Raw genomic sequence first — 72,089 nt, 5'->3', positions numbered from 1 at the left:
ACAAAACAGAGTTATAGAAAGAAAGAATAGGTCCTTGCAAGAAATGGGTAGAACAATGTTGAATGAACATAAATTACCCAAATATTTTGTCAACACCCCAATTTTAACCAGGCTACCCTGAGGAGACTAGGTTTAATAGAAGTTGACTTCGAATCCCAGAAATTGGAAGACCCTGTTTGAAAAGCTCGATGTTTTCAACTGAGTCCCAGTGTTTTAAATTGAGTCCTGATGTCTTTAATCGAGGCCTGATATTTTTCTTTGAGTCCTGGTATTTTTAATTGAATCCCGATGTCTAAAATTGAGTCCCGGTGTTTTAAATTGAGTCCCGATGTCTTTAATTGAGTCCCGATATTTTTATTTGAGTCTTGGTATTTTTAAATTGAGTCCCAGCATCTTAAATTGAGTCCCGGTGTTTTAAATCAAGTTTCAGTGTCTTTAATCAAGTCCCAATATTTTTATTTGAGTCCTGATATTTTTAAATAAAGTCCCAGTGTCTTAAGTTGAGTCTCGGTATTTTAAATTGAGTCCTGATGTCTCTAATTGAGTCTCGATATTTTTATTTGAGTCCTGGTATTTTTAATTGAGTCACGGTGTCTTAAGTTGAGTCTCAGTGTTTTAAATTGATTCCTGATGTTTTTAATTGAGTCCCGGTATTTTAACTAAGTCCCGTTGGCTTTTAATTGAGTCCCGTATTTTTTAAAGTAGTCAAGTTTGGGTCCTTCAATATTCGAGAACTAAGTTTTAATTTTCATTTTGGAGGAATAACATTGGACAAACAAAAAGTATAGAAAAATACATTATATATATATATATATATATATATATATATATATATATACAAAAAATAAGAGTACCAATGTATATAGGTTAAGTATTTATGTATTTAAAAGGAGAGTGTCACGGTACAAACAATGGGTCACCCAATGCAACCCCGGGTACATGCAAAAAGAGAAAAAATCACTTAAGAGTTGTGGGTGCACTGTTCACATGAAGCAGAGGGAGGGAATATTTTTCTGTTAGGATATTTTCCTGCTTCTCGCATGCTTATGCATGCCATTTTCCATCTGCACACTCCCTATAAAGAGTCCCTGTGCAGAGCAAACCGGGGGGGGGGGGTCTCCATCAATTTTCCATTTTTCACACAAGTAAGGGGGTCCTGATTTTGATTTCACTCATCATCCTCGCAGATCCTCCATCCTCCCCTCTACTCCCTGAAGCCTTCTCACACCATCACCGTCACCTCAATCCAAACACCCGCAAGCCCACTCACGATCCTTGCCTCTCCCTCTTTAGTCTCCCTCACACAACCACTATCGGCCGCCATTCTCACCAGCTAAGCTCAGTCCCCATCGTCTTCACCCTCTTCTGCATTACCCACTATCCACCTCACGCACAGGAATCCATTTCTCTCTCTCTCTCTTATCCCCTCATGCAATCTCTCTCACTCTTACTCATCTCCTAGTCTCTCCACCTCCTTCATTCCACTCACGGCCAGCATCGTAAAAAGTCGTAGTAACTAGCTTCGGCTCCGTACGTTACAAGCCATTTGTCGTTGCACAATCTCAGTTTCTCCCCCTCGCTCCTTTCTTCTTCTCTCCTTCTCTCACACACACAGCTAGGCAGAGCCACACACAGTCAGTCGTGAGCACCTCCAGAACCCACTCTCCTTCCTCACCATTTTCTGCTAAGGCAAGTAGCATACGAATGGCTTCTAACCTAGCAACATGAGCATATGTTTCATCAAAGTCAATCCCTTCCTATTGGTTATACCCTTGGGCAACTAGTCTAGCCCCATTCTCATCTTTCTTATTTCTATATACCCATTTAGTTCCAATGATGGTGTGCTTATTAGGCCTAGGAGCTAAGGTCCACACTTCACTTCTTTCAAATTGATTAAGCTCTTCTTGCATGGACATCACCCAAGACTCATCTTCTATGGCTTCTTTAATATTTGTAAGTTCTTCTTGGGATAAGAAAGCAGAATGATTCACTATATTTCTCAAGGAGGATCTTGTGGCTACACCATGGGATGGTTTGCCTATGATTTGATCTATAGTGTTGGCCTAACAAGGTTTTTCAATTGGTTTTGGTGATAACAAACAAAGGACTATTTAAATTGGAAAGGTTGAGTTTTGGTGTTTCAGGAAATATGGATCAAGTATGGTTCAAGCAAAGTTCAAGTATAGCTCAAGTATGGTTCAAGAGAAGATCAAGTATAAATCAAGTTTAAGACAACTTCTCTATGATTCAAAGAGATTCTAACATATTTGAAGCTCAAGCAAATTATTCAAAGAAACTCAAGAGCAAAGAAAACTCAAGCATGAAGGCTTAGGAAACATATTTGTAAGTAGTTCAAAAGCCAAAATATCATTTGAAATATGTTTTGAAGCTTTTTCAAGAGATTATAAAGATTTAAGGACCTATTTAAGTATATTGAATTAAGTTTTATAAAGATCATAAGAGAGCAAATTAGTTTTTAAAGAAAGATATTTTATAAAATAGAATTTTTATAGCTCAGATGACTGAAGTGAAGACTTCATATGACTGAACTTCATGTTCAGACATCTGAAGATTAAGTGCAGACGTCTGAAGAATTTATAGAACAAGACAAAAAGTGGCAGTAGCAGCTCAGACGTTTGAACTCGCGACTTCAGACATCTGAACCTGGAACTTCACACACGTCTGAACCCAGACTTTAGATATCTAACCCTGTATCTAGTTCTATTTTTAAAGGGTTTCAAGAACTTCAGACGTCTAACCTCGAATCCTCATACATTTGAACACTATTCAACAGGTAAAAATTTTAAAACTCTTATTTTTAAATTATAGTCGTTTGAACCCCAAATTTTCCAACAACTTGGGAAACTCTTTAAGGAAACTCTTGCAACAAGGAAACCTACTTGGAAGCCTATAAATACATGGTTCTTGTGAATCAAAAATTATCCCAAGCATTGAAATTCTCTCAAAGCTCTCTTACTTTCAAAATCTCTTTTGATCAATCTCTTGCAAAGTTGAAAGTACTGATTGTTCTGATATTCTTGCTCATCAAATCCTGAAGAATTACTGATTTCTTATCTAGAGAAAAGGATTTTGGTGAATTCTTTGAAAAGCTTCAAAAGTTTATTTCATTCTTGATATTTTATCCTTTGAAGTACATAGTTTTGATTTGTACTAATCTGCTCTTTGTGTGAGCTTCTCTTGTACACCAGCTTTTGATATTTCTCTTGTAGATTTTGGATGATACCATGCTGTTGGATTGTTGACCAAACAAGGGCATATTGTTTGGAGAAGGCGGGCTCTAGCCTTAGCCAAAGGAGTGGTTGTAAACAGGTGTTGTTCCACCTAGTAATGGAATTGCTATAGTGGAACCTTTCGGTGTTTTGCCAAGGGCGAGGACATAGGCTGTGTTGAAGCCAAACCTCGTAAAAAATCTTGTGTCTTTCTCTCTACTTTACATACTATACTTGCTATGTTGTATGATTTAAAATGTGCAGGTCACAGGTTTCAAAGAGAAAGAAACAAAGACTCTTGGTATTTAGAAAGTACGTTTCGATTAACCGTTTGCGGAAACCCAAAAGGGAGTACGTTGGTTAGTCTGCAAAAATCTTAATCAAGAGAAGTACATACTAAAAGCTTATTCAAAGAAGGTGATAAACATCCACAGGGAAATCAACAAAAGTAAAAATATTCTTAATTGTGTGATTGAATTGTTTTAGCTTTATTGATTGTCTTGTTCATTTAAATTACAAGTATTCTAAAGTGTGGTTATCAGTTATCAGTTATGCTTTCTTTAGTATCTTAAGCAAAAGATTAAAAAAATTTATCAAAATCAAAAAGATTCCAATTCACCCCCCCCTTCTTGGGAAGCTATTCCGAATTTCAATTGGTATCAGAGCCTAGTTATAGAAATTCCTAAAAAGAAACTATAAAAAGATCTAATGGCAAATATTGGAGTAGCACCCTTTGGTGAAGGACAATCCTCAACCCGTCTACCAATCTTTTGTGAACACAATTATACCTTTTGGAAAAAGAGAATGGAAATATATCTCCAACACATGGATTGGAAAGCTTGGGAAGTCGTTATGGATGGAAATCTTATCCCCACTAAGATAGTGGATGGAAAACATATTCCAAAAGAAAAGATAGACATGACCGATTTAGATTATAAAATGCTTCAAATAAATGCAAGTGCTATAAATGTGTTATATTGTACATTAGATGCTAATGAGTTTAATCGAGTTATGGCCTGCAAAACATCTAAGGAAATTTAGGACAAACTAGAAGTAACTTATGAAGGAACCGTTGATGTTAGAGATAATAGGATAGACATGCTAACAAGGGAATACGAAGCATTCAAAATGAATTCTGATGAATCAATATGAAGCATGTACACCAGATTTACCCATATAATAAACTCTTTAAGTGCCTTAGGAAAAACCTATACTACATATGAAATGATTAGAAAAATTCTAAGAGGCCTACCCTTTATTTGGGAACCAAAGGCTACAGCTATCACGGAAGGTAGAAACCTTAAGACTACTTCTTTGGATGAACTTATAGGTTCACTTCTTACATATGAAATGGCCTTTAAAGAAAGGAATCCTGAACCGAAGCATAAAAGATCCATAGCTCTAAAAGCATCTAGCCACACCACTAGTGAAGAAGAAAGCGAAACAAGTGACTTAGATCAAGACGAGTTGGCATTCATTACTAAGAGATTAGGAAAATTCTATAGAAGAAATAAAAGGTTTCCCAGAAAGTTTAATAAAAATAAAATCAAAAAAAGAGAAACAAGTAGGAAAGAAAATAAAGGTAAGAATGAACCACCAATTTGTTATCATAGCAAAAAGCCAGGGCATATCAAACTGGACTGTCCATTATTCAAGAAAGACAAGAAGAAAAAGAAGAAGCAATGAAAGCTACTTGGGATGACTCAAGCTCCAGCGAAACTGAAATTGAATCAAGTGAACAAGAGATGGCAAATATATGCTTCATGGTGAACGATGAAGAGGTAAATTCTTACTACTCTTCAACCAAATCTCAAAATGAATCTTGTGATGAGTCATGTAATAGCTTACCTTCTTATAAGGAATTACAAACTGAATTATTCTCACTACATAAAAGATTTATAAAAGTATCTAAAAGAAATATAACTTTAAAAGATCAAAATCAAGAACTAGTAAAGCAACTTGAATCATTCAAATTTATTGAAGAAGAAAGAAATACTTATATTAAGAAGTTGGAAGAAGAAATAAACATAGCAAAACAAGAGTTAGATAAAACTCATAAAGATAACTTGAATAAGAAGGATTTAGAAATAAATGTACTAAAAAAGGTAGTTGAGGATAAAGAAAAGATTGTCTATAATTTTACTAAAGGTCAAGAAAACTTTGAAAAGATGATTGGCCAGCAAACGCTTCATAGAAACAAAGAAGGAATAGGCTATAACGGTAAAAAAAATAAAAAAAAAATAAAAAGCTATACATGGGATATTTTGTTAAGGAAGCTAAGTTTTATGCTAGCACTTCATCAAATAACAAACATGAACACACCACTTGTTATATGTGCAAAACTAAAGATCATGTGATGTTTAATTGCCCATTAAAGAAAAAATATGTTAAAGAACAAGGAGAATGGAAAACAAATAGTGAAACCAACAACAAAACAAAGAAAGTCAAAAGAATTTGGGTTCTAAAAACTAACACATAGTGTCCCTCATTGTAGGTTTGCCTTAGGACAACAATGACAACAGACAAATGGTACTTGGATAGCAGATGGCATATGACTGGTAACAAGACCAAGTTCTCTACTTTAAAACAAAAGGATGGGGGATACGTCACCTTCGACAACAATGCCAAAGGTAAAATTGTTGGTATTGGAAAAATTGGTAAAGAACCTTCGCTCACTATAGATAATGTACTATTAGTGGAAGGACTAAAACATAATCTTTTAAGTATTAGTCAACTAAGTGATAAAGGGTTCGAAGTAATTTTCATGAAAGAAAAATGTATTATCCAAAATCCTAAAAATAAAGAAACTTTGTTTATGGCTCATAGGATAAATAATGTCTATTGCATAAATCTTGAGAAATTAGCAAATCAACACATAACTTGTTTGACAGCTATGAATGAAGTAAGTTGGCTATGGCATAGGAAACTAGGTCATGCTAGCATGGACTTACTATCCAAATTATCTAAGAAAAATCTTATAAAAGGATTACCAAATACTAAGTACATAAAAGACAAGATGTGTGATGCATGTCAAAAGGGAAAACAAGTAAAAACAAGTTTTAAAAAAAAAAAATTCATATCCACCAAAAGACCCCTAGAACTCTTACACCTAGACTTATTTGGTCCAACTAGAACCTTAAGCTTAGGTAGAAAACAATATGTTTTTGTAATAGTAGATGACTATTCAAGATTTACTTGGGTAATCTTTTTAGCAAACAAAGATGAAGCTTGTAATCAATTAATAATCTTATGCAAGAAATTACAAAATGAGAAAGACTATAATGTAACAAGCTTTAGAAGTGACCAAGGAAGAGAGTTTAAAAATAAGGAAGTTGATAAATTTTGTAATGAATATGGAATAACTCACAATTTTTCAGCACCTAGAACTCCACAACAAAATGGAGTTGTTGAAAGGAAAAATAGAACTTTACAAGAAATGGCAAGAATAATGCTTAATGAAAAAAATCTACCTAAATATTTTTTGCCAGAAGCTGTAAATACAGCATGTTATATTGTAAATAGAGTATCAATAAGATCAAAAATAGATGAAACACCATATGAACTTTGGAAAGATAGAAAACCTAATATTTCCTATTTTCATGTACTCGGTTGTAAATGCTTTATATTAAATACTAAAGATGATCTAGGAAAGTTTGATGCAAAGTCGGATGAAAGTATCTTCTTAGGTTATTCGACAAATAGTAAAGCTTATAGGATTTATAATAAAAGAACTTCTACAATCATGGAATCAATTCATATAACTTTTGATGAATCAAATAGTTATGACATTAAAGATATGAATGATGAAAAAGAAGTTATTTCACAAAAAGAAAAAGACCTTGAAATAAAAGAAGAAAAGGATAATGATGTTTCAAAAGAAAACTTTTCAAAAAATTTGAAATTTCCTAAAGAGTGGAAATATGACAAAAACCACCCAAAAGAACAAATTCTTGGTGAAACATCAAAAGGAATAACCACTAGAGCCTCACTAAAAAATATTTACAATCATTATGCCTTTTTATCTCAAGAAGAACCCAAAAATATTGATGAAACTTTAAATGATGATTCATGGATTATGGCTATGCAAGAGGAATTAAATCAATTTGAAAGAACTCAAGTATGGGAACTTATACCAAAACCCAAAGATAAATCAATTATAGCAACTAAATGGGTGTTTAGAAATAAGAAGGATGAAAATGGAGTTGTTGTAAGAAATAAAGCTAGGCTAGTAGCACAAGGGTATAATCAAGAAGAAGGAATTGATTACAATGAAACCTTTGCTCTTGTGGCAAAGATGGAAGCAATTAGGATGCTTTTAGCCTACGTAGCTCATAAGGATTTTAAATTATATTAAATGGATGTGAAGAGTGCATTCTTAAATGGATATATAAATGAAGAAGTATATGTTAAACAACCTCCAGGTTTTGAAAATTCTAAAAATCCAAACCTTGTATTCAAATTGACAAAATCCCTTTATTGTTTGAAACAAGCTCCAAGAGCTTGGTATGAGAGATTAAGTAAATTTTTACTTAAAAATGAATTTACAAGAGGAATGGTCAACAGTACCTTATTTATTAAATCCAAAAATAAAGATATGCTAATTGTTCAAATATATGTGGATGATATTACATTTGGAGCTACAAATGAAGATCTATGTAAAGAATTTGCCACATGTATGCAAAAAGAATTTGAGATGAGTATGATGGGGGAGCTAAATTATTTTCTAGGATTACAAATAAAGCAAGCTAAAAATTGAACTTTTATAAATCAAACTAAGTACATCAAGGATATGCTTAAAAATTTTGATATGGAACAAAGTAAACCTATAAGAACTCCTATGAGTACAACTACAAGTCTTGATAGAGATGACAAAGGAAAACAAGTAGACATCACACACTATAGAGGAATTATTGGAAGTTTACTATATTTAACTGCTAGTAGGCCAGACATTATGTTTAGTGTGTGTATGTGTGCTAGATTTCAATCAGCCCCCAAGGAATCTCACTTAACAGCTGTCAAGAGAATTCTTAGGTACTTAGTAGGATCACTTGATCTAGGATTATGGTATCCAAAGGATACTAATTTTAATATGATAAGTTATTCCGATGCTGATTATGCCGGATGCAAGATTGATTGAAAGAGTACAAGTGGCACATGTCATTTTCTAGGACAATCCTTGATATCATGGTTCTCAAAGAAACAAAATTCTATAGCTTTATCAACCCCCAAAGCTGAATATGTGGCCGCGGGAAGTTGTTGTGCACAAATCTTATATATGAAACAACAATTAAAAGATTTCAATTTAGAATATAAAACAATACCAATAAAGTGTGATAACACAAGTGCCATAAACATATCTAAAAATCCAATTTCACACTTAAGAACTAAGCATATAGACATAAGACATCATTTTTTTGAGAGATCATGTTCAAAAAGAGGATATAATTCTTGAATTTATAAATATAAGTGATCAATGAGCTAATATTTTTACAAAACCTCTAAGTGAATAAAGATTCATACATATCAGGAGGGAACTTGGGCTTATCCATAACAGAGAAGTGTATTAGAAGAAAAAAAAAATTCAGAATTTTTATGCACTTCAAACGTCTAATGTTCACACCCCCAGACGTCTAAACACTGCAGCAGAAGGGTTTAGATGAATGAATCTAGGACTTCAGACGTCTGAACTCATACTGACTTTTAAAATTCCAGGTTTTTAAAACTTCTGACATTTGAAGATAATCTTCAGACATCTGAAGTCGTAGGGTTTATATATTATTCGTACACTAAACCCTAACTTCAGACTTCTGAAGTCATTTGCTTCATTCAACCGAACATCACACCCTTCATCTTCTCTCATTCTCACTTCAATCCTCAGTCTCTATCCTGCAAAGATTCATCACACAAAAACTAGGGCATCCAAAATCTCGTGTCCTAATGCCTCGAGTCAAGCAGACTGCGAACAAAGGACCTTCATCAGGGAGGGAAACTCAAAATATTGATAAATGGTTAGTTGCTCCTCGAGCTCAAATCCATTATCAAAATTCTTTGAGTTCTATAGAACCAATATTAGGTAAAGTCTTGGATGTATCCTTCTTTGTCACTGAATTTCCAGATATCCTTACATTATTTCGTGATATTGGATGGTTTGATTTTATCACTCAACAACCCAAGGGTTGATTTCCTCATTTGGTCAAAATTTTTTATACAAACATGATATGTGAACATGGAATTTTTTCTTCAGAGGTTAAAGGAAAGAAAATATTGTTGAATTCTGAAATATTATCTCCCATTTTCAAAATTACTCTAGGAGATTTTAATAGTCCTATGTTTGCTCAATCTTGGATCCTAGAATAAGGGTTCACTCTCGAAGCTTTTCTTCACATGATTATGGAAAATGAGCCTGTCTATTTTGCACATCCTCCACTGTACAAGCAACTGAATTTAAAAGGCCAAATTCTCCATAAGCTAGTTTCAAACAATATTTTACCAAAACAAGGCTCTTTTGATCATCTTTCTTATATCAAATGCTTTGTTCTTTGGTGTCTACTTAAAGGCAAGAAACTAGACTTGGCTAGTTTGATTGTTCATTGGATGTGGACCAAGTTGGAATCAAATCGAGTTATTCTTCCTTATGGAGGAATTCTTACTCTCCTCTTTACTCAACTTAACATTACCAATATCTCTGAGTTTTTCATAAAAAGAACTCGATATGATCTTTTAATGAAACTTCTCTCAAGAAAATGGGATATGATAAGGGACGTTCCGGATGGTATTTGAAAGCTACAAGGACTACACATGCACCACCTGCATCTGCAGCAGGTTCAGCTTCAGCCTCAGCCTCAGCCTCTACACCAATATCAACAGCTGCTCAATCTTCTTCTACACAAGAACTTGGCTCGTCTCCAAATACACATTCTTGGTTCTTATCCTTCCAAAAGGATTTTTATAGTTTTTCCTCTGAAGTACGCACTGGACTTCAGAATATCAAAGAAAAGGTCACATCACTTGACAAATGGGTCGCTCATATAGAAAAATATCATGCCAAATCCTCTAAGAGCAGTGATCCCATGGATATTAGCTCTGCTCCTCAGAGTGGAAATGATGATAATGATGATGATGACGATGATGATGATAATGACTTTGCAGAAAAAGAAGGAAATTCTAAAGAAGAAGGTGATGAAGGGAATACGAAAGAAGAAGGAACTCAAGAAGAAGGGGAAGAAGAAGAAGAGTAAGGGGATGGTTCTGAAGAAGAATAGTTAGAAATTACTCAGCTTAGATATTATGCAACTTTTTGTTTGTCATAATGAATCAAGCCTTATGTACTTCAAATTGTCTGTAATCATGCTATAAAGTAGCTTTTTGTTGTATTTCTGTTTTTATGTGGGAACATATGCAACTTCTATGTATTGCTACTTTGTACTGATTACCTTTTGATTATAAGAATGACTTTTTGATGGTTGTTCATAACTCTTGACATTCTTTTTGACTAATGACAAAGGGGGAGCGAGTGTTACGTAAAGATAAAATATATATTTTGGAAATCTTGATCTTGATGAACTATAATAAGAGATCATAATGAACACTTGATGAATTACATGATCAACTTGATGAACCACATGTTAACGTGAACAAATGGATGGATATATGACACATGTGAACTTAAATTGATATGGATATTTAAAATTATTTCAATGGTTTGCACTTCCTATGACTTGCAACATATATGGAACACATGATAAATTTTCTATGGCTTATAGCAAGGGGGAGAACTTTATTTTTATATGGACTTGCTTATTAATATTAATAGTAAGGGGGAGTACTTCATTTTTAAATCTTTATCTTTACTCCTTGTTTGTCAACATCAAAAAGGGGGAGATTGTTGGCCTAACAAGGTTTTTCAATTGGTTTTGGTGATAACAAACAAAGGACTATTTAAATTGGAAAGGTTGAGTTTTGGTGTTTCAGGAAATATGGATCAAGTATGGTTCAAGCCAAGTTCAAGTATAGCTCAAGTATGGTTCAAGATAAGATCAAGTTTGAGACAACTTCTCTATGATTCAAAGAGAGTCTAACATATTTGAAGCTCAAGCAAATTATTCAAAGAAACTCAAGAGCAAAGAGAACTCAAGCATGAAGGCTTAGGAAACATATTTGTAAGTATTTCAGAAGCCAAAATATCATTTGAAATATGTTTTGAAGCTTTCTCAAGAGATTATAAAGATTTAAGGACCTATTTAAGCATATTGAATTAAGTTTTATAAAGATCATAAGAGAGCAAATCAGTTTTTAAAGAAAGATATTTTATAAAACGGAATTTTTATAGCTCAGATGACTAAACTTTTAAGTTCAGATGACTGAAGTGAAGACTTCAGATGACTGAACTTCATGTTCAGACATCTGAAGAATTACTTCAGACGTCTGAAGATTAAGTGCAGACTTCTGAAGAATTTATAGAACAAGACAGAAAGTGGTAGTAGTAGTTCAGACATCTGAACTCGCGACTTCAGACATTTGAACCTGGAACTTCAGACGTCTGAACCCAGACTTTAGACATCTGACCCTGTATCTAGTTCTATTTTTAAAGGGTTTCAGGAACTCTAGACGTCTAACCTCGAATCCTCAGACGTCTGAACACTGTTCAACAAGCAAAAATTTTAAAACTCTTATTTTTAAATTATAGCCATTTGAACCCCAAATTTTCTAACAACTTGGGAAACTCTTTAAGGAAACTCTTGCAACAAGGAAACCTACTTGGAAGCCTATAAATACATGGTTCTTGTGAATCAAAAATTATCCCAAGCATTGAAATTCTCTCAAAGCTCTCTTACTTTCAAAATCTCTTTTGATCAATCTCTTGCAAAGCTGAAAGTACTGATTATTCTGATATTCTTGCTCATCAAATCCTGAAGAATTACTGATTTCTCATCTAGAGAAAAGGATTTTGGTGAATTCTTTGAAAAGCTTCAAAATTTTATTTCATTCTTGATATTTTATCTTTTGAAGTACATAGTTTCGATTTGTACTAATCTGCTCTTTGTGTGAGCTTCTCTTGTACACCAGCTTTTGATATTTCTCTTATAGATTTTGGACGATACCAGGCTATTGGATCGTTGACCAAACAAAGGCATATTGTTTGAAGAAGGTGAGCTCTAGCCTTATCCAAAGGAATGGTTGTAAATAGGTGTTGTTCCACCCAGTAACGGAACTGCTATAGTGGAACCCTTCGGTGTTTTGCCAAGGGCGAGGACGTAGGCTATGTTGAAGCCAAACCTCGTAAAAAATCTTGTGTCTTTCTCTCTACTTTACATACTATACTTGCTTTGTTGTATGATTTAAAAAGTGTAGGTCACGGGTTTCAAAGAGAAAGAAACAAAGACTCTTGGTATTTAGAAAGTACGTTTCGATTAACCGTTTGCGAAAACCCAAAAGGGAGTACTTTGGTTAATCTACGGAAATCTTAACCAAGAGAAGTACATACTAAAAGCTTATTCAAAGAAGGTGATAAACATCCACAAGGAAATCAACAAAAGCAAAAATATTCTTGATTGAGTGATTGAATTGTTTTAGCTTTATTGATTGTCTTGTTCATTTAAATTACAAGTATTCTAAAGTGTAGTTATCAGTTATCAGTTGTGCTTTCTTTAGTATCTTAAGGAAAAGATTAAAAAAAATTATCAAAATCAAAAGGATTCCAATTCGCCCCCCACCCCCTCTTGGGAAGGTATTCCTAATTTCATATAGGATGACTTCTAATGAATTTCCTATCTTTAGGCAACTGCTAATTTCCATTTTCATTATCTTCAAGTGATTTTTCATTTGCTTCTTGATTTTCACTTGCATTGTTTTCAATAAACATTTTCTCTAAGCATTTTCTAATATGAATATCATCTTCATCATCTTTATTAGAAAATGGATTAGACTCATCAAACACAACATGAATAGATTCAATGATAGTTAAAGTTATTTTATTGAAAACCCTATATGCTTTGCTATTTAATTCATATCTTAAGAAGATACCTTCATCAGATTTGGAGTCAAACTTTCCTAGATGTTCCTTATCTCTAAGCACAAAGTATTTAATACCAAACACATGAAAATAGGAAATATTAGGCTTATGGTTGTTCCACAATTCGTAAGGGGTTTTATTAATTGATGGTCTAATCAACACTCTATTCATAACATAGCATGCAGTATTAATGGCTTCAGCCCAAAAGTATTTAGGTAAATTATGCTCATTCAACATAGTTCTACCCATTTCTTGCAGTGACCTATTCTTTCTTTCTACTACACCGTTTTGTTGAGGTGTCCTAGGTGCAGAGAAGTTATGTGATATGTCCTCTAAGTCACAATATTTTTCTATGCTTTAGTTTTTGAATTTTATGCCTCTATCACTTCTAATGTGAGTGATTTTATATCCTTTTTCATTCTGAATTCTCCTATAAAGTTTGGGAATTGTTCACATGATTCATTTTTATGTGCAAGAAACAACACCCATGTGAATCTAGAAAAATCATCCACAATTACAAAAGCATAAGATTTACCACCAAGAATTTGCACAGAATTAGGTCCAAATAGATCTAGGTGAAGCATCTCCAAAGGTCTTGTAGTGGATATGAATTTCTTTTTCTTAAAGCTAGATTTTGTTTGCTTACCCATTTAACATACATCATATATTCTATCCTTTACAAAAGACATCTTAGGCAAGCCTTTAACTAGTTCTTTTCTAACAAGTTTAGACAATAAATCCATGCTATCATATCCTAAACACCTATGCTATAACCAACTAGCTTCATTTATAGTAAAAAAGCATGTTACTTGTTGTGAAGCTAGATTATCAAGAGAGGTAGTATAAACATTTTCATGTCTATCAGCAATAAAAAGCACTTTGTGATCTGTTTTATTTTCTACTATGCATTTGTCATTTTCAATAGATACTTTATATCCTATGTCACACAACTGACTTATGCTAAGTAGATTATGTTTTAGTCCATCAACCAGCAAAACATTATCAATAGTAAGAGATGAATCCTTACCAACCTTACCTACCCCGATGATACATCCTTTGGCATTGTCCCCAAATGTTACATAACCTCCATCCTTGGGAGCAATTAATGCGAATTTGCCCTTGTCGTCGGTCATGTTCCGTGAGCAGCCACTATCCAGGTACCATCTGTCTTTGGAGGAGGACGATCTTAGGCATACCTGCAAAATAAGCTAAGTGACTGATGCTGGTCCCCAAATTTTGTTGGGTCCACGGGGCTAAGTGACCAATCTGTTTACATTTAAAACATCTTAATCTACACTTAGGTTCTTTAGGAGGAATATGAGTTTTTGACTCACGTGTATAGTGTCCTAAGTAAAGATTAGGTTGTCTTACATTTTTAATACCATTAAAACCAAGACCCTCTTTACTTAAGGAGTTTCTTTGGGCGCCAAGTAATTTTTCAAAATTTTCTTTGCCTTTAGTGAATTTAAAAATGATTTTGGTGCTATCCTCCAATTTCCTCTCAAGCCCAACAATAGTAGCATCCTTTTCTTTTAAAATAGAGGCATGAGAGGTTTTCGCAATATTAAACAGTTTTGACCAATTATCACATTTCTTTTTCAAATCATCGTTTTCTTTGGTCATTTTACCTAATAATTTAGATACACGAATGTGGTCAAGTTGTAACTCTCTAAAAGTAGGCATGCAATCAGAATCAAAATCAGATGAATAAAATGAAGATAATGATCTAGAGGACAATACCTCATCTTCGCGTGCCATTAAGCACGGATTAGTGACCTCCATGTCACTATGATCTGTGTCCGAGTCGCTGCTGCTATATTGGTCCCATGAAGTGCTCGCCTTCATAGCTTTCTTCTTTTTCTTAGTTTCCTTTTCAGCAATAGGCAATCTGGTTTGATGTGCCCAATTTTATTGCAGTTATAACATATGGGAGCATTTAACTTTTCTTTTCTTTTGCTAGGCTCTCCCTTTTCAGTAATAGATTCCCTGTAATTTTTTAATGGCTTTCTATTTTTCCTAAAAAATCTGCTAAACTTTTTGGTTAGCATAGCCATATCCTCATCAGTTTCAGATCCACTGCACTCACTAGATATGTTCGTGGAGGTTTTTAATGCAGTAACTTTCTTAGCCCTGTTGTGCTCATTAAGCCTTTCATTTATGGACAATTCATAAGTAATTAAGGAACCTATCAATTTATCTAAGATCATGGCCTTAAGATCTCTACCCTCACCAATGGTCGTAGCCTTGGCTTCCCAAACAGAAGGTAAGCCTCTAAGGATCTTCCTAATCATCTTATATGTGGGATAGGTCTTTCCTAATGCATGTAATGAGTTTATGATGTGTATGAATCTAGTGTACATGCTCTGAATGGACTCACCTACATTCATCCTAAATGCCTCATACTTACTAGTCAACATATCTATCCTACTGTCTTTCACATCTCTAGTACCCTCATATGTGACTTCTAACTTATCCCATATTTATTTTACAATAGAACATGCCATAATCCTGTTAAACTCAATTACATCAAGACTACAGTATAAAATATTCATGGCAGTGGCATTAAGACTAACAGCTTTCATATCATCATCATCATCATATTCATCCTCAGTCTTAGGAACCCTAGTTGCACCCTCAGTTTTCATAGGGATATAGTTTCCCTTAGAGGCAATCCTCCACACCTTCTAATCAGTATTCTGAAGGTAGATGTGCATCCTCTGTTTCCAGAAGGTGTAATTAACACCACTGAAAACAGGAGGTCATGTGGAAGATGGTCCCTCAGGGAAAGGGGTCACGGAGCTATGAACCATATGTGATCTTTTTGCAAAATAACAACTAGTTTATGCAACGTGGCTCTGATACCAATTGTTAGCTTTACAGTGATCCCAAGAGGGGGGGTGAATTGGTATTTTTAAAATTTAACACCTAGGTATTCCTCCTAACAACAGTATGTTCACAACCCTATGGTCAATCTAGTGCGAGCAATATAAATATAATAGGAATTAAATGAAGCAATTTAATTAACAGCATATGCACCAGAAGAAAAATAAAGTAAGAGTGACACACAAAAATGTTATCGAGGTTCGGCTAATTGCCTACATCCCCGCCTTGGCTAACAAGCACAAGGATTACCACTATCACTCGCTCACTTAACCGAGTGGAGCGGCACCTATACAAACCAGGTCAATTAGCACAGGGCTGACCTCAACCTTTACACCAATCCTTACCGGGCTGGATTACCTCCCCCTCAGGCCACGCCTGGAATCACTCATATTTACAATCAAATGGTACAATGAAATAGTGCTTTCACGTAAAGTTGATTTGTACCCAAATAATACGCTTAATCACATACGCATCAAAAGCAAGGATATAGTGTAAGCTCAGTGATGTAAGGTTTGTTCTATCAATACTCAACACAGTATAGTCACTATGAAGCTCAAGACTATTCAACACAATACAATCAGTATGATGCTCTAGAATAATCAACACAAGCAATGACTTGGAATCTAAACAAAATATTTCAACAACACGTCAATATTCCAAGTATACTATGCAGATAATCAAATTAGTTTCTAAATGATTTTCTTCATTGAAATGAGCACAAAGCTAGTTTGAAAAGGTTGTTTGCTTGTTTAGAAAATCTTTGCACACCAAAAGCAAAGCTATTGGATACTTGCAATGAAGTGCAAATATCCTAAGCTACCTTGGTTTAATCCCACACTAGATTTATAAATGAGAAATTCGTGGGTTAAACCTAAGCTAAAACTCCCCAAGAAAAATATATATAACAATCATACAAATGGGAGAATTTAGCACTGTATAAAAATCACAACAACACACGAAGAACTCTCACAATCCCAGATTTTATCAAGGGAGGCAAGTTTGAGAGTTTTTGGATAAAGAAGGGATTTTCAAGATAAAGAGAGTTTTTTGCTAATCACTTTTCTTAATCACTCCTTAATTGAGAAAATGGACTCATATTTATAGTCAGGTGAAAAAAATATTAACGTTCAGTACATAAAGGGCATTATTAAAAAGTCTCAAAAGATTAAAATTCAATTAGCGCGAAATAACCTTATTTTACCATGGTTAAAAATAATTTTAACCGGGCGAGGTTCAGGTGGCTGAACCTTGGTTCGGTCGCCCGATGAGACACAGTTCAAAAAGTTCTTCAATTTAGTTCGGTCGCCCAAACAAATATTCGGCAGCCCGAATCAAAGTCAGTAACCAAGCTTCATGACTTCAGGTGCCCGATCAAATTTTCGGTGGCCCGAAGGCAAGTCACCCAGGGATATATTTGAACTAAAACCATAAAACGCCCGAGTTGGTGAACAGTCCCTTTTGAAGAGTTCAGGTGCCCGAAGAAGATGTGTGCATTTGAGGTTTGGTCGCCCAAGGGCTGGTCAACATTTTGACTTTCAAGGTTCGGGTGCCCGAGGAGTTTATACTCCAAAGGTTCGGTCACCCGACTCCTCTTATCTTGCTTAGATTTGACAATTTTAAGCACAATTATAACACACTCATATATTTTATGCTATGTGTGCGAGTGTTGGAGCCTAAGGTCTTTGCTATGGTCTAATTGAGTTTATGCTATATCCTATGTGCATGATGTGCAGGTGATAAGCATACAATCACATCCTAGATTACTATTACAGACCTTATTGCATAAATGACTAATATATTACAATGTAAATTACAAGGCTTCACGGTCTTCTTGTTTCTTCAAGTGCCATCAAGGAAGTTTGATTTGAATCTGCACAAACACTTGACAAACATCAAATATCAACATTTGTCATTATCAAAATCGGGTGTGACTTATAAGGTCAACATATCCCTCCACTAACTCTCAATCTCTCTCTCTCTCTCTCTCTCTCTCTCTCTCTCTCTCTCTCTCTCTCTCTCACACACACACACACCCATATATATATATATATATATGTATATATATATTATATTTATATCTTCACTTACAGCCATATAAATATTAACGCACTATTTGCACACAGCACCCACACCACTACCCACACACACCTACACACCCACTACTTCATACACCTAAACACACACGACAACACACACCTGCACACCCACTGCTATACACACCTAATCACACACCACAAAACACACCTGCACACCCACTACTACACACACCACTAACACAACTTGTACACATACCTGCACACCCACTGCAACACACACTAATTTACACTCACCACTAACACAATAAAACTCACACTAACCCACACACCCACCACTAACACAATAAAGCTCACACTTAGCATGCACACCAAAACACACAATCACACACCCATGCACGTACAAAAAGCATTGATGCAACACACACACACTTCATGCACGTACACATTAAATCACACAACCACACATCCATGCACGTACAAAAAGCATGCATGTAACACACCCATGCACACACATTTACACACATTTCGTGCACACACATTTACACACATTCCATGCACACACTAAAACACATGTTAACTCGTGCGCCCTATAGGCACCGCATGTTGATGGCCTTAACCGGGGCTAAAACTGGTCGACCCTTCTTGGACTAGTTCTTTCCCAAACCAGTTGGGTCTTTTGAACCAATATGAAACCGGTTTAGCCTTCCATTTTATTTCCCATATTTTTTCAATTTTCGCGAATTTTGCCTTAATTTCCTTTTTGTTATTTAATTACTTCGGGAAAAATATTTTTTTTAAAAAAAAATCATAAATTTCCAAAAATGTCTTTGCACTTGAAAAAAATCACAAAAATCCAGAAAAGTCTTAGAAAACCCACAAAAAAAAAAAAAAAAAAATATTTTTGAGGTCAATGTCATCCCTAAGGAGTCCGAAAACCTCTCAGAATATTACTTTTCACTTAGAAAATTCTATAAAGATTTCAAAATGCTGGGAGTGTATTTGGGTAAACTATTTTCTCAATTTTCCATCTCGATGATTTCCAAGAGAGGCATGAACTCTTTGGAGTATGATATACCCTGGTTATGAGGGAATACTTATATAGTATTTTCACTTTTTCAATTTTTGGAAAGGAGTTATTTCAAAGGCTTATTAAGTTTACTTTAAGGGATAATTTTTTATTAATCTGGTACCATTTGTAAGAATGAGCGTGTAGGGCGTGCTAATACCTTCCCCTCACACAACGGTACTCTTAAGCCCGACTCAGGTAGCATAAACCAATTCTACCCTTAATTGGGTCTTAATCAAGTGTTCTAAGCACACTTCAAAAGGTTGGTGGTGAATCCATCATACCATATTTTCCACAAAAATACTTTTTTCAGAATTCACCACCACTTTTCCCAGTTCGCAGTCACACTCGTGCCAGTGTTTTGGCAGGTCCGAGACATCCCGACATATTTCTAGGTAGAAGCTGTGAATACTGCATGTTATGTCATGAATAGAGTGTTAATCAAGCCTTCACTTAATAAGACTCCATATGAATTGTCGAACAACCATAGACCTAATATTTCTTATTTTCAGGTTTTTGGTAATAAGTGCTTTGTACTTAGAGAAAATGAACATCTAGAGAAACTTATCTCTAAATTCGATAAAGGTATTTTCCTAGGTTATTCACTTAACAGTAAAGCATATGGAGTTTTTAATAAAAGAACATTAACTGTTATTAAATTTATTCATGTTGTGTTTGATGAATCTAATCCATTTTCTAAAAGAGATGATGAAGATGATATTGATATTAGAAACGGTTTAGATAAGTTATCTATAGAAAATAATATGGATATCAATTCAGAAGCAGGTGATAAATCAATTGAAAATGATAGAATTGAAAGTGAGATTCAAGAACTGCCTAGGGATTGAAAATTCATTAGGAACCACCCTTTAGATCAAATTATAGGTGAACCTTCACGTGGTGTAGCAACCCGGTCCTCCTTAAGAAACCTAGTTAGCCATTTTGCTTTCTTATCTTAGGAAAAGCCCAAAAATATTAAGGAAGCCATAGAAGATGAGTCTTGGGTAATGTTTATGTAGGAAGAGCTTAACCAATTTGAAAGAAGCAGAGTGTGGACCCTAGTTTTGAGGCCTAACGATCATTTTATTTGTTAAAATTTGTGTCTTCCCAAGAGTGGGGGTGAATTGGAATTTTTAAACTTATCTCCTAGGTAAAACTAGATGTTAGCAGAATATTACAACCTAGGGTCTTTCTATGCAATCTCTAATGCATAGATAAATATAATGTGGAAATTAAATCAAATGCATCATTCACACCATAACATACATGTGCAGTAAATATAAAGTATAGAAATATAAACAAGACACATGATATGTTATCTGGGTTCGGCCAACTGTGCCTGTGTCCCCACCTCTAGCTCACAAGCCTGAAGATTCCACTAAAGGCTCACATAAGGGTGGAGCAGCACCGATTGCAAACAGGTCAATTAACAAAGGGCTGACCTCAACCTTTACAACCAGGTCAATTAGTGGGGCTGACCTCAACCAACATGCCTTACTAGAATGGTACACCTAGCTTTCCTAATCGGGTCTAAGCCAATCCAGAACTATTTCACAGGGCTAGTCTCTCTCTTCAAGCCCGTGCCTAGAAATACAACAGATTTGCTTAATCAATGAAATGGTACAGTGATTATGCTTTTGTGTAAAGAAGATATGTACCCAGTTACGTGCATTCACATACACCACAAATGATATAATAAGCAAGCTCAGTTTGGTCTAATATTTCAACTCTCAAATATATTTTCTATCAATGTAATGAGTGCGTGAGAGTATCAACGAGCAATCTTTGTATCTCAAGATATTCAATCAATAGATTCACACAAAGATGTCAAGTAAGTTTCAAATGTATCAATCTGAAGGATATATCAATCACGTAAATAGTAGATGATGTATATGCTCGGTTTGCAAAAAATATATAATCTTTGTATTCAGCAAATGATATGCAAATAAATACTGCAACAAAGATCTATAAAACAAACATAAATATCTTCTTAAAGATGTATCAATATAAATCACACAAGATATTTGAGTATGTTTTGAAAATGCTTTTGCAAGACAAAGACAAATACAAGCTTCCTAAGATATTGCAACACAAATGCAATACTCAGAAGCTTAGGCAAGTCTTCTTAGGATAGGCTTATGAACAAAGCCCCCTAAGAATACTCCGATTTAGCCCTCGTTAAAATCGAATCAATCAAATACAAATCGGAGGGCAAACCTATGAAGATAAACACTCAATTAGCTTATAGAGAGTATGAGAAATAGGAGAAGGTAAGTATGAGTGATTTTAGTATGAAAATGAATAGTAGGAGATTTTTGGTTGAAAGAGGATTTATTGATCAAATAGGCTAATCTCTGTCTAATTTTCCCAAATGAAGGGGTATATATAGAAACCCCCAGCATTTTTACCGTTAGGGACAAGGCTAGTATTATTAGAAAAGTTTAATGACGTATTAGCCATTTTAACCCTGTTTTAAAATTATTAACCACGGTGAAAATTCAGGACAACCCTAGAGGCCCAATTGACCAGAACACTTTCAGTTGACCGAAGTTCATATGGCTTAGTCGACCGGGACATTTTTGAAATGGGGACTCGATCGACCGTAGGTACATGTTCGAGGAAATTTTTCCATTTTATCAAGGTTTGATTGACGAGAAAGATTTGCACTGGGTGATTTAGTCGACCAGATAGTTGAGATTTCTCCTGAGGACCCAAGGTCGATTAGACAGTTGCAATGTAATTTGGGCTCGGTCGACCAGGTGGTCAAAATGTTGACCTCAGGAGGTTTCGGTCGACTAGGGGTATTTGAACTACAATGGTTCGGTCGACGGGGCTAAGGTCAAATTGTTGACCCAGACTGGATTTGGTCGATTGGGACAGAATGAACTGCATGGGCCAGTCAATCAAAAGTGCACAAAGTGTGCATTTTGGTCCTGTTTTGATTCACAAACACCCTATTCAATGTTCCTAACATATATGAGTGCAAGGGCAAGTGTCCTAAGGTCTCTTTAGGTCCAATTTGAAGACATCAAAAGAATTCGGTGTCGGTCGACCAACCCTAAGGTCTCTTTAAGGTCATTTGCATTTTGAGCTTACGTATTTGACCATGCATGTGATGTGTGTGATTATTACATACATAAAGACCTAATTACTATTACAGGCCCTTTACATGAATGAATTATATTACAACACAAGAAATTTGGTCTTCAATAGAAATTTGGTCTTCAAACTTCACTTTCTCCATGTGCATTATGATCTGTCAATTTAAGTTCCTTCACAAAGGCTCAAACACCCATTAGATATAATGAGTATTTGTCATGATCAAAACCGGGCATAACCTATAAGGTCAACATTCTCCCCCTTTTTTATGATGACAAATACGATCAACAAAAATATGAGTTTAAGCCTAAAAAGGCTCCCCCTCTCAATATGCATCCTATATATTTTTAACCAAATTATTTTACCCATTATTTTTGCCCCTTTCCATCTCCCCCTTTTGGCAACAGCAAAAAGGGCCATTTGAGTTAAGACTCTAGGCAATAGGTAAGTACTACAGTTATACATGAAGAATTTTGGAAAGATTTAGAAAATTTTCGGCAGAGTGTCATTTGTAAATTGAACTTTCCAAAATAAATCTTGTATAAGTGTAACCTGTTTGAGTTTAAAATATTTCCTAGCAGTTTATCCACAACTACTCAAACATTTCAGTATGGTCCAACAAGCAAATAAAATTTCATTATCATCATGGAGTGGACAAGAAATTGTGCATCACAAATGATAACCAATATTCATCACATTCAATATAGGCATGCTATAGATATATGAAATATGCACACATAGACAAGAGTCACTTTACTAAGTCTAATCCAATAAGAAATACCAACAATTTTAGTTTTAGTTAGACTTGTAAATTTCACTTGAGACTCCTTAAGTATCTTATGATTATGTGAAGATGAGATTTAATTGTCGTTAGGTTTTCACTCATACTTTAAATATATATACACAATCAACCCCAAGGAATTTAAAATTTCAACGCAAATGAACCAAGCGTAAAATATTTAGATTTTGCACACACAGAACTGTTTCAATCATTTGGGCAAATGTCTATAGAAAATTCGGCAGCATGCCAGCTGTAAATAGGACATTTCCAAAAAAATACCTGCACAAAAACAATTCTCAAACAAGTAGTATCTCAAGAGTAAGGCATACGAGAACCTATAATCTACTAGCAGGCAATTCTCATCAACTACATCCGCCATGTAGTAGGCTTTCAACACAGGCATGCAATTTAGTAGTACAATCAACTCAAGATATTCAGTATAGCTCAATAGTAGAGATATAAACTATCCATCAAAGAAATTTTAGCCATTAACCAAATTATGGATAGTGTACTGCAATGCTATGCACATATAGACATAAAGGCATAAATGACATAAGAATATGAGAGCATTCAAATATATATAGACATGAACGATAAATGCTCCCCCTAAGTTATGCACTTAGCCTATTTAATGCCTTTTTGAATTCCTAGTTTCTTTAACCCAGAGTTATAAGATTTTCAATGGTTTGATCTTGGCATGAGATGTCTTAGGCTTATCAGACCAAAAGGCCATAATTAATATTTGTTAAGATACTAAGCCTATGTCTGCCTCTGTTTTTAAGAATCTGAATATGTGTGAGAGACACAAGTTCAATTGGCTACTAACTTCAAATGCATGTGCCTAGGTTTCCTTGAACTTCTAGATTAAGACCTACTGCAACCAACTTACTCATTGAACTCATTTCAAAGGATATGAAGCTCTGGAGGATATGACTTAATGATATGAGAGCTTGTGAAGGGAAGATAAATAAATACTCTTTGAAACTTTAAATCACTAATGGGTACAGATGAGTATTTAGGATAGGCAAGACATTTATTAAAATAGTTTTATGAAAGTGAATATGTCCAAACCATTTAGACAAAGAGCAACTAGAAGTATATGAGTTTCTGAACACTGCTCTTTGGTGATTGGAAAGTATCTTTTAGATATGATCACACTTTTGGAGCAAGGATACGAACCAAGGAGAGGGTGGATCTTTACCTGAAGTGATCGTGGTTGGTAAAGATTTCCTATGGATGAGATAAACCAAAATTAGAGGATTTACAATTTGAAGTCAAGGGATCAATCCCCTAGTGGACACCCCCAATTTGGTTGTAGCTATGAGAAGCACTCAATATATATTAGTCATTTATGATCAATAGTGCTTTAAGCCTAGAGTGATGACTTGATTTTGATTTAGGTTTTTCATATTCAAAAGTGAGTTTAGGGTATAGTGATATATGATATAAGATAGAGCCCTAACACTCAATTTTTTGTAATGGACAACAGTTGCTTAACTTTGTGATTTTCATGTTAACATGGGTTAAGCATTTAGAATTAAATGCAAGACATAGATGCCATGTCAATCAGGAAGTGGATAAAATGTCTTAGTATAATAGGATTTTTTGGTGAGTGTGTGTACTAAAAGTTTCGTTTTAAGAAACAATCACTTCACAAACCTACTGTCATCACAACCCCTAAACCTAGGAACAAAGGAAAAATTAACTAGAATACAATTTCAATTTGAATCCGTTTTTCCTCAAGTCCTACGGGATCTGCTTTCATGATCACCCATATCATTTCTTTGTCTAGGCCTTGGGCACTTCTAAATAGACAATTAAAACTGATGTGCTCTTTCATTTTACTAAATAAGCAAGTCTTGTATATGCGTGAAGGATTTTGCTTATTTGTTATTTTTTTACAAAAATAGGCAGATAGATGACTATGGGATTTATAATATGAACCCTTTTTGAAAAATTTATTTCTTTTGATTCTTAAGGGTTTATTATGATTATTCTTTTCATATTCTACTTTAGGTGCAACACTAGGATAATCACCAATTTCTTCTAAGCAGATAATTTTCAATATCTTCTCGATTTTTCTTTTCTCAATGATAGCATGATGATCTTTTAATTCTTATAATTGCTTAGCTATCCCTTTAGTCTCAATTTTCAATAATGATTTCTTCTTACATATCTTAACTAGAAATTTATTCATTTTCAATAAGGTCTTTTCAAGTTTTTCAAATGACAGCATGCTTTTATAATTCAATTCAACACGTGATTCATCATGAGATTTAACACAGTAGTTTACATATGAATCATTGCATGCAATTTCAATAGTATTGTCACAAGGAATATTGGATGATTCATCATATGACACAACTTGACATTCAACATAAAAATCATCACATGCATCATCAACAGAATTATCATGGTATTCACTAGATGATTCAGCATTCGACATATCACAATAGTTGATGTAAGAATCATCAATTGATATTGAGTTAGAATCATATACCTCTTCTTCTGTTAATTTCGTTTCCCTGTCACTTACCACTCCCTAATCATCTGAGCATGACACCTCTGGAGTGACAGTCTCCTTTTCATAGGATTCTCCATACTTCTTTTCAAGTTCATCACAGATTTCTTGTGCATTATGACATGCCATAAACTCAAGCAAACTATTAGTGTCTAAAGTACAACATAGCATGTCCATTGCATATGAATTTGCATGCATTAAAGTAATATCAATTTCTACAAGTATACAAATTCTGTTTATAATCACCTTCCAGGCCCTCCAGTTCATAGATTTTATGAAAACGCTCACCCTGATTTTCCACGTGGTGTAATCGACACCACAGAATATAGGAGGACTGAAAGATGATTGTCCCTCACCAAATAGGGATACACCAACTTGAGTCATTGCGATCTTTTTTCCAAAATGTTTAAGTCAAGTGCAACGAGGCTCTGATACCAATTGTTAGAATTGGTGTCTTCGCAATAAGGGGGGTGAATTGGAATTTTTAAAATTTTTTCCTAGGTAAAACTAGATGTTAGCAAAATATTATAACCTAGGATCTTTCTATGCAATCTCTAATGCGCAAATAAATATAATTTGGAAATCAAATCAAACGCATCATTCACACCATAACATACATGTAAGGTAAATTTAAAGTGAAGAAATATAAATAAGGCACATGATATGTTATCGGGGTTCAGCCAACTATGCCTACATCCTCGCCTCTAGCTCACAAGCCCAAGGATTCCACTAAAGGCTCACTTAAGGGTGGAGCGTCACCAATTACAACCAAGTCAATTAGCACAAGGCTAGCCTCAACCTTTATAACCAGGTCAATTAGCGAGGCTGACCTCAACCTACACGCCTTAACAGGATGGTGCACCTAGCTTTCCTAACTGGGTCTAAGCCAATCCGAAACTATTTCACAAGGCTAGTCTCCCTCTTCAAGCACGTGCTTGGAAATACAACAGATTTGCTCAATCAATGAAATGGTATAGTGATTATGCTTTCGTGTAAAACAAATATGTACCCAGTTATGTGCAATCACATACACCACAAATGATATAATAAGTAAGCTCAGTGTGGTCTAATATTTCAACTCTCAAATATATTTTCTATTAGTGTAATGAGTGCTTGAGAGTATCAATAAGCAATCTTTGTATCTCAAGATATTCAATCAACAGATTCACACAAAGATGTCAAGCAAGTTTCAAATGTATCAATCTGAAAGATATATCAATCACGTAAATAGTAGATGACGTATATGCTTGGTTTGCAAAAAATATATACTCTTTGTATTCAGCAAATGATATGCAAATAAATATTGCAACAAAGATCTATAATACAAACACAAATATCTTCTTAAAGATGTATCAAGATAAATCACACAAGATATTTGAGTATGTTTTGAAAATGTTTTTGCAAGACAAAGACAAATACAAGTTTCCTAAGATATTGCAACACAAATGCAATAATCAGAAGCTTAGGCAAGTCTTCTTAGGATAGGCTTATGAACAAAGCCCTTTAGGAATACTCCGGTTTAGCTCTCGTCAAAATCAAATCAATCAAATACAAATCGGAGAGCAAACCTATGAAGATAAATACTTAATCAGTATACAGAGAGTATGAGCAATGGGAGAAGGTAAGTATGAGTGATTTTAGTATGAATATGAATAGTTGGAGATTTTTGGTTGAGAGAGGATTTATTGATCAAATAGGCTAATCTTTGTCTAATTTTCCCAAAGGAAGGGGTATATATAGACACCCCAAGAATTTTTACTGTTAGGGACAAGGCTGGTATTATTAGAAAATTTTAATGACGTATTAGCCATTTTAACCCTGTTTTAAAAATATTAACCGCTGTAAAAATTCAGGGCAACCCGAGAGGCCCGGATGACCAGAACACTTTTGGTCGACCGAAGTTCATATGGCTCGGTCAACCGAGACATTTTTGAACTGGGGACTCGGTCGACCGGACGTACATGTCCGAGGCGATTTTTCCATTTTATCGAGGTTCAGTCAACCACGAAGACTTGCATTGGGTGATTCGGTCGACCAGATAGTTGGGATTTATCCCGAGGACCATAGGTCGACAAGACAATTACAATGCAATCTGGGCCCAGTCAACTAAGTGGTCAAAATGTTGACCTCAGGAGGTTTCAGTTGACCGGGGTATTTGAACTACAATGGTTCAGTCAATCGGGCTGAGGTCAAATTGTTGACCCAAACCGAATTTGATCGATCGGGGCAGAATGAACTACATGGGTCGGTCGACCGAAAGTGCACAAAGTGTGCATTTTGATCTTGTTTTGATTCAAAAACACCCTATTCAATGTGCCTAACATATATGAGTGCAAGGGTGAGTGTCCTAAGGTCTCTTTAGGTCTAATTTGAAGACACCGAAAGAATTGGTGTCGGTCGACCGACCCTAAGGTCTCTCTAAGGTCATTTTCATTTTGAGTTTACATATTTGACCATGCATGTGATGTGTGTGATTATTACATATAGAAAGCCCTAATTACTATTACAGACCCTTTACATGAATGAATTATATTACAACACAAGAAATTTGGTCTTCAATAGAAATTTGGTCTTCAAGCTTCACTTTCTCCATGTGCATTATAATCTGTCAATTTAAGTTCCTGCACAAAGCTTCAAACACCCATTAGATATAATGAATATTTGTCATGATCAAAACCGGGCGTGACCTATAAGGTCAACACTATTATTGGAACTAAATGGGTGTATAGAAACAAGAAGGATGAGAATGGGGTAGTAATCGAAAATAAAGTTAGACTAGTTGCCCAAGGAAATAATCAAGAAGAAGGGATAAATTTTGAAGAAACCTATGCTCCAACATCTAGAATGGAAGTCATTCGTATGTTGTTTTCTTATGCCGCTTTTAAGAAATTTAAATTATATCAAATGGATGTTAAAAGCACTTTCTTAAATAGTCATGTGTACCGGTTGTCCAAAGCCTTGTATGGATTGAAATAAGCTCCTAGATCTTGGTATGAGAGGCTTAGTGGTTTCCTATTTGAGAATGGGTTTACCCATTGCAAAATTGACACTACACTTTTCATCAAATCCAAAAATGATTATATGCTCCTTGTTCAAATTTATGTTGATGATATTATTCTTTGGAGCAACTAGTGATGACTTGTGTAATGAGTTTGCCAAATGCATGTAAAGTGAATTCGAAATGAGCATAATGGATGAGCTGAGTTTCTTCCTAGGTCTTCAAATCACACAAGCTAAGCATGGAACCTTTATATGCCAATCTAAATATGTTAAGGACTTGCTAAAGAAATTTAATATGGAAGATGATAAAATTATTGGTACTCGTATGAGTTCTTCCACAAAAATTGATAAAGATGGGCAAGGCATCCCTGTTGATGTGAACTTATATCGTGGCATGATTGGTAGTCTCCTATACCTTACAGCTAGTTGACCTAATATCATGTTTAGTGAGTGCATATGTGGTAGGTTTCAGGCTGATCCTAAGGAATCTCATATATTAGTAGTCAAATGAATTCTTAGGTACCTTGTTGGAACTGTTGAATTGGGTTTATGGTACCCTAAGCATAGGATATTTGAGATTGTTAGTTATATTAATGTTGACTTTGCCGGTAGTAAGGTTGATAGAAAGAGTACTAATGACACTTGTCACTATTTAGGACAATCTCTAGTTTCTTGGTTCTCCAAGAAACAGAACTCACTTGCCTTAGCCACAGCCGAAGCAGAATATATTGCAACTGGAAGTTGTTGTGCTCAAACACTCTATATGAAACAACAACTTATGGATTTTGGATTGCACTATGATATGGTTCCGATTAAATGTGATAATATTAGTGTAATTAATATATCTAAAAAGCCTATTTCACATTCACGAACCAAACATATTGAGATTAGACATCATTTCATTCGTGATCATGTGCAGAAAGGGGATGTGGCACTTGAGTTTGTGTGCACAAATGAGCAGTGGGCCGATATCTTTACCAAACCACTTCAAGAAGATAAGTTCATACAAATTAGACATGATCTAGGTCTAATGTATAGTAGAGATGCCTCTTAGATTTTTTATAGAGTGCACAAACTTAGGGGGAGCTGCTTAAACATAAAAACATATGGCTCTGAATTTTAATTCTATCATTGCTTTATACTTTATGAGTTTGTATGTGTTTTTGGAAAATCTTGCATATTGACAATTATATTTATGTTTTCCGTCTTGATCATACTGAACTATTTGAGTTGGTAATTGTGAATAAATTGTTAATTTGAAACTCAATCAGGTCATTTTTATACAGGTATTTTTGGGAAAATGTTTTATTTTCAAACGACATGTTTCCAAAATTTCTACAACCTTTCCTAAACATATCTTGTATTCAAATGATTCACACTCAATGCCTATGCTTATGTACTTTATGTTTATAATAGTCCTTTTTTCTATTGTCAAAAGGGGGAGAAGAGGCAAAATTGGGTACTTTTGAAAAATATTTGAACTTGTAAAATCTTTCAAATTCTCATTGTGCATATTGTTAGGGGGAGCCTTTCAAGGCTATACCCACTTTTGCATGGTGTATTTGTCATCATCAAAAAGGGGGAAAATGTTGACCTTATTGGTTATACCTAGTTTTAATTATGACAACTACTCAGGTATTTAAAGTCTATCAAGATTGTGTGTAGGTTCATATTAGCTAGATCACTTGATGGCATGTGAAGCTTAAAGAATAAAGACCCAGAAGATTTATTTTTGTTGTAATTTATATTTTGCTTTATTTAGGTCTGTAATAGTAATATAGAAAAAGGTGTGTAATAATTACTGCATATCATGCATGTAGTAGCAATAAGCTCAAAAGACCTTAAAAAGACCTTAGGTCCTTACACTTACACGTAAGAAAGTCCCCAATATCACATATATTATCAGGGGAATTAATTGAAGCAAAACAGGACTTAAAGGGTTAAATTGGTGAGGCATCGGGTGACCGAACTATGGTGTTTAAAACACCTCGGGCGACTGAACCATTTACCAATCAGCAAGTTGACTTGGTTTCGGGTGACTGAACTAAAAGGACTGTACCATCCTCGATCAACCGAACATATATTCTGATTTTTTCTACCAACTCGGTAGCCCGAAATTTCATGTTCAAAACCGCCTCAGGCTATTGAACATGTGAGTTCAATAAACTGAACTTAGGACTAGGCGACCGTACCTCGGACAAAATGGAAATGACCTTTGGTCAGCAAACCGAACCCACATTCAGGCACCCGAACTTCAAAAATTAACTTTTTCTATTGTGTCTATTCGGGCAACCGAACCATGGTTCAGGCACTCGAAACTCTCGAGTTGTTTTAATTTTTATCGAGGTTATTTTAAGTTGAACAGGATTAATTTTATTAAACTATTTTTAAAAAAAATTTAATAATACACTGTGTATCCCCAACGGTTATAATTTTAACCTAGTTTATATATAGGAGTTCATTTGCTTGGATTAGTAAATAATTAGCAAATTGATTAGCAAAAAACTCTCTGAAAATTTCCAAATCCTATTCTTTCATACAAAGTCCATACACTCATATACTCCCATTCCTTTGTGAAATCTAGCATTGTGAGTTTTTTATTCATTTTTCTATATTGCTAGAAACCCTCATTTGTGTATTCCTTACTTGATTTTTGGATTGAGGGTTTAGCTTGATTTTTTTCCTGATTTTATATAGTAAATCTTTGGTTGGGAAAAATGTTATAGCTACGTGGATCTTTGCATTATTATTGCAAGACTCATTGGGCTTGTATTTTTGTGTGCAAAAATATTTTTACAAGCTTAGACTTCAATATCTCTTTGGGCCTTGATATTGAGAAAACAATTTTTAAGATATTCTAAATTTCTATTGGTTCGAATCTTTGAAACTCTAAATTGTGATTGAGATTTTATCTTTACATCTTTTCAAACATAAGCTTGATTAATACACTCTTGTTCTTGATTTGAGATAATCTTTATTCTGAGTGTTGATTGCACACCTACACCATTGAGCTTATTGTTCTTACATTATTGGTGTGTGCTGATTATTATTGGTGCAAGTCTGCTTAATTGAGAAGCATAATATTTGTACGCAAATTATATTATGATTCTTTTGTATTCTAGGCATTTCCTGAGGGGGCGATAATCCAGTTCGGAAGGATTAGTTGTAAAGGTTAAGGTCAGCCCTGTGCTAATTAACCTGGTTGTATTTAGGTTCTGCTCCACCCATGAAGTGAGCCTTAGTGTAATCCTTATACTTGTGAGCCAAGTCGAAGACGTAGGCAGTTTGCCGAACCTCAATAACATATCTGGAGTCATCTCTCCTTATAGCTTTATTGTGCATGCTTAATTAGATTACTTGTGTAGTTTAATTTCTACTGAATATACATTGATTTATTTTATATGCACTAGATTGACCTTAGGTTTTTGTAATACTGCTACTGGTTGATTGACCTAGGGGATTAATTTTTAAAATACCAATTCACTCCGCCCCCCCCTCTTGGGATTACAGTAAAGTTAGCATAAATATCTCGAAATAGTTGCCCCTGAAGGTCTATTGGTCGAACACTTTGTCGAGACTCTCGATATTTATGAATTTTAGTTCTATCTCAGCATCTCGACGTGGTCACCTCAGTGGGTCACTTGGTCAAGCACTTGGTCGAACCTTGCAGCAATTCGATCTCAGTCTGAACCTTGGATTTTGTAATGGAAGACTAAGTCGCCCCTGTGGTTTGCTGGTCACACCACATGGTCGAGCATCATCTTCTCGTCCATTTATGTTCTGAAGTTTCTAAAGTTTGGCTAAACATCTGAATTCGTGCTTTGAATCCTTCAAATTCTCCTTAGCTTCTTGTAATGCCTAACTCCATAGTTTTAAGCTATTTTTCATAAAAAGACAAACAAACCTTACATAGCTCTGAACAATGATAACTCTAGGCCAATATATAATAAAATGATGGTAAGCATAGGTAAATGAGGGTCTAAAATCATATATTTTAGGGACTCATCAATTAGTTATGAATTCTTGGAAATCAGTTATACCTTATCCTATGAGGAAGTACCAGTTCAGATTTTGGACCGTAAGGAACAGGAACTTCGTACTAAGAAAAACCCTCTAGGGAAAGTGCTTTGGTGTAATCATGCAATAGAGGAAGTTTTATGGGAGTTGGAAAAGGAAATACATAAGAAGTACCCACAGCTAATCAGCGAGAATAAACACTAGGCAGGTGGGTACAACGGTTCAGGTAAGTATGACAGTATAAAAGTTTTGGGTATAGGTTTTTTTAGTTATCTGTTTATTTATGGTTTTAGTATATGGATGGTCTTTGGGAGAGTTTTGAATAGTGATTGTAATCTCCCAAAGGCATTGTATGTAACCATGGTATTCCTCCACCATAAGTAAGGGTAATTAATAAACTTGGGATGAGGCTGCTATGTGGGTGGCCATCTGCTCTTCCTAGAGTCAGTTCAGCAGATCAATGATAATCCAATGATTGTAGTGAAAGTCAGTTAGCAAATTTCGAGGACGAAATTTTTATAAGGAGGGGAGGATGTAGGAACCTGAACCAAGAAAATAAAAGGAAAAAGAAAAAGAAAAGAGAAAGGGAAAGAAATGAGGAAATCGGTTTTGCACGGGACCAAACCATCAACGGTTTTACTGAATCTTAGGAAACCGTTGACGGTTAAAACTACCGAGAGCATTTTAAGTGCCAAACCATCGACAGTTTCATTAAGCTCATGAAAACCATTGATGGTTTCGTGCAGGTCAGCTTACCTATAAATAGAATGGACCTTATTTTTTTTAGAAAAATAATTCCTCTCTCTCTCTCTCTCTCTCTCTCTCTCTCTCTCTCTCTCTCTCTCTCTCTCTCTCTCCTAGGTTTTTGAGGTTTTCTCTCTCAAGGCTCTATCGAGCTTCCTTGTACTCTCCGATCCTCTCTCCCTCCTTCCAGCTCATAGGTCATCAATCCTCGGCATATTTAAATGGCTAGGGTTTCGAGTTTTTAAGGTTTTAGGCAGATTTTCAAGGAACAGGTAAGGGGATTAGATTATGTTAGCTCTTTTTGAATTATGAACTAATTAAACTATTGTATATGATTTTATAAACAGTATATGTGATTTTCTGAATGAATCAGGCTTATGAAAATGATAGTTTTAGGTATTATATGTATTTGGGAAAAACTAAAGTGAATCGGTTGATCATCTCATTTTTCCTCTAAAACATATAGTTTGAGTTAAATAAAACCCTAGAGATGATCATAACCTGATTTTTAGCAAATTATATGTTTCACCGGGCATATTATTGTATTATAATATATCAGTCAAAATTGTGTGGCATAAGAACGAGTATTATGGTATGATTAAATATGATAGTTTAATTAGATGATTTTGTCAGTATATGTTATGATAAATTTGTATGGTTATGATATAATGATATGATGGTTATATGTTGGTTGTGATATACTGATATGGAAATTGAATGTCGGGTTATGAAATGGTGGCTGTATGCCGAGCTATGAAATGGCGGTTGTATGCCGAGCTATGAAATAACAACTATATGCCAGGTTATGAAACAGTAGCTCGATGCCGAGATATAATAATGATATGTTTTACACTGATATGTGGAAATGAGATTTTAGTACAATTTTTACTACGTAAATCGCAATATATGGTTTAAGAACCCTAAGGGATTAAATGTTATGTGAGCACGGTACCATAGCTATAATTAGGAGGGAGTGCAACCACACTGGTATGAAAGTGTGGTAGGGAAAAGTCGATTTGGCCTAGGTACTAGACTACTCTTGTAGGCTATGCCGGGAGACCCCTCTTGAAGGACATTCTGGGGACCCTACCAAGGTACATTCCGGGATAGGGTTGGCAAATCGAACTTACAGATTAGTTTGATTAACTTAGCATTTGTTGGTTGGCCATATGCTAAGTCTAGCCTTCGGGCAGCACAACCCGTCATGGGACGAAAGCATGTTGTTAGTTCAATGGTCCAAGAGGTTGGTTCTTTTATGCATATATTTGTGAATTTATGAGAAATAGGCTGTATTGAATCGAATTATGTTATACAGGAAAATATACGTATTTTCAGTTATACAGGTGAGTACAGTTTTCAATGGTTATTTCCTATTCAATTATATAAATGGAAATATTATGTTCACACTAAAACCCATATCAGCCATACATTGATGATAATCTTATCCTCCTTACTGAGAAGTGTCTCACCCCCAATATCCATCTAATATTTCAGGTCCTATAGGGAACTGAGCCTACCCTACTTCGGGCTGGGATTAGACAATTAGTAGTGGTTGTTAGAGCTGGTGAGACACCAAGTGTTGTGTTTTGTTATTTTGGGATTGTAATATAATGACATGGAACTTTGTAATTGTGTTTGGGGAAAATTATAACTCTGGTAATGTGTTTTGAGGTGGTTTGTCTTCCGTTGCATATTAATGTGTTTAGTTACCGACAGGAACACCCGGAACGCCAGTTGGGAGCGGGTTGTGTATTATGGTATCAAAAATTATTACAAGGATTATGCAAGTTTTCCTACATGGCACCCCAGGGCCCTCGTGGAGGTTTTAGGGCATCACAAAAACGATAAAATCATACAATGGTTTTTAAATGGTTTTGAGGTCAAAAGTGGGCAAAATTTTGAATTTTGTTAAGGTCCAATTGACTTACCTCTAAGGCCCAATCAACCGACTAGTGCACTTGGCAAAAAATGCTTAATAGTAAAGGGCCCAATGACCGGCCAGACCTTTTGGCCAAAGTTGTACATGTCCCAGTCGACCGACCTACTTATGCCTATTGAAGCCCGGTCGATCGAACTTCAAAGCGCTTGAAACCTAGTCAATTGAATCTTGTGACCAGCATGCCAAAGCTTGTGATTTTGGAAAATCGCCTTTGGCCAATCAGCTAGGGCAAGCCCCAATCAACCGAACCTCTCGGGTTTAGGCATATTTGAGCTCCCAACGGTGGAAAATTTTGAAAATAAAATATTATTTTACTCTCCAACGGTCACATAACGACTAGAAATCTCGGATAGTGGAATCCAAATAGTCACATAACTCCGCCCAATTTTAAGGAGCGGATAGTGGAATCTTTGGATGGTTTGCCCAAGGCGAGGATATAGGGAGAGTTGGCTGAACCTCGTTAAAAATCTCGTGTTTGCACTCTCTCTCCCTTACTCTCTTTATTTTTCCAACACTTGTATATTTATATTTGATTTATTGTGAATGTTGTATATGAATTAAATATTTGCATATCATCAGTGTTTGTGGTATTTGTGATTGACTAGTAAGACCCTAAGTTTAAGTTATACTGGTTGTGATTTTAAAAATAGGATATACGTGACTTACAATTTTTTAAATACCCAATTCACTCCCCTCTTAATATTACACCATAAATCACTACTAATATTTCGGAAGTATTTCTTTTAATTCTAGCACAATTTAACACATGTAAAAGATAAAGTACCCTTTTAAAAATGTTTGCCGGTATGGTTAAATCAAAATATTTTTATTGGTGCTTACAATAGCAATGTATGAAATTTCAGGGTGGTTTTTGCAATTTACTTAAGGGCTTCTGTGTAAATAGTGAAAAAACTCGTCCCCTCGAAAATGGCGTTGTAATGCGTGCGAACTAAGACAATCGTTACGGCAGCATACCAAAGAAAACTGTTTAGAGAGAGAAAATTTTAGAGGGAGGTTAGGAAAACTGTTTTAGGGAGAGCCAGGGGAGAAGGAAAGGGAGAGGGAGGGAGGGAAACTTGATGGATTGATCCGGTGAGAGAGTCTCAGAGGCCAGCAGGGTCAGCTGGATTCTTCCACCAAACGGAGATAAGGGAAGGGGTCTGGTGAGAGAGAGAGAGAGAGAAATAGAGAGAAGAGATTCCTTTCCAGCTTTGATCATCCTTCGCTTCGAATTGTCTCCGTTCTTGTTTATGCGTTGAGAGCATATACATTGGCTTCCGCAAAGCAGGAAAATGTTGCAGATGTGAGCGGAGAAGAAGAACAAAAAGAAAATTCATAATGAGTCAAAACGTGTATCCCAACAGCAGATTTTCCTCTAATAGCAGAGTCCTTTCCAAACCCAATAAGAAGCTCTATCACGTTTGGAAGGGGAACAATGTATTCTCTCTTTCTCTCTCGTGCGCACACAGATGCACATCCATTTGATCAGAATTTGTCCTGTTTTAGCCTGCTTTTTAGCATGCATGATCATGACGACCATAAAAACAAAAAAAAGGGTTCAATTTGTTGTTTCAATTTCATATTATCAAATGAATTGATCGTTTTATTATCCTTTTTTTTAATCCTCATGGGTCTTCTTGATCAAAACATGAGGTTGCTGGTGCTGCTGTTGTCATTGTTGTATCATCCCTTTCCTCTGTAATTTTTTAAAGAAAATTGTAACCTGAAATGAAGCTGTTGGGATTTAATGTTTTTATTCTTATTGGTTCGCAAGGGCAAAACGAGCCCTAATAATGAGGAGAATACTTGCAGTTACTGCAAAAACATTACAACCCTTCGAGCTTATTGTTATACAGAGAATATAAAATTTGCTTCAGAAACAATGTGTTTTTATTTGAGGACAATATGTTTGTATTTAGCTTTATTGGGTGCAAGATTAACATTCTATTTACAGTTCTTGTGTAGTTGGTCTGTGTTAAATGGAGAATGTATGAATGCATGAGTCCAGTTGATGTTGCATTTATGAACAATGACACTATGAAGTATATATTTATTGGCTGTTTTGCATTTTTTAAAATTTTTTTTTCAAAACTTATAGGAGGTTCTCATAGCTTAGCTTGAGATGGTTTGCAGAAAAATTCAAATGCCAAATCTGAATCAAGGATGTTGCACTATTTGAGACCATAATGTGTGATGTGCGGCCCTAATTGGGTGAAATCGGTTAGCAATAGCAAAATGCAGCATGTATGAGATAGAAAATGGCAATCTAGACTAGAAAAAGCAAGATCTAAATCTATTGCATTTCAGTGGCAAGATCATGACAATGTTGATTGTCGAAAGGTATCCCGGATTTTGACTGTAATATATAGAAAGCATCGCGTATTTATGTGTGCATGCAAGTGTTTGATTACTTGTGGGAGTTTCAGAATTGGGTGTCTTACCAAGGGTTTTTTTTTTTCCAAAAAAATTGAAATCTTTATTGATATGCCCTCACTTTTGGCGGAGGAATACTGTGGTCACAAGACAAGTATTGAACGATTACAGATCATCAAAATCAAACCCTCCCAGAAACAACACCAAAAACCAACCAAACCAAGATAACAAATCCAAACAATGCTAAATAAGAAACAAACAATCAATTAACTTAGAAACTCAAAGCCTACAGCGACTGAATTTGGGGAGCAAACAATTTTTGGTTCTTTATTTCCTGGAACTTTCATTTATAGTCAATGCTTTTAACTACCTGATATTTATATATTCTGCTTCCACATACTTTTTGAACAATATCCTTGGTAGAAACAGTTATTTTTCACTATTTGCTAATCTGCTGTTTTAATGATTGAAATATTGTTGAGTTGTTTCTTGCATTGGAATCATGAGATTCTTTACTTTGATAGAAACAATAAGCCATACATACATGGGTACACAAGAATATTTGATCGTTTGTAAATGATTTGAATTCCTGGTGAAATAATGCAAGATTCATTATATTGAGGGTTATTGATTTTAATTGATGACATAGCTTCTTGTTTGACCTAAAAAAGGAATGTTCATTTATGTGGTGATCTTTTAATTCCCCCTTTTGGTTATCACGTACTAAATTATCAGCTTTGATGTCTTTCTTCTTCTTAGTTGGCCCACTTGCATTTGTTGCAGATGCTGCCATGATTATTTAGTTGATTCACCTGTTTAATTAGGTCATGAACCAACTAAAGTGCTTGAAGATAAGAGACAATTTCCAGATTATTATTTACAGATATTATATGGTCTAGGAGAATATATATGTTAAATTATAGTAATCATTGATGCTAAGCTTGTCAAATTGATCGACTAGTTGATGACCTATGATTAAGATAGACAGAGTATTTATTGGATTAGCATGGACTATATGTTTCTGTATCAGTGAAACTGCATAGACATTCTTACCTTGCATATTTGCAGTTTTTTTAGCAGATATCCTCTATAATAGCTGCCTCACAGTTTTTCAAAACAGTTTTCCTTTATTTTTTATAGTTTAAAACTTTTCAAGGATATAGAACCATATGTCCTGAAAGCAATGGAGCATGTGCATTGTGCGTGCCCATTTTTAAAGCCAGTTTAAAAGAGTTGAAAATATGACTTCTGAGAAAACTTGAGAGATTTTCATATGAAAAATATAAGTTATCCTGAAGTCTCATTAGTTCTAGTGGAAACATCATAGTGGCTGAGAATACGAAGCAGTATTTAAATCTTGGTTGCAGTTATGTGTGGTATTGTCGTACAGACAAACACTGATGAAGCTTTCTTTTCTCATTTTGTTTATTTGGTCATGTCAGAAATTTTGCTGTGGTGGGAGGGTGGTCTTTGGCGCAGATGCGGCGTCACTATATTTAACTACATTACTCATAGGGGGTCCAGCAACAACTTTCAGTGTTAAAATGGTTTTAAACATCAGAGAAAATGATCTGTTTGGCTATCCTGTACTTATCATAGAACTGATCCTCACTGTTCTGGTCAGTAAAATGATGTCTTCTATGTGACATGGGGAGTAGAGCTTGGTGTATCAACTGATTTTTAAAATTTCCTATTGGTAAACTATGCAGGTTTTCATTTTCCTCTTCTTGACATCTGGTAGAGATCCAGGAATAATCCCAAGGAACTCAACACCATCTGAATCAGATGAAGCATTCTATAAAACTTCCTCATCAATGGAATGGGTCAGTGCGAGAACACCAAATTTGAAATTGCCCCGAACAAAGGATGTTACAGTCAATGGACACACAGTTAAAGTAAAGTACTGTGAAACTTGTTCTCTGTATCGTCCACCACGTGGTTCTCATTGCTCGATCTGCAACAACTGTGTGCAGAGGTTTGATCACCACTGCCCATGGGTGGGTCAGTGTATTGGAGTGGTAAGTTATTCCAATGGACTCCTATGCTTAAAGAATAATAATGCATTTGAACATTCTGTGATAATTGTAACTGACATTGCAGTTTAATGAGTTCAGGATCAGAGTGCATGCATTTTGTCTTATTCTTACATTTACTTGTTTTTGGAAGGGTTTGGCATGGGTGCGGTGTGAAGAATCTATACAACTCCTTTTTTTTTCTTTGTCTTTATTTTTAAATAAAAATTTGCATTAGGCATTCAATAGGCAACTTTATTTCTATTTACCCATTTTCTACTGTGACTTTCTATCTTTTGTTTACGAATCTCTTGGCTTGGAGTCTTAGATCATAAAAGTACCATCAAATGCATTATTTATTTGACAGAATAATTTTTTTAAATGCTCTATAAGGTTCTTCTTATGTGTGTGTGTAGATGAATCATGAATTAAATATTATGGAAAAACAGATGTTGGAAAAGGTACTGGAAACATAATTGCTTTCTAAGTACAAGAATTAGGCTCTCTTTTAATCCAGATTCCATATCAGGTCTCCTGGAAAAAAAATTGATTCTTTGCGAAGTCAAAATGTTGAAAATAGGCCAGATATACATGCTTCATTCATCTCTCATTGGGGAATCCTGTATGGTGATTATATCCCATCACCAGCACCATAATGATTTAATGAAAGCATCCAGTACGCTCATTTTCCTCTTGCTTCACCCTTTTTTTTGTATTGAATTTGAAAACAACAGATTATACGATGTGTAAATTTTGATTCTCTTTCATTAATAAATTCATGAATTTCTTTTTTGTTCTTTTTGGAAATAACTAACCATCCTTGTCATTTTTTTATCTTGTTGCAGCGTAACTATGGGTTTTTCATCTTGTTTATATCCTTGACAACCTGCCTGTGCATATATATCTTTGTCTTTTCTTGGATCAACATCCTTCAGAAACCAGGAAGCATATGGGGTATCATGTCACGGGATATTCCTTCTGTTATTCTAATAGCATACTGCTTTATAGCAGTCTGGTTTGTTGGGGGGCTCACGGTTTTCCATTTTTATCTGATCTGCACAAACCAGGTGATTTTCTTACTCATCACAATGTTATCTATAATGCCTGTGAAAATTTCCCTTCTTTACTTTGAAAGAGACAAACAGAACATGTGTAACATACCCAAAAATAAATCTAGTTCTTTCATGTTTATCATTAATGCTTAATTGCTCAATACATGATCAACACCAGAATCATAGTTCTTTTATCAGGATATATGCAAAATCTGGTTCTCTATTGAACTCTTCTCTGCTTAAGTGATATGTTAGCCCAACATGCAAAACTCTTTTATGTTAACTAATGTTTCCCTTGTTGTTACATAAAAAAACTTATTTGCAACATTGTGACATGGTCAACACTCTGTTTCCACACTTGTCTTGGAGACACATACAAGCTATTTCCACCATACATAATTAAGATCTTTTTTATCATGTAACAATGGTCCTTAATGTTAGGAACCTGTGAGCATCCAGATCAAAGTGACACCAAAGATTTAACGTGGTTCGGTCAATATCGACCTACGTCCACGGAGCACACACCAAATATTCACTATTGCCGAAAAAATTACAATTCCCTCTCTCTCTCTCTCTCTCTCTCTCTCTTCCTCCCTTCTTCCTCTCTACTCTCTCTAAGATTCTCACTATATTTTGTGTCATTCCTCAACCCTCTATTGATAGGGCTGATCTTCCAATCACTATTTAATTACAATTTAAACATAATCAAAAAATATGGGAAGTTACAATCATGAGGTAAATAGACATAAATTGCACCGCATTTTCCAGCTCAGCTCCTCCTGGTTGTCTCCTAGCTCCAACTATAACAATCTCTCACTTGGAGACAGAGACGCCTCCTTACCAAAGTATCATGAATAAATGATGTGCTCATAATATGTGTCTTCAAGCATGAAGACCAACTGAAGTTGAACACAACTTCAGCTTCTCTGTAGTTACCACCTTAGTGAACATATCTGCCGGATTTTTGCTACCTTGGATTTTTTCAAGTATCAACACACCGTCCTCTATCAGAGATCTGACGAAGTGGTAACGCAATCCAATATGCTTAGTTGTAGAATGAAATGCTGAGTTCTTTGCCAGATGTATCGCACTCTGACTGTCACTATACAAAATGTTCCTCACCTGCTTTAATTCAAGCTTCGTTAACAAACCCTGAAGCCAAATCATCTCTTTACTAGCTTCTGTCACTGCCACATATTCAGCTTCTGTAGTGGATAAAACAACAATCTTCTGTATCTGTAACATCCAACTAACAGCTATTGAGCCAACAGTGAATATGTACCCGGTGGTGCTTCTCAATCTCACCTACAAAATCAGCATCTACGAATCCTCAGATTTTCATATCACTTTTTCCGAAACATAGGCACTTATCAATAGTGCCACAAAAATATCTCAAAATCCATTTCACTACTTCCCAGTGTGTCTTCCCTAGATTTGACATATACCTGCTGACAGCTCCCACTGCTTGGCCAATATCCGGTCTGGTACCCACCATAGCATACATTAGACTTCTAACAGCTAAGGCATATGGTACCTTAGCCATAAAGTCTTTCTCTTCATCTGTCTGGTGAGACTGATCCTTTGAGAGATGAAAATGACCTGCCAATGGTGTATTTACAGACTTGGCGCTACTCATGTTGAACCTCTGTAAAACACGGCTGAAATACTCTGACTGAGATAACTACAACGTGCCTTGTTGCTTATCTCTAGAGATCCGCATCCTAAGAATCTGCTTTGTAGGACCCAAGTCTTTTATATCAAATTCCTCTAACAGTTGCTTCTTCAATTTCCTGATCTCTTCTATATCTGATCCTGCGACTAGGCATATCATCAACATATAACAGTAGAATAATATAGCTAACACAATACCTTTTGAAGTAGCAGCAGTGGTCAGCATTGCATTTCTGAAAATTGTTCCTCTGCATACAGCTGTCGAATTTCTTGTACCACTGTCTAGGAGCTTGTTTGAGGCCATACAAACTCTTTTTAAATTTGCATACAAGATTCTCTTTACCTTTTTCTAAAAAACCTTCTGGCTGTTGCATATAGATTTCCTCATCAAGATCACCGTGAAGAAATGTCGTCTTCACGTCTAACTATTCAAGATGTAAACCCTCTGAGGCAACAATACTCAAAACAGATCTGATGGTTGTCAGCTTCACAACTGGTGCAAAAATGTCGGTGTAGTCAATTCCTTCCTTCTGCTCAAAGTCTTTAACTACCAACCGAGCCTTGTACCTCCTGGAGCCGTCATGCTCCTCTTTGATTCTATAAACTCATTTGTTGTGAAGAGTCTTCTTACCAGTGGGCAACTTAGCTAGTTCCCATGTTTTGTTGGAGTTAATAGACTTCATCTCTTCTTTCATTGCAAGCTCCCACTTGCTTGCATCTCCTGCCTGACATGCTTCAACATAGCATTCAGGTTCTCCTCCATCTGTAAGAAGTAAATGGTTCACATACCTCCTATTTGGTACATGTTGGCGAGAAGATCTCCTAAGCTCTGGTGCTGGAGTAGGAGGTGGTGGTGCAGTAATCTGCTCCACATGTTCCTCTGCCTGAGGAATTTCGGTAGTCTGCTGAGGATTCTCTGTGTTCTACTGATGTGTCCTTACACCTTCTAAAACATCATCCACATCTACAAAAGTTGTTTCAGACTCTGTTGTGTGTCTATCCTTGTACACAATCTTTTCATCAAAAATCACATCTCTGCTTCTGATCACCCTTTTGTTTTCATCATCCCAAATGCGATATCCAAATTCATCTCCACCATAACTGATGAAAGTGCATTTTCGGGATTTCGGATCTAGCTTATTCCTGACATGATCATGTACATATGCGACACAACAAAAAATTTTCAAATGTGAAAGTCTTACCTCTTTGTTACTCCAAACTTCTTCAGGAAGACTGTAGTCCAATGGTATTGAAGGACTTCTATTGATCAAATAAGCTGTTATGTTGACTTCTTCTGCCCAAAACATCTTTGGCAGGTCTGACTGCATACGCATGCTTTTGGCTTTCTCTGTCAACGTTCTTTTCATCCGCTCTGCTATTCCATTGTGTTGAGGCATACCTGACACAGTTTTTTCCATTCTAATACCATGCTCATAGCAGAATTTCTTGAACTCGGTGTCAACATACTCTCCACCGTTATCTGTTCTCAGCTTTTTGATTTTCAAACCAGTTTTGTTTTCTACCATCGCTTTCCAAATTTTAAAAGCATAAAAAACATCATATTTATACTTCAGGAAGTAAACTCATATCTTCCGTGAATGATCATCGATAAACGTGACGTAGTAATGCTTTCCTCATGTAGACGAAATGGTTGTTGGTTCTCATACATCTTAATGGACTAGCTCAAGTCTCTCTTTCTTCGGGGTACTGATATTTGTTTGGAAACTGACTCTCTTTAGTTTCCCAAATATGCAATCTTCACATATGTCAATCTGCACCGACTGTAAATCACTCAACTTACCCTTTGAGTGCATTACCTTGAGTCTCTTCTCACTCAAGTGTCCGAGTCATTGATGTCATAAGTTGCTATCATCATTTCCTGTAGCAACTATAATAGACATACAAGTATCAGGAGTTACATAAAGAGTACACTTTTCTTACCTCGAACAATTGTCAATGCACCCTTCGAAATTTTCCATTCATCACCCATGAAAAATGTGTTATAACCTTCGTCTGCCAATTGACCAACTGAGATCAAATTCTTCCTCAAGTCTGGAATATACCTGACATCTCTCAGTTTCCAAACTGACCCATTTATTTTTATCTTTACCGTCCCCTTACCGGAAATGTCACACGGTTGATCATTGTCCAAATAAACTTTAATGAAATTACCTGATGTATACTCCTCCAGGCAATTTCTGCTGCAAGTGGCATGGAATGAAGCCCTAGAGTCTAACACCCAAGACTCCTGTTTGCTCTCCAAAGAGCAGATCAACATCTCATCATTTTTGGAAGCAATATTTGCTTCTGTCTTTGCCCTCGTCTCGTATTCTTTCTTCTGAATTCTGCACTAGTTCTTGTAATGACCAGTTTTTCCACAGTTTCAGCACTCAATAACTTTTGTGCTCTGGGAACCTGTGTCTTATATACCTCTGGGATTTCTGGATTTAGATTGCCTGGGCCTAGATTTGCCACGGTTGTTTAGTCGTCCATACCTGTTTCCTTTGCCTCGACTCTCTATGTTCAAGGCTGAACTCGAAGTGGAGTCATGGTTCAACTGCATTATTATTTCCTCCGTCAAAATCATGCTGACGACTTCATCATATATAAGCTTCGATTTTCCTGTAAAGCTACTGATGGCAGTAACGACACCATTCCAACTTTCAGGAAATTGATTGAGAATCAGTAGGGCCCGAATCTCATTATCAAACGTTATCCCGGCTGAGACAAGTTGATCAGACAACTCATTGAAGTTATTCAAATGTTTGCTAAAACTTTTACCTATAGACATGTTCATCGTAAATAGTCTTTTCATGAGATGTACCTTATTTGCGGTTGAAGGCTGCTCATATATATTAGAGAGCGCATCCATTAGAGACTTGGTGGATGTTATATGCTTAATATTGAATACCACAGATTTCATTGTCATTCTGATGGCTCTGAGAGCTTTTCGATCAAGCAACTCCCACTCGTCCTCGTTCATGGATGTTGGCTTACTCTTTAATGGTAAGTGCAATTCCTTCCCAAACAAATAATCTTCTATCTACATCTTCCAGAAACCGAAATTGTTTCCATTGAACATTTTGATTTTTAAGCTCTTTTCATTCGACATCTCAAATTGCTGATCTAGAGATGGAATTGGCTTAAATGGATAGCGCGGTTGGATCCGGAACGATCGTAAACCCTAGTAATGGTTCAAGTCGCTTGAAAAACGAATCCAAAACGACTCCGAAAAACTCAGTCAAAGTTTGGTCAAACCTAATCAAACTTGGTCAACTCTGCTGACGTGGCACAATGATGTGGCAGCTGTGTGGCAGTGGGACCCACCTGCTGACGTGGCAATGGGGTTCACCTGCCAATGTGACAGTGGGGTCCACTCACTGACGTGGCCGCTGGCGTGGCACCCGTTTGGCTGACGTGGCGCTTTGACGGCGGTTGACTTAGCAATGTTGACGTGGCCGAGTTTGTGCTTGCGGGTCGGATCTGGTTCTCGCGGAGCGGGTCTTGGGTTGATCTGGTCTGAATTAGCGTCCGGGTCGGGTCGGGTTCTCTCTAAGTCGGGTCGAGGCTGACCGAGCGAGGACGACGCGTACAACGCGTGCAACGCGTGAGGGAGCTAGTTCCCGTCGTGTGGCGAGGCGTTTTGCTCCAGCAAGGCACGTGAGGGCGCGTGAGCCTTCGTCTGAACTTCGTTCAAGCTTCGGCTTGCACGGTTTTCTTCGTCTTGGCGAGCTGAATGCGATGGTGGCCTCAAAACTTGGTTTCGATCCACTGGATAGAGCTCTGATTTTGGGATCACTTCCAATCTGACTTTCCTGCTCCAACCGGGCTCTGATACCACTTGTTAGGAACCTGTGAGTATCCAAATCAAAGTGACACCAAAGATTTAATGTGATTCGGTCAATATCGACCTACATCCATGAAGCACACACCAAATATTCACTATCATTGGAAAAATTACAATTCCCTCTCTCTCTCTCTCTCTCTCTCCCTTCTTCCTCTCTACTCTCTTTGAGCTTCTCACTATATTTTGTGTCATTCCTCAGCTCTTTATTTATAGGGTTGATCTTCCAATCACTATTTAATTACAATTTAAGCATAATAAAAAAATATGGGAAGTTACAATCATGTAGTGAATAGATATAAATTGCACCGCGTTTTCCAGCGCAGCTCCTCCTGACTGTCTCCTGGCTCCAGTTATAACACTTAAGTCAAACCATTTAGATCAAGCATGCCTCTATCAAGATTTATACAAAAAATTCCTGTTCTTAGATTGTCTAAAAAGTAAAAAAATTATAGTTAGCATGTAAAATTAACACTATAGTTGGATGAGGCATGGATCATGCTCTCTTTAAGATGATTTATGTCCCTATTTAACTGGTGCAGAAAGTTAACAACGTGTCAGCTCTTAGATATAAGGCAAAACAACATCTCTTAAGAACCTGCACATCCTTGAGGGGCTGATGCTTTGCACAAACATTCTATTTCTTTAACCAGAACAAATATAAATAGAGAAATAAGCAGTGATTAAGAAAATTAAGAGAAATCAGGGATGATGATCTGAGAATGGAGCATATTGGGTCTATTTATAGACTCACGAAGAACCAACGTAATTAATGATAAAATAAAATATAAAATTAAAAATAAATTTGAAATAACACAATGGAGCAGATAACAATAATAAAAGCATTCTAGCAACATAAATAAAATTGAAAACTAAATGGAATGTTAGAGCCTTGAACTCAGAAGTAATATACATGGTAGAAATCCCATATAGATGCCTCTTTGAGCAATGAGCTTGGAGGTTCTATGTAGATGGGGGGCATACTGGAATAAAGTTCATTTCTCCCCTTCTTGCATCTCACCCTGTGCCCATGCAAGTGTATCTATATATTCTTCAACTTCTCAAATAGGATGGAATATAATAATAGCACACTCCTACTCTCTAGCCAAAGCAATGCCTGATATTAAAATATCATGCTTAATGAAAGTCTTAGAGCCTTTAAAGCCTCATTTAGTGTTTCAATCATTGCTTTGTTGAGTCAAAGCACATTTAGACTTTAAATGTAACTTCTTTAATGCACTTAGATTCTATCACACATAATGCCTGGACAACAATCTGTTGTTGTTCATTCTCAGATATGCATAGCGGAAGCACACAATCACACATGAATCAATCAACAACCACCAATGCAATCACTCGATGATGAAATATACTCAAAAAGAAAAAACTCAATTAGAAGAATAAAAAACACAAGTAAAAACACAAGATTTACGTGGTTCAAAAATTTGCCTATGTCCACGGGAGCAACAACCTCTTTTCCACTATAAATAATGTAAAAAGCTTACAATAGGGTTACAAACCAATGTTTATATGTGAATGTTGGAATTTGTGTGATTCCAATAGGGGCGACACAATATTTGTTATCAAGGTTCTGCCAAACCAGCCTACGTCCCTGCCTTGGGCATACCCCCAAGGATTACACTACTCCTGCTTACTTAAACGGGTGAAGCATAAGCTGTTACAACCTCTCCTTACGGGGCGAGGTAAACTCCAGCTCAATTATAAGGCTGAGCCCAACTTGTTTCACTGACGGGGTTGAGACTCTCCAATTCAAATTCTAGGCTGAACCCAACCGGTCTCACTTACGAGGGTGAGACTCCCTAATTCAATTAATGGGATGAACCCAACCGGTACATTAAAAACATTTTTGTGCATATGAAAATGCCTCTACAACTAAGCTGAGATGTACAACAAGAAAGCTTTATAAAATGCACTCTAATATGATATGAGTTATGCTTAGCAGAGTAAGGGTGCTTTTCTAAAAATGATTTTGCACAAAACAAAAATACAAACATTTGATATTCAATGTGCAAATCAAAGCAAGAATGTATTTCTCCAATATATTATTTACCATGGAAATATATGGAGAAATGTCAAAGCAAACTTCCAAAATGATTTTCAAAATGAAAAGGAAATGAAAGAGTTAATGCCTTGAATGAAAAATAAAATGCCTATAAAAATTACTCTCTTGTAAAAATGATTTACAAATAAATGAAAGAGAGTTTTGGAGAGTAAAAGATTTGGCCCAAGAAATAGTTTTTGTAGTAAAACCTAAGTTGGGGAAAATTTGATTACAAGAGGTTAAAAATATTTGAGAGAAAATATTTGCTAATCAAAGTTACTAATCAAAGCAAATGAGGGGGTAGTTATAGTTTTTCAACAAAATACGACCATTGGGGACAAATTAGGAATTTTGGAAATGTTTTAATTGAGTTTTAACCCTAATTACCCCGATAAAAAAATGGCAACCCGAGAGGTTCAGTTTGCTGACCCTTAGGGTCAACCGAACAGACTCAGAGAATTTGAATTGAAATTTAGGTTCGGTTTGTAGAAGGCAGTGGCTGGTCGACCGAGGTAGGCGAAAATCCAAACCTTCGAGGTTCGGTCGCCTGTCCTCAAGTTTGGTTTGCCGGATCATAAGGTTCGGTCGTCCTGGGCCTTTTTGAACTACAAGTTTGGTCACCTGGGAGCAGTGGAAAAGCCAGTGACTAGGGTTCAGTCAATCGTGAAAGCTACGCTCATTTTGGTTCGGTTGCCCGAGGCATGGTCAACTATTGACCTCCAGCTAGTTCGGTTGACCGAGGCATTTTATATTGCCAAGGTTCGGTCACCCGAAACATCACAAAAATGGCCTTAATGTCCTGTTTGGTCTATTGTGCAATTTCAACCCTAGTGAAAAAGCATGTGAGTAAGGGTCATGGTTCCTATTGTCATTCAATGGCCTAGGCTTTTTAATTAAACCCAAAAACCCAACGTCAGTTGACCACCCTAAGGTCTGTCTATGACCTTTGGTTCCCTACGGTCAGTCTAAGGCCTATCTGAGCATTAAGTCATATCATGTAGGATGTATGCATTTATTATAGACCAGAGATATATAAAAATTAATGCAATACAATTAAACTCAAATGTCTTCTTCTTCTCCTCTACTCTTTGACATCATGGAATACGCTAGTTTTGAGCTTTTAAGTCTTATCTTGGCTTTCATGTTCTCTTGATCTTATGTGTGACCTGAATTATACATGTTCAGCACTTAAACACACACATAAGAGACACTTGTATTTGTCAGCATCAAAACAGAGATCGGATTCAAGAAGCCAACAATCTCCTCCTTTTTTAATGATGACAAACACATAGGAGTAAAATGGGTACGGTCTGAAAAGGCTCCTCCCAACAATATGCATAAAAAGTATAAACAGTAAAGTTCAAGCATATTCACAAAAGAAGACATTACAAATGATCATGCATTTAATTTTAGCATTCAAGCATAGGCTCAGGAATTTGCCTCTATGTTATTTGCCCTCAAGAAATTTCCCCTTTTTGGTCATAAACATTTTGTTCATAAAAATTCTCCCCCTCTTGGCATGAACAAAAAGGGTTAAGTTAAGTAGAAAACATTTGAATATTTAAAAACATATTTAACAAGAGAACTCCCCTTTTTGAAAAAAAATTCAATTTATTTAGAAAATACTCTTCGTTTATAGTTTTGACATTTATTTTTCATACAACACAATATAACTAGTTATTACAAAGAATGCCATGATAAACACGGTCAAACCAAAAGTATACACAAACTAATTCATGTTGAACACAACATAAGACCTGCAAAAGATTGGAATTTAAAAACATGCGGCATATGATTGCAAGTGTTGGTTTGAGCATAAGAGTGGTCTAACTAGTTCATATGCATTTCATGAACAATCAATGAACCAGTTATGCAATGCAACACCCTTAAGACAATTTCATGATATAAAATTTTTAAGACAAGATAGCACAAGTCATGAAGCATAAAGCATACAAGCAAGAAAAAATATATATTCTATATAAGTTCAATTCTTGCTTTTAAAAATATATATAAATAAATATATATGCATAAAAATATATATCCCCTTTATGGTTTTCAATAAACACTGGGGACGATGCTTGCTGAAAAAGAAACTTTAATTGAAGTTCAAGCAAGTAAAAGTTTTTCTGGTTTGGCATTTAAGTGCAATCCATAATATGACCAGAAAAAGCTAACCACATAGATCACAAAGATACTAGAAAATTTACGAACAAGGATCATATGGCAAGACCTAAGACACTGTGACAAACAAAATATTTTCATTTATAATATTCAATAAAGACATTACAATTAAGCACAAGCCACAATGAATTCAAAAACCAAATCTAAACTAGAAATGTTGTGAGCACAGCAAGATAGAAAAATAATTTCTAGGTGCTCCCACTACCAATTTGATTACTTGCTTTAGATTTTGTTAATTACTTATACTGATATTGATTGTGAAAATTCATTAAGATTTTGAACAGTATAAGTGTCATTTTCATTCTTAACCAAATTTTACTGGATATAAGTTAAATCGTTTGTTTTCCACCAGTAAAATGTCCCTAAACGCACATGCACTAAAAATCAAATACTAAGTCATGCATGGTGTTCATCCGTACCATGAACAATCCATATCAAAGATTGATTCAGTAAAGACACGATATGAAGTTCAAGGTAAAACAATTTCAGAGTCAAAAAGTAGTAACAATGAAGAAGTGAGTCCATGGGGCAGGTGCTATTAATCCTTTTCGCAAGGATGGGGCTTAAACTCCCCGGTATAGTCTCAAGCATACATAATTGTATTAACGTTCAAGGATGAATTTCATTCAAGCGCATTCATCACATGTTCATCCTTCATAACAAAACTTAGCATGCAAGAGATTGTAGGCATTAAGCTCTTATTCATTTTTCCTAATAGTGGGGCTTAAACTCCCCTATATATTTGCGTGCACACATACTTGCATTATAGCTCAAGGATGATGGTCATTTAAGAACATTCCTCATATTTCATCCTTTCTATGGATTTCAGCATGCACCAAATAATAATCATTCAGCATATACGCATAACATATTGCATTTGAGTTTAATGCACGATAACCAATCAAGGCTATGCTAAAAAAATGCAATAGGGGATCAAAAGATGAATGATACAAACTTAAAATACAATGAGTGTGCGCAAAGTGAAAACTCCCCCCTGAGTCATGCAATCTTCCTAGTTACATAGACCTGAAATGTATGACATGATTATTAACCATTTGGGTCCAACATGATGTTCACATCCTAGGGATTAGGACCAAATGGTGCCTATGAACTAGATTTTCCTAGACATAAAGAATTTGTCTAATTTCAAGCATTCTATGAGAGATTAAGGATTGTTAAAATTGTACATGTTTTCAAATTATATAGCATTTTAGGTTTTACATGTACTAACCCATTAAATTGTTTTGCATGCATTTTTAACTAAGGATGAAAATTAATATCCATTTATCATTCACTCATCCTTTCAAAAAAAAATTTAGCAGCATTTTATTTTACTCATTTTGGTACATGATTTTAATTTTGGGGAAAATTTCGACTAAAATTTCGGCAGCATGTCGTCTGTAAATTGGATACCAGTTACTTTAAGCATGCGAGAACCTATATCCATTACTAGCATGCAATTCTCATCACTGCATCAGCTATGCAGGAGGCATTCATTACAAGCATGCTTTTTAGTAGTTCAATCAATATAAACTATCCATTAAACAATATAGTCATTCAACAAGCAATGGATAGTGGCATTTAGCTCAAAGCAGATCAAATTAAAAAAAATATCCATCCATTAAAAAATATATTCATTGAGCACAAATGGATATCTGCATTTAGCTTAACAACAAATCACCCAAAAAATATAAGCACAGATTAAAAACGTTTATTGGATGAATTTTAAAGAACTCCCCCTCAATTAAACAACCTAGGAATTTTCATCTTATGCTCTTAATTTTCATCATTTTATGCTTAGCACTAATTTACAAAATCTAGCAGGGGATATGCTACAGATGCATTTGAAAATGATTAATCTTTTAAGCTCCGTGATAAGTTTAGGGTTATGATATAGTATTATGATAAATTCTCTAAACCCCCATTGCTGTGTGATGGACAAAGATATGTTATATTTGAAATATTTCTACTTAAGCATATACATAGCATCATAAAAAAAATACTATCCATTTGAATGAGATATATTTAAACATGCTTATGAGGTTTAATTTTAGAACTGATAATGATATGAGCATGCGCTAGTAAATATTATCATATATTAACCAATCATAATTATATGTATATATTAAGCTTAGATTAGATAAGATCATTAAAACTCACATATTGGCTAGATTTTCTTAGGGTTCTTAGTATAACAATAGTGTATATTAAGGTTTAGAATTTTAAGCATTATACACTATTTAAGCATTTAAGGCATTCTAACCCTATTTACAACAATTTCTAAAATCTTATGAGTATTAAAAAAATATTCCTATTTAGCTTCTCATAAGATGACATGCAATCACAGAAATATTATATGATTCACAATAATAATCTAACACAAAAATGCATCAAGTGAATCATAACATGAACTAACTAATAAATTAGAATGAGGAAATATATACATTTGTGTTTTACTCCTTCTTAAGCATTTGAACTCGAAGTGGTGTCTTTTTCTCTCTTAATTTTTCAAAAATCTTATGGTTCCCAAAATTCTTAGCACTTAGAAGAATATACACTCATAAAAGCATTAGTGACTAAGGCATAATAAAAGTATGCATGACACTTAAGATGATATGCATTAAGTTCAAGTCATGCACTTTCAAATCATTTTCATGTTTGGGAAACAATGCATTTTAAAATCATTTTTCTATGGGATATGATAACTTTGACACACGCTTTCCAAATCCTCCAATCATTTGATTTTACAAAAGGATTTTCAATAATCAAACAGTAAAATCTATACGATAAAATAGTGGAGGATTTGCAAAGGGTTGACCCTCAAAAAAAGGATACACCGAAAAATGAGTCGTTGCAATCTTTATGCAAATGTGGTTAAGCTTATTGCAACCAGACTTTGATACCAGTTATTGGAATTGGTGTGATCCCAAGAGGGGGGTGAATTGGGTTTTAAAACTTTTGAGCTAATTTAAACATTTCGTTATATCATATCCCATTTCAATTATGGTCGTGTATGTAAAATGATTAAACTATAAGTGTAAACATACACATGTGGCATATCTCATTTAAATAAAGGTGTGCATGCAAATAATTAGAACTATGAATGAAGAAGTATACACGTGTGAAATTTAAAGTATAGTAATTAAATGAGATAGAGAGAGAGCGACACAATATTTGTCATCAAGATTCTACCAAACTAGCCTACGTCCCCGCCTTGGGCATACCTCTCAAGGATTACACTATCCCTGCTCACTTAAACGGGTGGAGCAAAATCCATTACAACCTCTCCTTATGGGGCGAGGTAAATCCCAGTTCAATTATAAGGTTGAGCCCAACTTGTCTCACTTACAAGGTCGAGACTCCCTAGTTCAAATTCTGAGTTGAACCCAACCGGTCTCACTTATAGGGGTGAGACTTCCTATTTCAATTAGTCGGATGAACCACCCTGGTACATTAAAAACATTTTTGTACATATGAAAATGCTTCTACAACTAAGCTAAGATGTACAATATGAAAGCTCTATAACATGCACTCTAATATGATACGAGTTATGCTCAGTAGAGTAAGGGTGCTTTTCTAAAAAAGATTTTGCACAAAACAAAAATACAAGCATTTGATATTCAATGTGCATATCAAAGCAAGAATGTATTACTCCAATATAATATTTACCATGGAAATATATGGATAAATATCAAAGCAAACTCCCAAAATGATTTTCAAAGCAAAAAGGAAATGAGAGAGTTAATGTCTTGAATGAAAAACAAAATGCCTACAAAAATTACTCTCTTGTAAAAATGATTTATAAATAAATGAAAGAGAGTTTTGGAGAGTAAAAGATATGCCCTGAGAAATAGTTTTTGCAATAAAAAATAAGTTGGAGGAACTTTGATTAACAAGAGGTTAAAACTATTTGAGAGAAAATATTTGCTAATCAAAGCAAATGAGGGGGTAATTATAGTTTTTCAACAAAATATGACCATTGGGGACAAATTAGGAATTTTGGAAATATTTTAATTGAATTTTAATGCTAATTACCCTGGTAAAAAATTGGCAACATGAGACGTTCGGTTTGCTGACCCTTAGGGTCGATCGACCGAACAGACTTAGAGAATTTGAATTAAAATTCAAGTTTGGTTTGCCGAATGCAGTGGCCGGTCGACCGAGCTAGGCAAAAATCTGAAACTGTGAGGTTCAGTCACCTGTACTCAAGTTTGGTTTGTCGAATCATAAGGTTCGGTCACTTGGGGCCTTTTTGAACTACAAGTTCAGTCGCTCGGGAGTAATGGAAAAGCTAGTGACCAGGGTTCGGTCGACCGTGGAAGTTACGCTCATTTTGGTTTGGTTGCCCGAGGCATGGTCAACTATTGACCTCCACCCAATTTGGTCGACCGAGACATTTTATATTGCCAAGGTTCGGTCACCCAAACATCACAAAAATGGCCTTAATGTCCTGTTTGATCTCTTGTGCAATTTCAGCCCTGGTGAAAAAACATATGACATTCAAGTGTAAGGGTCATGGGTCCTATTGTCATTCAATGGCCTAGGATTTTTAATTAAGCCCAATAACCCAACGTCGGTCAACCTAACCTAAGGTCTGTTTATGGCCTTTGGTTCCCTACAGTCAGTCTAAGGTCTATCTGAGCATTAAGTCATATCATGCAGGATGTATGCATTTATTATAGACCAATGATATATAAAAGTTAATGCAATACAATTAAACTCAAATGTCTTCTTCTTCTCCTCTGCTCTTTGACATCATGGAATACGCCAGTTTTGAGCTTTTAAATCCTGTCTTGGCTTTCATGTTTTTTTGATCTTATGTGTGACCTGAATTATACCTGTTCAGCACTTAAACACACACATAAGAGATGCTTGTGTTTGTCACCATCAAAACAGAGATTGGATTCAAAAAGCCAACAGCTAACACTAAATGTACAAGAACCTTAGATCCTATCTAAACAATCCCTGTAGCAATCCCCGAAGGAAAGCTCTCCGATTAGCCCAATCTACTATCCCCCGATTTGAATTTACGTGATCTGCGCCGACTGAAATCGTCAACGGTTTGGTGCTGAGAAAAACACCCTCTGCATTCTACCCGAAACCATCGATGGTTTGCCTTCAGACTTGCAGACTCCTCTCATGCCATTGTCCCTCGCTTCACGTAGCTTTCTCTGATACATATAATCTGCACTGAATATGAGCCACATCCTTAACACAATCATATTACGACCTAAAACGTACATCCAGGTCCTTATAAGTAATCTAGACACTATTCAAATGTTATAGAAAGTGGCCTCATCCATACTCATATAGGCGTTTTATCATGGATTGACTTGTGGTTACACAGCCCATTCATCCATGCTTAGACATCATTAAGATCAAATTAAAACTCCATACAAATTTAAAATATTTGCTTATCCTATAAACTACAACCTGCAAACATGCTACACTATCGAAATGAAACATAAAAGTAAAATTTAAAAATAAAGCATGCTATCCAAACACTATTCATTTGTCCCTTCTCAAGATTTCCTTATAGGTGTTTCACTTTCATCTTTAAGCTTTACTTCCATCCTCTTCAATGAATTCCAAATCTCATTTCTAGCTAGAGCTTTTATTAAAGGATTTACAATATTTTTGTCAGATCCTCCTTGGATAATGTTAGTAGTGCCATTTGTCGAATAAGATTTTACAACTCCATGTTTTCTCTCACAGGTCAGGATTTTCCCTTATAATATTTATATATTATGATGTACTTTGCTGATAGCAGGAGTTTTATCAGAGCATAGTAGGAAAATGTGGTATTAGTTTACCTCTCATAAGCATACTAATTAATAAATTTTTTGACCACCTTGCTTCATTACTAGAAGTGGCCAATGCAATAAGCTCAGCCACCATTGTGGATTTAGCTAGAACAATCTATATTTTAGACTTTCAACTTATAGTTCATTGCCCAAGGTAAAAATATAAACACTAGTCATAGGATCACTGAAATGCAGATTCTAGGTTGCACCGTTATATCCTTTAAGGATGCAATGATATTTCTTATGATGCAAACCATAGTTTTATGATTTCTTTAATCACTTCATAACATGATTAAGGGCATTCTAATGTTCAAACCAAGGTTCTTTAGCAAACCGACTTAGTGAACCAAGTGGAAAGAAATATTTGGTACAGCTATTTAAGTTGTTGAATATCCTAAGCTCCTTAAGATGCTGATCTAAAGATGTGCCCATAGGCATATAACCAAAATAATTAACTTTCATAAAAAAGAATTTTCACATACATAATGCTTTGTAAAATTTATGCCTAGCATAACGTTTTTCACCTATTAAAGAGAGAATTCATTAATAGGGCATCAAGAGGGTGCCTTCCAAGTACAAGAAAAGAAAATGAAAGATTAAAAAAGTGTTGAATCATCCGATGACCAGGTATCCATGAAATCAAGAATTGTATCTGTACTACATGTATAGTCTCCTAAACCAATTTGTAAGAGTTGTTAGCCATCCATTCTTGGGTACTACAAGAATTTGTTCCTTCAAAAGCCCTTGTGTTTCTCTTTCTCTCCTCACTCAATCCAAAAATATGGTGAGTAGGATCAATGATGAATCTTTTTTTCCTTTTTCATGTTTGTAAATACACTTCGAGGCCCTGATCTCCTATTCCATGGTTTCCTGGTTGGCTAGAGCAGTAGCCAAATTTCAAAAATTGCTAGTCAAGGGTCTATGTAGCAGAATGTGGTCCACTGCATCAACTTTGCATAGAATCTTTTACTAGGAAACATGGACACCTTTGGAAGCCTAAAGTGTCGGTGTCCGACACGTATTTGATCCTGATACCTGTACGACACTCCCTGACCCATATACAACATTTGTCAGGAATTAATTGATTAAGTTTTGTTTTTGGCCACGACATAAACATTTTCCAACATTCTGTGACACGACTAAGATACCTCCAAGACATTTCTTGCACCCAAATGCTGTTTTTGGTTACCCTCTTTAATTCTATTTATAAAATCCCATAAAACAATTGAGGAGAAGTTGAAAGGCTGAGAGTTGAGGTTCTTTTACATTCGAGTTGTTGGGATTTGAAGCACTAGTGCCTGTGTGCCAGTCTTGCACACCGGTGCTAGATCTCCTGACCCCTAGAACCCCTTGCCTTCTCCCAAAAAATAAAATAAAAAAGAATAAAACCATCGTTGGTTTGCTTGTTCATATATATATATATATATATATATATATATATATATATATGTATAGTTTTATATTAATATATTAACGTATACCTAACATGTCGTATTCGTGTCTTGTGTTGGTATCAGTGCTTCCTAGATCTTTTAAACAAAGTTATACACTTATACCCATTTTAAAGGTTATTAATATTGATAATCTTCCCCAAAGTTGCCTTTGGCACAAAAAATCAACTTTCATTTTCCTAGAAAGAAAATTAAAAAATGTGTCATCATTGGGATTTTCTAGCTAGTTGAACGAACTAACCATGAAATAGTTACTTTTGTTAAGCTTCCATTTAGACACATTCAGGTTGGTCCAGTTGGGGACATTTCTTTGAAAGTAGCCATGGAAATTAGCTGAAGCATCTTTGTTGTAGGTTAAATTGAAAATAAGAGGAAACTAGGAACTAAGTGGGGTTGAGCAGCGCCAGGTGTCGTGCAGAAAGAATATGTTGTCACCATTTCTAGTATTGGAATGGATGGGAGTGAATAAATGCCCCCAAACATTTTATGATCCACTTTTGGACACTTACCCCATAGGGCTGCCTTGCCCCCTTTGATGGCCACCCATTATATTTTAAACCGGTGATCTTTCTTCATAGATACTCTCTCTGAATCTCCAAAGCCATTTACCAAGGAAACCCTTATTGAATAGCATGAGAGATTTGAGACCCAAGCCACCTATTAGTATTGGCTGCCCAACAAATTCTTGTTTACTAAGTGAAATTTGAAAACATTCCCTCTATTTCTCATGAAGAAATCATTTTTGCACCTGTTCCAATCTTTTGGCCAAAGAGCAAGGGATGGGGAACAGAGACATGAAATAAACTAAGAGAGTTGGAGAGAGTTTTTTCTTTTTTCTTTTTTCTCTTTTCTTATGAGAGTGAGTCTTCCACCTTTATAGAGCTTTTTATCTCAAGAATATGTTCCTATATCCTTTTTTCCCTTGGACTTTGTGCTAGGAGGGAGACCAAGGTAGTTCATAGGAAAGGCCTACAACTTGCAACCTATGATATAGGCCAAGTAAATGCCATCGTTAAAGAGTTGATGAGCTTCTGCCTCACAGAAGATAATGGTATCATCTATGAAGAGGAGGTGAGAAACTTCCAGCTCAACATTTTCTCCACCATTATCCTTTCTAAAAGTTCTGATCCCTTGGCATTTTCTGTAGCAAGAGGCTGAGCTTCTCCATTACAATGATGAAAAGCAAAGGATATTGGGGGTCTCCTTGCCACAAACCCCTAGAAGAGTGGAAGAAACCCAAAGTGGATACACTAACAAGAATTGAGAAGGATGATCTGGCAATATATTGCTCAATCAATTTGCAACATAAGTTCCCCAAAGTTGATTTTTTTTAGGAAATTGTTTGGAGACCAAAATCTAGGGCCTTGTGGCTTAAGGAGAGGTACCATACCCCAAGCTCTTCCATCGTAAGGCCAATGCTCATAGGAGATAAAACACAAGGAACAATGTAGTAGTTAAGGGGGAAACTTTAGAAGAAGACACAATCATCAAGGAAGTTACTTGCAAATTCTATGAAATCCTTTATTCCGAGCCATTTACATGGAGACTGCAAGTTGAGCGGATTAATTTCAACAGGATCTACTCTTCTACAACTTTGCAATTTGAAATTTGTTTTAGTGAGAACAAAATCCTTTGTGCTCATAAAGATTGTATTGGGGATGATGATTCAATTTCATATTTTCATAAATTTAATTGTTATTATAACTTTTAAATTAAATCCAAATATCAAATATCATCTACTTAAAAACTTATGATATCATCAACACCACCCATTGATTTATAATGGACACACTAATTACTGTTATTAACCTTAAAATCATTTGCAAATACATTGATCGAAAATTTTTGAGTGCTTGTTTCAGCCATAAAACGATTTGGTTAATTTACATACTTTATATTCATTACCAGGTTAACGACCAGCCTTGAACCAATGATAAGGGTGTTAAACCCAAACATCAGGTTCAAGTCATAGAAAAGTCTCTCCTCTAGTGTGGAGGCAAAACTGCATACATTATGCCTGTTAGATTTGCTCGATGACCCTCAATCGAGTGGTTCTTTTCTTATATAGAAGTCATTTTTCCTAATTACAACATCTCCTAACATTAAGCATCCTAATTACAACATCTCCTAACATTAAGCATTGACCCCTAATTCAGGAAAGATATTTATAGACATGTTTCCTAAATAACTATACAACAATTTATGCTAGGTTTAACGGATTTGTTTCCTAAATAAATGTAGAACAATTTATGGTAAGTTTGTTGTCTATCCTACTAAGAATGCCCTCCCTAGACCACCCCCATTGGTGTGGGAGCCTTGTGCACTAGGTAATGCACACATAAAACACATATATTAATTACTAGGTTGTATAAAACCCTCTAGTTGATCCATTTAAATTTTTTCATATAAATCTCTATTGAGGAAAGCAAATTTTAACATCTATTTGATTCATTCTAAGCTTAAGGATTGTAGCTGTAACTATTAAACCTCAAATTGAAGTGACTTTAATTATAGGAGAGTGGTATCAAAGAAATAAATGTCTTTCCCTTTGTTTTTAAAATATTTTAGTGACCAACCTAGCTTTAAATTTATATATGCACCCTCTGATTTTAACTTTCTTATTGACACCCATTTACCAACAATTGTTTTACAATCAGAAGATAAATCGACTATTGTCAAGTTTTATTCAGCACAAGTAAATTTATTTTATTGCTTCTCCCCAAAAAGGAGAATTATGTGAGGTTAAAGCTTCTTGTAAAGTATTCGGTTCTCCATTTATCATACAAATAAGTTTTTTCTAAAAATGGCTGATGATCTTCTAATAGATAAGTTAAATAATCATGACCAAAATCTTGCTCTACTATAACTTTATTACTCGCTTGTGATTCAACTAATACTTGTTTGTAGAATTTGACATCTCATTATTATCTTTACTAGAATTAACGCCACCTATTTTTGAACCTAAAAAATTTATAAAATAAAAAACAAGAATTACATTCTCTAAGCAGGATAAATTGTTGCTCAACCATACTAATGTTAATTAGCAAATGCTTATTTACAACAACAAAAACCAACAATCAAGCCTTAAGTATCACTTGGTTGAGAGAGAGAGAGAGAGAGAGAGAGAGAGAAACAACAACCAAGCATTAAGTATCAATTGGTGGAGAGAGGGGGGAGAGAGAAAAACAACCAAGCCAAGAGAGAGAGAGAGAGATTGTTTAATACCTAAAAATACAATTATTTCTCCAGATTACAAAATCTCGATTGCCAAGGATGTCTCTTTTACTGTGATAGCAAGTATTATTAGATAATATAATTCCATTCTGTAACAATTGCTTCATTAACTTGCATATTGTTTACCACTTTGATGGAGAAAAAAAACAGCTTTCATTGAATGCTTTAAGAATCAAGGATTGGTTAAAATTTTTAATAGTACTTAATAACTCTTTTCTTTTTTTAAAAAAAATTTATGGCTTCTCAAATTTTCTTCAAATAATTACCGTCTTTTGAAATATTCTTGGCACCAAAACTGTTCAACTGTCAACTATATATCTTCCCTCCCTCCCTCCCTCCCTCCCTCCTTCCCTCATATCCTTTCTGCATGTTTTTTTGTGTGCACATAATTTTTATGTTGTGTATATTTAAATTTGATTGCTCCAATGAGAAATAGTCACTTGGTTGATATCTGAGGTTGTAAGAAGGGGAGCGGTAGACTTAGAAGAACTTGGCTGTAGGCAATAAGAAAGGATTTTGCAGCACTCTTAACATTTTGAGGATGTTCCCCTAAATCAGGTAGAATGGAAAAAAAACCAACCCCATCTAGTTAAATCTAAGGCTTCGTGGTGGTGGTGTCCGTAAATTTGGTTCATGCTGAATGATTCTCTTTTGATTGAAAACATTTGTCTCCTGTCTTAACATTCGCTTTTTTTGCAGACAACTTATGAGAACTTTCGATACCGCTACGACAAGAAAGTAAACCCCTACAATAAGGGGGTGCTGCGTAATCTTAGGGAATTCTTTGGCTCTAAAATACCACCTTCAGCAGTGAATTTCCAAGAATGTGTGATTGAAGATGATGATCCAGTCATGAAATCTTTTATTCCAGATCTTGGTGGGGGCATTATGGGCTCAAAACAGAATATTGACAGAGAAATGGGAAGCAAGCTTCATAAGGATGGTGATGTGGCACTTCCAAGTATATTGCAGAATCTGGATTATAGTGGCATTGTTGATGAATTGAAGACGAAGGGGGTTGGCGAGGAGATTGTATTTGATCCCTTTTTGTAGCTCTACTTTCGGGGATAGTGCTCAGACTATTGCATGTAGTAAGCATAGTTAACTCCCGTCACACTTCACCAAATCTTCAGGGATAAAGGTAATCCATATTCCTCTTGTATATTTTATAAAAATTCATCATCATATTGCATGTAATTGTTGTCATTAGCTAAGAATAAATATTCTACTGTCATATTACACAAATAAACACACATGATATACTGTCATATATGTGAAACTATTCAGATATATGTGAAAATAACTACAATATCCTCAGAAGCAGCATAGCAATAGGATTGTATTTGAAAATAAGCTGTAGCTCTTTCACTCCTAAATCTTAAAAGAGTTTATTCTCAACGGTTCTATTTCATGTTTCACTCTCAACTGTTATGTTTAGTCAAATTTAAAGTTGAATATCACGGCACAAGCTTTTGTTTTCCATTTTTTCTTTCTTTTTCTTTTGGAGTAGTAGAGCAGAAAGAAGGTACGCCATCAAAAAAAGGCTTGCCCAATGCATGATTGTGGTGGTGGAAACGACTTCTGTTTTGTTTCTCTGGACCAGGCTGTTCAAGTTCATACTATGACTTCTGTTTCTAGAGAATTTCAATTGGAAACATGCCTAAGATATCATTGAATCATCCTGTGAACGTAAAAATTTATTCGCCAATAACTTCAATCCTTATGATAAAATTTTTAATATGAAAAGCCTCACTTGTGTTTATAATATTCACTATAGGTGCATGATTCCAATTTTTGAACCCACATTTATAAACTAATGTTTTGAGTAAATTAACCTAGAAGTTCACAAATTGGTATAATGCTATTCATTTGCATTGATCCTCAACATGAGGAGCTCAGATGTCAAAACTGAATCATAAAGCTGGTCCCAGGAGCTGAATATTGAAGTAGAAAGGTTGTTCAACCTTGATGAAATGTGAGAAACAATAAATCTTTAGGTGAGACTTGAATAACATTCTATAATGAAAAGTAGATCTTTGAGTGGTTTTGGAAAGCTTCTGTTATTGATTGAGAACTTGTTTATTTCCAGCAGGATCATGCTTTACTATAATGCTGTCCTAGTTAGAAACTAATGGAGATTTATGACGCATTAATTTTGTTAACATTCAAAATTTCATAGCCATAATTTTATGTGAAATACGATTTTGTACACATATGCATGCCCTCATAAAACTGAATTGGTAGATGGATCCAAAGTCGAAACACTGCATGAATAACGAATTGATCAATGTGGCGTCAATCATAACTGATCGATGATTAATATCATAAGATTGAAAAGGGAAAAAAAAAAATGATAGGAAATAATGTGGAAAATAGAAATTTTTTGGTTAATTGAATCCCTCAAATAAAGTATATTGAGACTTGAAGTTTTACTAGTTTCTCTCTGAGTTGGAAGTTTATAAACTTGTAAACTTGGCCAGCCAATAGGTTGGTTTGCATAATATACTGCTCAAGTGATTATTCCACCTTTTGTGTAATGTCTGATATGATGATATATAATAATTTTTGCGCAGGTTGTATAGTTCTTTCGTCTAGTGCATGTACTGATGATGATGGAGGATATGTATAATAGGTTGGTGAACTTATTAAGTTGCTGATGATAGGGGTGAGAGTGAAGGTTGGTCCTCATATGTACACCGAACGTCTGTTTTTGCGTTCAAGCTCAGGTATCTTCATTGCCAAACAAAAGAAGAAGAAAAGGTGGTGTTTGGCAATATTGCTGCACACTGGAATGAATGGCAATGGAGGGCCTGCCATATGCCACAGAATGAAGGTGTCATCTTGTAAAATATTTCATATGTTGTGTTGTTTTCACTTCTTCAATTTGATACGTATAAACTTAGATTGTAAATTTTCTTAATTTTTTTTGGGAGCTGCGCAATGTGTAGAGATGATATTTAATACACATTAAATAGTCATTTTGAAAAGAAAATCCAAGCCTGTTCAGTTATAAAAAAAAAAAAACTTTTTAAAATGATTATAAAGCCGCCATCTTATTTTCTAATTTTTAAAAATTTATGTGGAGAGTTTAGAAAACAAATTATATTTTCTAAATTGTTGAAATTGGTGTATTCCCAAAAGGAGGGGTGAATTGGAGATTTAAACCTTTCCTAAGTCAAATTCAAATCACAATCAGTATTTTCCAACCTAATGTCTTTCTAAGTATTAACCAATTCAGCAGAAATCAAACTGAGCAAAAATGTAAAGCAATTGAAACAATCTCAGTATTTCTGAAATATTCACAGTAATTAAGATAACAACATTTAAGTGCGTAAATTTAAGTGCGGAAATTTAAAGTTGATACAAGATATATTATCAAGGGTTCGGCCAATACTGCCTACGTCCTCGCCTCAGCTCACAAGCCCGAAAATTCCACTAATGCTCACTTAACGGGTGGAGCGGCACCAGTTACAATCAAGTCAAATTACCAAGGCTGACCTCAACCTCCACAAACTTTTCTTGCAGGACGGAGAAGGCCCTAACAACTGTTCATTATGGGCTATATCAATACCCCCTCAGGCCACGCCTGGAATATAATCAACGAATATGAAATTCGCGTACAATTCAAATGCTTCTAACACAAGCAGATATGTATTAGAACGCACAAGCAATTAATGCACTCACATATGATAGGATATTTATGCTCAAATGAGATCTTGAAATTTTAATTCAAGATAATATATTGAACAAGTGAATATTCAAGGTTACCTCAAAACTCTAATCAAATATCACACAAATATTTTATCAAATATAATCACAACAAATACTTAGATTTTAAGCTTGCAAAAAATTTATCAAATAAAATTTATCATATACTTTGCTACCTACAAAATTAGCATCTGAATAGCTGAGAATCTCAAAAGATGTGTACTTAGGATACCATAATCCAATTTCCACAGTTCCTATTAGGTATCTAAGTATTCGTTTAGCGACTAACAAATGCGACTCTTTTGGTGCAAACTGAAATCTTACACACAAACATACACTAAACATTATATCAGGTCTACTGGCAGTCAGGTATAACAAGTTACCTATCATTCCACGATATAACTTTACATCTACTGGTATACCTTGTTCATCTTTGTCTAATTTCAATAAAGTGCTCATAGGTGTAACTAGTATTTTTCTATCTTCCATATTAAACTTTTTGAGTAAGTTTCTAATATACTTTGATTGATTTATGAATATTTCATGATTTGCTTGTTTGATCTGAAATCTTAGGAAGAAATTTAGTTCACCCATCATGCTCATCTCAAATTCATTTTGCATGGTATTGGAAAATTCATTACACAATTCTTTATTTGTGGTGCCAAATATGATATCATCTACATATACTTGCACTAGGAGAGTATCATCTTTCTTAGATTTTATGAACAGGGTTGTATCTATCTTTTCTCTTATAAATCCATTTTCTAATAGAAAATCGCTTAACCTTTCATACCAAGCTCTAGGTGCTTGCTTTAAACTGTACAAGGCTTTTGTTAGTCTATACACGTGATCTAGATTCTCTTGGTTTTTAAAGCCTGGGGGTTGTTTTACATACACTTCTTCATTTATGTAGCCATTTAAAAATGTGCTTTTGACGTCCATTTGATATAACTTGAAATCCTTAAAAGTTGTATATGCTAAAAGCATTCGTATGGCTTCCATCCTAACTACAGGTGCAAAGGTTTCTTCAAAATCTATACCTTCTTCTTGATTATATCCCTGAGCTACTAATCTAGCCTTATTTCTCACAACTACTCCATGTTCATCTTTCTTGTTCTTATATATCCATTTGGTCCCTATGATTGACTTATCCTCAGGTTTGGGAACTAATGTCCATACTTTGTTTTTTTCAAATTAATTTAACTCTTCTTGCATGGACAACACCTAAGATTCATCCTCTATAGCTTCACTCACATTCTTAGGTTCTTCTTGGGATAGAAATGCAAAATGACGAACCATGTTCCTAAAAGAGGAGCGAGTGGCTACTCCACGTAATGGTTCACCCATTATTTGATCAATGGGATGATTCTTTATATATTTCCATTCTCTAGGTGGTTCATCAACCTTATTTCAATTTGATCAGTTTCAATGGATGGTTCCTTAAGTTCATTTTTATTTTCTGAATCATTCTCAATTGATAGTTCTTCAAATTCCTTGTTTAATTCAATTTCAACTTCATCAGTTCTTTTGGAGAAGGGATTTGACTCATCGAACACTACATGAATAGATTCTATGACCATCAATGTTCGTTTGTTATATACTCTATAGGGTTTACTATCTAAGGCATGCCCTAGATAGTAAGCTATCCATATACCATTTGTATTTTGAGGATGCTGATCTTAAGAAAATCTGCAAGACACAATCAAACAACTAGCTTTGGTGCCCAGATTGTCTTGAGTCCAATGGGGTTAGTGCTAGATTGACCTTTAACCTTCCATACTTTCTTAATTTTTAAACCTTTATTATTGAAAGGACAGTCGAATTGTATGTGACCCAACCTTCTACATTTAAAGCATGTAGTATTTCTATAATAGTTCTTAGTTGGAGTATATGACATTGACTCTTTTGTAAAATAACTCATGTAAAGATGTCTTTTCTTTAGATTTTCCTTACCATTAAAACTGAACCCTTCCTTTTCTAGGGAATTTCTTTGAGATCCTAGGTGTTTTTCAAAATTGTTTTGTCTTTCCGTAAATTTACAAATAATTTCAAATATATCTTTCAAATCATTTTCTAACTCCTCAATTTTCAAATCTTTATTTCTTATGAAAGATGCATGAGATTCATTTTGACATACAAGTAAGCTTGAAAGTTCTTTGACTTTACTTCTCAACTCAGAAATTTTCTTTGTTTTCTTCTCAAGCATTTTAATAGTGTACAGGTATTCTTGTTTTAGTTCATCATATGAAATCATATCATTTTCATTTTCAGACCCACTAGAATAATATGAAGATGATGAAAAAGATGATTATACCTCAAGGTCATCATGTGTCATTAGACACAAATTGGCAACCTCGTCGTCGCTGAATTCATATTTTGAACTGCTAGTGTTGTGAGTATCCCAACCGACTTTCAGCGTCTTTTTCTTTTTCTTTGAGGCTTTCACGAGCTTGGGGCATTCAAATTTGATGTGTCCAACTTCTCGACAGTTGTAGCATGTTAGTGGATCCTCCTTCTTTTTCTTCATGCTAGTCTCTTCTCTTTCCGATTTAGAGTTCCGAGATTTTCTGTTGAACTTCTTGTTCTTCTTCAAGAACTTCTCAAACTTCTTCGTTAGCAAGGTTATGTCATCATCCATTTCAGAATCACTTCCTTCAATTGAGTAGCTTGATGATGCCTTAAGTGCAGTGACCTTCTTTGCTTTGCTTTGTTCATTTTTCCTCTCGTTTATTGCTAGCTCATAGGTGATGAGCGATCCAATGAGTTCGTCCACCAACGTATCCTTGAGATTTCTCCCTTCTGCTATTGTCGTAGCTTTCGCTTCCCACACTAGAGGTAATCCCTTGAGTATTTTCCTGATCAACTCATAAGTAGGGTAAGACTTTCCAAGTGCATTTAAAGAATTAATGATGTGTGTGAATCTAGTGTACGTGGATTGTATAGATTCATCAATTGTCATTTTAAATGCTTCGTATTTACTGGTGAGCATGTCAATCCTACTATCCTTGACTTCTTTAGTGCCTTCATGTGTAACTTCTAATTTTTCCCAAATTTCTTTAGCTAAGTTACATGCCATTACCCTATTAAATTCCTTGACATCTAATGCACATAAAAGTAAGTTCATGGCAGTTGCATTGATTTGTACTGACTTCCAATCCTCTTCGGTATATTCATCTTCAGTTTTAGGTACATTGATCTTAATAATTACTTTCATGGGAATGTGATTTCCCTTAGTCACTATCTTCAAAACTTTCCAATCTACGTTCAGTAAATATATGCTCATCCTAGGTTTCCAATAGGTGTAATTTACACCACAGAAAATGGGTGGTCTAGTGGATAAGTATCCCTCACTGAATGGAGTTACACCAATGTGTGTCATGTGATCTTTTTACAAATTAACTATCAAGTCTATGTAAACCCTCTCTGATACCAATTGTTGAATCAGGTGTAATCCCAAGAGGAAGGGGTGAATTGGGTATTTAAAAATTCTTTGACACTTATTTACCACTTAAACCCTTCTTATATATTTGCCAATGAATTCTTGTTACTCAATTAATTATGTGCAATTCTGTCCAACCTATACATGCAATATAAACAATTTAAATGCAATGCTGAAAGTAAATAGTAAAGGGAAGAGAGAAGACAAACACGGCTTTTACGAGGTTCAGCCGACTTGGCCTACGTCCTCGCCTTGAGCAACCACTCAAGGATTTCACTAAATCTCTGCTCCTTAAATTGGGACAGAGCTTCCCTTACAATCCGCTGCTTACAAGAGGTACAACTTCCTCCTCACCTACTACTTACAAGAGATACAACTCTCTCCTCAAACCCCAGTTCACATACCGAACCATGTATACAATAGAATCTGTAAAAAAAACACTCAGAAATGCTTCCAAACAAAAGTTGATGTGTACAATTCAAATTCCTAATATATTAACATATGATTAAACTTGAAGCTCATAATGTATGAAAACGATACAATCATTTTATGTATGATATGCTTCAACACACAAAACCCCTTTTATCAAAAACTCCCAAGTAAAGAAATATTTGAAATGCTTTTGAGTATATTAGGGTTCTAGTTTACTTTGTAAAGATGTACAAATATATCTAATGTGAACTTGTTAAAAGCTTTATCTTGAATATTTTATCCATCTATATCAAAAAGCTTTCTTTCAAATATTTAACCACAACCCGATCTTCGTAATATGCAAATATATACGATATGTAATTCAAAGATCTAAATATTGATTATAAGGTTTTCCAAACAAAATATCCCTCAATAAAATAAATATTTATGAATACCTAGGATATATATTCAAGTGTTTTAATATATCTAAAATATGAATCCTTTAACTGAATACACATTTGAATCAAATCATTCAATCAATAACAAAACTTAATCAAGTAATAATCTTGTTAAAAAAAAATATGTATATGTATAAGCACATTCAAGATCAACTTTTAATACTTAATCAAAAATAGATTTTTCAATAATAAGCTCTATGAACAATATATATATATATATATATATATATATATATATATATATATTCTTGAATCAAAAAACAAATCAACCAATAGCTAAGAAACTTTCTCAAGTAAAGATATTTTCAAAAACAATTTTTATATGTATGTACACACTTAAGATCAAACTTTTCTAAAGATATTCAATAGCAAGTTATGAGATGAGAAGCTCTTAAAAAGAAAATAACTTGAATCACAAAACCTCAATACCAAGAAGAAATAAAGTTGAATGTATGAATGCCCTTTGATTTTTGTAGTAGATTTGCCCAAAGAAGATGAATGAAGAACGTAGTGCAGGCAATCGTATAGCAATGAGCTCAAATTTCTCTATGTTCTTGCAATAAGATATGTTCTTCTCTTGTTGTGTGTCTTAGCTTCGTTCTAGGGTTTAGATATTCAGTATATATAGTGTCTTACCCTTAGAATTGATCTCAACCATTGGATCAAAGAAATAGCTCGCGAGTTCTTTTAATAAAAATCAAATTTTTTAAGTTTCCTGCAAGTTCAGGCGACTGAGGTTGAAGCCCAGGCGACCAAAGTTCCTTAAACTTTTGAAAAATTAACTTGGAATACAAAGTCAAGCGCCTAAAGAGAGGTTCAGGCTCCTGAAGTGACCAGTTCAGGCGCTTGAAGTCCCAAAGTCAGGCGACCGAAGTGTCTCAGCCAACTTTCTGCGTTTCCCATTAATTCTTCAGGCTACCGAACTTAATCTTCAGGCTCCTGAAGAAATTCTTCAAGCGACTGAGGTTGAGTTAGGTTACCAAAGTCCCCTTTTTCTCAATTTTTCTTTTCTAATTTAAAAATCTACTTAGCTCTCTTTTTTGGGTCTTTTATATAACACATTTCCCATGATTTTAAACATTTTTCTAAGTCCATGAAAGTCCCCTAATGATATACATGAAATGCATGAATCCTAAAATCATTCTAAGTTATGTTGAGTTTCAAATTAAATCATATGAAAATGTAAGTACATTAGTTCTAAATATCCATTCCCAAAATGTTCTTGAACTTTGCCGCTTGCATCTTGATTCTCGTACTCTTTGAGTTCCATGGATCTTGCCAAGATAGGTTAGCTTTACTTTGTGACTTCCAGACTCATTATTCTTCCGTGCATGCTTAATATAGTTCTTGTTCACAAACTCAATGCACAGATCAAATACCAAGTGATTTGTCATTATTAAAATCGGATTGGACTCATAGAGTCAACAAATATTTTATCAAATATAATCACAACAGATACTTAGAATTTAAGCTTGAAAAAGATTTATCAAATAAAATATGCAAGCTCTCAAGTCTTGCAATTTGTATGCGAAAACTATGAAGCTAAAAATAAGTTATTTCCAATCAAATATTTATATACAAAATATTATGGGAATAAACAATCAAGCAAAACTCTCAAAAATGTTTTTCAAATATGTATGAATATGAAAGAGTAATGCCAATGAAATGATTTGAAGTATGCACACAATAAAACAATCAAATCTTCCTACGCCTTGCAATTGATTTGCAAGTAAGGAGAACTAGAAAAACAAACTCTCTATTTCAAAATGATATTTGCTAATGAGTATATATGAGAGTATGGAAAATTATGCTTGGAATATTGAGTATATAGCAAACAGGGTAGAAAAGATTTGAGAAAATTTTTCCTAATTACTTTAGTCAATCTGGTTACTAATCAAGGCAAATGAGGGGCTATATATAAATATCCCTCAAATTTTGACTGTTGGGGACCTATTGGGAATTTCGAGAAAGTTTAATTGAAAATTAACCCCAATTACCGCAGTTAAAAATGTGACAACCCGAGAGTTTTGGTCGACCATATTCAAGGTTTGGTCAACCGTATTGCTGAGTTCAGTCGACCGTGGCCATTTTGAACTGGTGATATGGTTGACCGTATCAAGGCAATTTCGAACCATTCGAGGTTCAGTCGAGCAACGATAGGTTCGGTTGACCATTTTCTAAGGTTCAGTCGACCAAGTTAGTTTTAAACTAATGGTTCGATTGACCAGGATGTTGGGAGTCACCCACGTGTTAGTTCGGTCGACCGTAAGTGTCAAGTTCATTTTTGTATGATCGACTGAGCAAAGTCAAAGTGTTGACTTCAGTTCGGTCGACCAAAGCTTCTATATAGCTTTGAGTTTGATTGACCGAGACCACTTAAATGTAGTGACCCGAAGAATAATAGTATTTTTATAATAAGAGAGAGAGAGAAAAAAAAAATAGATACAGAAATAGAAGGAGACCGTAGACTTCGTTGACGACATTGCATTTTGGAGATAATATTAAATAATCAAAATTTTAGAAATTTTCCAAGCTTCGTCGACGAACACAGGGTTTCGTCGACGAAGGTCTTCATAATTTCGTCGACGAACTCAAGATTTCGTCGACGAGAAAGTACCAAAGGGGAGTTTGGGATAGCTAGAATTTCGTCGACGAATTTAATGAAGAACTCATCGACGAGGTGACGTGTCTCGTCGTCGAGCCTAGCTGTATAAATAGTGGAAAGACGGGTTTTTACTCATTTATCTCGCCACTCTCTCTCTCCCTTCTCTCTTCATTTTCGGCCCCACCAGTCGCCAGATCGACAATCCGAAGCTACCACGACACTCCTGGCGGAGTTCTCTACGCATCTACTGGAGCGGATCGTCGGGAAATCAGAGTTGGAAATCATCCCAAATTCAGGGTAAGGCCTTTTAGTCTCCTTTGGCCTTGTGGTAGTTATAAAAAATGATACGGGCAAAAAAAATACTAATGTTTAGTTCTGGAAAATATTGGTTTCAGGGTGTTTTGTAGGAGGCCCTGCGGGTAATAGGCTAAAGTACAGTAGGGACTTTTCAGAGAT

At 35.3% G+C, this 72,089-nt stretch overlaps 1 protein-coding gene across 1 annotated transcript; it reads left to right on the top strand.

Annotated features, from left to right (window-relative positions):
* The first annotated feature begins 36,666 nt into the window (after positions 1-36,666).
* LOC131143843 (probable protein S-acyltransferase 4) lies at positions 36,667-62,065 on the top strand. The gene is made up of 5 exons (XM_058092212.1): positions 36,667-36,765; positions 39,144-39,320; positions 39,411-39,719; positions 40,559-40,780; positions 61,712-62,065. The coding sequence occupies exons 1-5, from the start codon at positions 36,667-36,669 to the stop codon at positions 62,063-62,065; spliced, it is 1,161 nt and encodes a 386-aa protein (XP_057948195.1).
* The last annotated feature ends 10,024 nt before the right edge of the window (positions 62,066-72,089 follow it).

Source organism: Malania oleifera, chromosome 12 (genome assembly GCF_029873635.1).
Source record: "Malania oleifera isolate guangnan ecotype guangnan chromosome 12, ASM2987363v1, whole genome shotgun sequence".
Classification (NCBI taxonomy): domain Eukaryota; kingdom Viridiplantae; phylum Streptophyta; class Magnoliopsida; order Santalales; family Ximeniaceae; genus Malania; species Malania oleifera.
This window is presented reverse-complemented; position numbering and strand designations above follow the sequence as displayed.

Bases quoted from the DNA above. Each gene is read 5' to 3' on its own strand.
- LOC131143843 (XM_058092212.1), top strand. From the start codon at position 36,667: ATGAGTCAAAACGTGTATCCCAACAGCAGATTTTCCTCTAATAGCAGA. The intron at 39,321-39,410 runs GTCAGTAAAATG...TAAACTATGCAG, and splicing joins AACTGATCCTCACTGTTCTG to GTTTTCATTTTCCTCTTCTT. The intron at 39,720-40,558 runs GTAAGTTATTCC...ATCTTGTTGCAG, and splicing joins TGGGTCAGTGTATTGGAGTG to CGTAACTATGGGTTTTTCAT.